This window comes from Citrus clementina, unplaced genomic scaffold (genome assembly GCF_000493195.1).
Source record: "Citrus clementina cultivar Clemenules unplaced genomic scaffold, Citrus_clementina_v1.0 scaffold_1, whole genome shotgun sequence".
In the NCBI taxonomy this organism is placed as follows: Eukaryota; Viridiplantae; Streptophyta; class Magnoliopsida; order Sapindales; family Rutaceae; genus Citrus; species Citrus x clementina.
The window spans coordinates 12,945,214-13,017,302 of record NW_006263303.1 but is presented as its reverse complement, the minus strand read 5'-3'; the positions used below and the strand labels follow the sequence as shown (position 1 = coordinate 13,017,302).

General features: G+C 33.1%; 4 protein-coding genes across 7 annotated transcripts; 1 reads left to right on the top strand and 3 right to left on the bottom strand.

Annotated features, from left to right (window-relative positions):
- Positions 1–20,825: 20,825 nt before the first annotated feature.
- On the bottom strand, positions 20,826–21,983 carry LOC112095643. Its single transcript, XM_024177747.1, has one exon. It carries the CDS (start codon positions 21,981–21,983, stop codon positions 20,826–20,828), a length of 1,158 nt encoding a protein of 385 aa, XP_024033515.1.
- A 10,487-nt stretch (positions 21,984–32,470) lies between these two features.
- On the top strand, positions 32,471–34,789 carry LOC112095909. 4 transcript variants are annotated; one of them, XM_024178664.1, is made up of 6 exons: positions 32,471–32,577; positions 32,857–32,973; positions 33,117–33,286; positions 33,509–33,571; positions 33,699–33,924; positions 34,144–34,789. In XM_024178664.1, exons 2-6 carry the CDS (start codon positions 32,970–32,972, stop codon positions 34,647–34,649), a joined length of 969 nt encoding a protein of 322 aa, XP_024034432.1. In that variant the 5' UTR covers positions 32,471–32,577; positions 32,857–32,969; the 3' UTR covers positions 34,650–34,789. The 4 variants fall into 4 exon arrangements, with proteins under 4 accessions (XP_024034432.1, XP_024034431.1, XP_024034429.1 ...); XM_024178663.1 differs by having other exon boundaries at positions 32,857–32,933; positions 33,117–33,571; XM_024178661.1 differs by having other exon boundaries at positions 33,117–33,571.
- Positions 34,790–40,190: 5,401 nt separating this feature from the next.
- LOC18054982 lies at positions 40,191–45,118 on the bottom strand. The gene is made up of 6 exons (XM_006451529.2): positions 45,037–45,118; positions 44,737–44,832; positions 42,332–42,483; positions 41,953–42,039; positions 41,443–41,601; positions 40,191–40,493 (listed from the first exon to the last, which is right to left on the bottom strand). The coding sequence occupies exons 2-6, from the start codon at positions 44,828–44,830 to the stop codon at positions 40,395–40,397; spliced, it is 591 nt and encodes a 196-aa protein (XP_006451592.1). The 5' UTR covers positions 44,831–44,832; positions 45,037–45,118; the 3' UTR covers positions 40,191–40,394.
- Positions 45,119–53,140: 8,022 nt separating this feature from the next.
- LOC112095642 lies at positions 53,141–59,337 on the bottom strand. Its single transcript, XM_024177746.1, has 3 exons — positions 59,283–59,337; positions 58,624–58,707; positions 53,141–53,589 (listed from the first exon to the last, which is right to left on the bottom strand). Exons 1-3 carry the CDS (start codon positions 59,335–59,337, stop codon positions 53,141–53,143), a joined length of 588 nt encoding a protein of 195 aa, XP_024033514.1.
- Between the last annotated feature and the right edge of the window lie 12,752 nt (positions 59,338–72,089).

Below are 72,089 nucleotides of genomic sequence, written 5' to 3'. Positions count from 1 at the left end.
TAGTGGTTGAGATTTTTTATGTATGGGGTATCGACTTCATGGGACCCTTTCCCCCTTCTTTTGGCCATCAATACATATTGGTTGCTATTGACTACGTATCGAAATGGGTAGAAGCAATTCTATACAGAACCAATGATCACAAAGTGATGATAGGATTTTTGAAAAGCAACATTGTTTCACGCTTTGGATTCCCTCGAGCAATAATCAGTGATGGTGGTGCCTACTTTTGTAACAAAGTATTCAAAGCTCTTTTGAGAAAGTATTCAATCAATCACAAAGTGGCAACCCCATATCATCCACAAACCAGTGGCCAAGTTGAGATCTCCAATCGATAAATAAACCACATATTAGAAAAGACGGTGAGGCCAGACAGAAAAGATTGGTCATTAAGACTTGATGATGCATTATGGGCATATAGAACGGCTTTCAAGACCCCGATTGGGATGTCACCCTACAAGTTAGTGTATGGAAAAGCTTACCACGTACCTGTGGAACTCGAGCATCGTGCGTATTAGGCCATCAAGAAATTCAACTTTGACATGCAGCAAGCCAGCTCAGAAAGAAGATTACAACTAGCAGAACTTGAAGAAATTCGCAATGACACATATGAAAATGCCAAGATTTACAAGCAACGAATGAAAGTCTTCCATGACAAGTAAATTATGAGAAAATCTTTCACTCCAGGTCAGAAAGTGCTTTTATTCAATTCTCGCTTGCACCTATTCCCAGGTAAGTCACGCTCTCGTTGGTCTGGTCCATTTATTGTACATACTATTTTTCCACATGGGGCAATTGAAATTAGGGACCCAAAAAACGGTGTCACGTTTAAGGTTAATGGTCAAAGATTAAAGCCATATCTAGAGTACCAACCACATGAAGAAGACACTGAAATAAATTTGAGTGACCCATCAGATTTGAATTGATTTTTTTCCTTTTTTTCTTTTCAGTGATTTGATATTTTTTTTCTTTTTCTTTCTTTATATTATTCTTTTGCTAATTAAAATTATTTTTGCATAAGTGTGTTTGTTTAACTATTAAGTTTTCTCTTATCATTTTTAATCATGAGTATCATACTTAGACCGTTCCTCCTGAACATTCTTAAACCACTTCAACGTGTCAAAACTCATCTCATAAGGCAGATTCAATTTTGTAAAACACATCGTATTTGGGCTCTACAACCACCAGAGTTAGTAGCCTATGTTGAGGGTTTAGAAAGCCAACTCAAAGACATTGAGAGAAGTGTTTACGACATCCAGTTGGAGCTTGAGGTAAATTCAATAAGAGGACGATTTTAATTTTCTTTGTGTGTTTTAATTTTTTTCTGTTTGTGTGCTTTAGTTTGTTATCCCGGTGAAGTGGCGGATAACGGTACTCCGTGACAATCAAGTCGGTTACTTCAGTTTCCCATAATAACTGATATTCTGAAGCGAAGGTATGGACAGAAACGAGACTCTAGCGAAGCTTCACAAGCGATTCCCTTCACTTCCTCAAAATTCCCTCTTTACGATCTATAAAGCTCGGTCTGAACGCATGCGATTACTCATGAGGAATAACATACCTGCTGACATCTGTTGGTTAATCGAGGCTAAAGTACGATCAGTAGGTAAGTTACCTCCAAAATTTATTGCATACATGCCTGGTTGTGGTAAAGGAAATTATGCAAGAAAATGACGAGCTCGAAGAATTTCTGTTGCTTGTCATAAGTGTGCCAAAATGAGTTGCGATAAAAATCCATGTTCTTTAGGAATGGTGTCTGATAATAGGGAAGATAAGATTCAATTCATTAGGGATGGCTTGAATAAGGAGTCATTGGATGATATCCTTTTGTCTCTTGAAACGCATCCCAGTGGATATGTGCAAGGAGCGATTCTCTAGTTATGGCCATTATTCCAGAAAGAGCATGCACGATATAGTCTTTGGAATCTGACTATAAACGACCCTATTTGCCAGTTTATAAGAAAACTGGATAGGAAGCCTATCCTCGACCCATAGAGGGCGTTCAAGCCGTTTCTGGACGTAAAACCAGAGGAAGATGTGAGCCACAGTCGCAACTACCTGTAAATATCCTTTCACTTTACTGTTATTTTATTTCACTATTGTTTTATTGTGTGCATTATTGTCTTTAATAATTTTATTACTGTTTGCTTTTTCCTTTTTACTGTTTCCTTTTTTACTAGCGAGCCACGTGCTTTACGCGTTATTTGACACTGACATGTTGCCTCATACACAACTGTGACCCACTGTCACCAAGACTCTTAAATGTGAATTTTTTTGTCAAGCACTCACAAATTATTTTTTTGAGAAGTATCACAATGCCAGCTATTCCAAATAGACAATTCAAGAACATTTGTGTGCTTTCTGGATTTACCTATGGCAAACATAAAGAGTTCATTGAGGCAACCATCGATCTTGTTTGAAGTATAGCAGAGAGAAAATTACACTTGGTGTATGGAGGAGGTAACCGAGGGTTATCAAAAATAGTCTCTGAAGCAGCTTTTGTCAGAGGAAGTCAAGTGTTAGGCATCATCCCAAGAGTCCTAAAACCATTGGGCAGTTCGTCTGACTCATCAACTGGAGAAGAGTTAGTCGTCTCAGGTATACAAGAAAGAATAACTGAAATGCTTCATCATGTTGATGCTTTTATTTTCCTTCCAGGAGATCTTGCAACACTAGAGGCACTTATCACAATAGCATATTGGGCCCATCTGCACATCCACCAGAAACCCATCGGTTTGTTAAATGTCAATAACTTTTATGATGGCTTTATCGCATTTCTTAACCATGCAATAAAAAACTATTTTATTCCCTCTAATGCGAAAAAACTCTTTCTTTGTACTCATACTGCTAATGAGCTACTTGATCTATTACAAGCTTATAGACCGGAGCCAGACCTCTGGACCTTTGTGTTGGAGCATCCAAATAATGATGGTAACAGTAGCCGCAGTAAGAAGTACAAATTAGATTTAACTCTCTGCTTGTAAATATTTTCTTCTGTGTTACACCACCCAGGTGATGTCTTCTAAACTCTACTTCTTTCCTTTCAAACATTGAGGACAATGTTTCATTCTGGTTGGGGGGAGGGAATAGTCGACAATTGTGGAATTTTGGTTAAGTTTTTACTAATTTTTTTGTTGTAGAAACTAACTGTAGCTTACTTTTTATGTTGAAGATGGCTGAATATGGAGTGTAGTTACTCTAGAAACGCATCTTCATCGTTTGAAAAAAAAAACAAACAAAAAATTCAAAAAAAAATTTAGACATTTTCTTTTTATTTATTAAGTTTTGATGTTCATTTTTCTTCTTCTTTTTAATTTCACCTTTATAAATATATTCAAATATTTGAGTCGAAGATGGCTGAATACGGAGTGTAGTGCCTCTAGAAACGCATCTTCTTAGTTAAAAAAAATATTTCTTTTTCTAATTAATTTTTCTACATCATTTTCACATTTCTGCATGCATATTTTTCTTTCATGTTTAGAATAGGTTGGGGGTAGAATGTTGTTAAAAAAAATTGTGTTATTTGTTTTAACATTGGATGACATGATTAATTTCAAATTTTAGTATTTGTATTATCTTTGGTCTTAAGTGATATTACGCTATATTTGCTACTTTACATGTTAATGTCGGAGACAAATATGAGTTGCTTGAAGGAATGAATATGTCATAAATAAGTGCCAAGTGAGTTTTTGAGCCTATCATTTTTCTGGGAGAGTAACCCTTTGCCCATTCTTTATACAGCTTAGCAGTTTATTATTTTATATACGATCTCTAGATTTCTTTTGAGTTAACCCTAAAAAAAAATTGTAAAATAAAAAAAAAAGAAGAAAAAGAAAAAAATGTGTGTTGCTACATTGGGAGGTCCATCTAACTAGTAGATATGGATGATTATTTAGAGCCTTAAAAGACGATGGAAAGGCCATCTTTGATCTGTTTGAGCCTTTCTAGCCATCCATTTTATTAAATATCCATAGTTAACCCTTTTGAGCCTTTAAAAAAAAAACAAAAACCTTTTCTTTGTCAACTTATCATCTTGACCCACTCCGATTTGGAGTATTACCCAATGTCTTATAAGTTCCATCACCTATTTATGTTTGAGAAAATGTAAATAATTATTTTATTCAGTGAAGTTATGCAAAAAAAACAAAACAAAACAAAACAAAGGTTGTTGTTTCAAAAGAATAAAAATAACAATAATAGGTGAAATCCACCTTGCAACTTCAAAAAAAAAATTCTCTGCATTTTTCTCAAACATACACTTTGTTTTCCCTATTTTCCTTTTTTGTTAGCCATGTCCCTAGCTTACGTTACGTCCTAATAAAAGTCCTTCTTGATTTTAGGGAACTATAGTTTGAAGTAGAAGCTAGTTATATGGGCTAAAAAGATGTAGTGGTGCATAATAATAAAAATAAATAAATAAATAAAATGGGTTGACTAGCATTTTTGTTTGACTTGAGATCATATTATTTCTAAGTTGAGGGCATCTTTCTTTCATCTTGGTGAGAGCATGTGATATCACTTCTTTATTAGTTTCTCTCTCAAGTACCATTCATTGGAGTGACTATTTTTATTAGGTTTAATTTATTTGTGCGAGTGTCACTACTTCCAGTGAGGTTTTGGGGTTTGACATATCATTCTTGAAAGTAGCTATGACAATCTATTAGGCTGATTCATGTGGATGGTTGATGTGGGTGTGATGTTGCTTTAGATTGGAGATAATGCTTATACTTTTATTTGATTGCTATCATTAGTCTGATTGAATAAACAAGATTGTTAAAAAAAAAATTGTGTTTGAGTGTTAGAAAATGTATATTTATAAAGGAGAAAATCGTCATTTTACATTTCAAGTCTTACTAACAACCCTTACTTTTATGTATTTCAGGTTCTTGTAATTTAATTATGTGTGTTTTATTTTAATTAAGTATTTTGTGTATTTTAGGGGCATCATAGTCATTTCACAATAAACGAGAGATCAAATGACAAAACGGACATCACTTTTGAACTCAGGACAGTCGAAAACCTTCGGAGGAGCATAAAAGGAAAAATGGCACTGTTCACATGTACGGTACTGTCTACGTTACTGTTCACATAGACGGATCGATGACGTGGCATTGACCGATGATGTGGCATTGACTAATGAGGTGTCATGATCCTATTGGTCTAAAATTCTTATGAACTGTTGATGGTGACGTGGCAGCATATTAGTGGACCAAAATTTACGCGTACGGTACATGCATTATACAGGATTATTTTCAACCAAACCGCGTTACTGTTCAAAGCCGGGTCAAACCGTGTTACTGTTCACCCGCGTGGACAAACCGCGTACTGTTGACTGATAACGTAGCGCAATCCTGAGCGTCCAAACTGTTTTTAATCCGATAGCCATGATTTACTCCATGTATCTATAAAAAGGAGGCCTCTCCCGCCTAATTTGATATCTTTGAATCCATTTTTAGCATCCATTTTCTGTAATTCCCTCTCCATCTTGTATTTTCTATGAATTTTAATAAATTTCCATTTTGCCCCTAGTTCAATTATGAGTGACTAATTTTCTTTCAAGCTTGGGTTGAAGGTGAAGTCTCAACACGTGTCATGGGCTTTATTTGGTAAATTTACTTTCTCTTCCCCTCTAATTTTTGTGGATGTTTTGACTTCTCATCGACAAATAATATTAATCTTGTCTAGTACCGCCTTGGTTTCACCGGCCCCCTAGTACAAGGTTATTATTATTTGGCACGATAAGCCATTAGCACCATATTGATTAGAGCGTGGTTCATGAGGTGTGGATTCCCCCCTCATGATTTAATTGGCATTAATAAGGATTATTTAGCCCATGATGCATGTTGATACGGATCCGGATACCCAAGTGCTTCATTTCAATAGAATTCTCTTCAATTTATTCTCACCATTTCAATTCCAATTTTAGAATTTATTCTCGCCATTTTAATTTAAGTTTTAACACATTCAATATCATTTCCACCACAAATCCAATCACTCATTTACAAAATTAATTCTACACACAATTAAAATCCACCTCCTCGTGGGATCGACACTCGTCACCATTGATCTATATTACACTAGATTCGTGCACTTGCGAGTTGAATAAAATCTGCACAACAATGGTTCTATGAGATGGGACAATGAACCAAGGACATGAAACACTATAAAAATGGTTATCAAGGATATCCTTAGTAATGGTTCTACGAGATAGGACAACAAACTAAGGATATGCAACACAGCAAAAATGTCTGAATCCAGAATTCTCCACATGCGAAAATGGCAACTTATTAAGAATAATCATTTTAGTAATTGCCTTTCTAACAGCCTCCTGATTAAATCCCCCAACAACAACTTGACCAACCTCTTTATTCCTAACACCAATAGGTTTTTTAGTTAAAGCTGCTTGATTTTGTAGATAACATTCATATTCAAAGCATCTTTTCAAGTGATTTGAATAACTGCTAATCCTCTCAGTAGTTTTACATGAATATTCTTGGCCACAATAGTTGCACTTGCACTGATTATAATCTTCTGGCAGTCTAGTGAAATCCTTCCACATCTTTGATCTTGGAGCCATCACTTTTCTTGGCTTAGCTGGTTTCGATGTTGTCCTCGATGACCTCTTCCTTTTATCATGATTGGGCTTCAATAGTCGCTGGTGACATATCATTAACTTCATTAGATTTAGTGGATTGGATGTTGTCACGAACTCATGAACCATTTGTGTTTAGACATCTGAAATTATAAATCCAATTAAGTTACTTGACACAAAATTAGAAAACTTAAACTAACATAAAGAATAATGTTTTTTAGTTATATTAGATATGTGTCACTTGTTTATTAAAGGCATTGAGTTAAATTAACCAATTAAGTTAATTGTTGTTTGCATGCGAACTAATTAATGTCGAAATTAACTATTCTGTTCATCACACAAACCTATAAATACTAAAACAAATAGCATAATTATGACTGATTTGCTAATAATAATAATAATAATGTAAAAAAAATAGTTTCAATTGAACTGTATAGGCATGCCTAGGGTTATTCACATTTACTAAAAACTACTTACAATATGGCATTATTTACAACTCAATGGTGATTGACTGATTGCTTTGATAGTTGATTGAGAGCTTATTGACTAATTGCTTTGATAGTTGATTGAGAGCTTAAAAATTTGGCAATTGGTAGAATTCTATTATGAAATTAGCATGCAAGAGAACTTAAGATCAAATAATTACTGACCTTGATGTTGATGAATTGATGGATCATATGGATTGGAAGCTAGCCAGAGATGGAAGTGAGTCAAGACACAACAGCTAGTTTAGAAGCGAACAACACGAAGTGAACAGCTATGGGCTGCGAGCGGCGGTAATGTCGATGTATGGGAGTGTGGCTTATTGTGTGGACGTGTGGGAGTGAGTCAGTCGCGAGCGTGAGGTGAACAGTTGTGGGCTGCGACTACGACTGCGAGCATGTGCTGAGGTGAACAGTTGTGACTGCCTGCCGTCGGTGCTGCTGTGATTAGGGATTCAGAAATTGGTTTTGTGAGTGTGAAAGAGATTTTTTTTTTATTATTTTAAAAGCTCAACCCGATTGGGTATAAATTTCCCCGAACCAAAATTTAAACCAATCGGATTGAGCTTTTCAACCCATTCGGCTAACCCAAATTTCGGGTTCGGTTCGGTTCGGTTAACCCGATCTGAACACCCACCCCTAATCAATTCTATCTTTTGTTTTATCCTTACAATGTCTAATCATGGTAATAGCGAGACTACTTGTTGATTATGGCAGGCTAAAGTTCATCTAAAAGTTTGGGAAATTTATAAAAATGCCATTATGTAAAATTTATAAAGTAAATTTCTACTAATTTACAATTTTGCCATCATATAAATTATAAAAAAAAATGGAGCATTTACTTCATTTAAGATTCCAAACTTTCTTTCTTAGCTTTTTCAGTTCTTTGTCTTCTTCTTAATAAGTATAGATTATAAATTTATTTATTACTCAATCATTTACAATATATTTATTAATTGTAAGGTAGTAAAGACTAATGTTTGTATGCTTAATTCTTGTTCTTATTTCATTGTGTAAGATTAAATTACTATTAGATCAAATGAAGATAATTCAACCATTGAATTTTAGCGTTTAATTTTTAAATTGAGCATTGATAGATTAGAGATGGATCATTTGAAAATGATTATTGATAGAGATAGATCATAGATTCAATCCAATAAATTATATATGATGATAATTTCTTAGTTATACTTATTGTTTGGTTCTTGAACAATGTCAATGTGTTATAATGACAGACTAAGGGTTGTATGACTTTTGTTAGTAAATATGTGATTTCTTTTTTAACTTCTTTTATGTTTTTCCTTCTTTATTTTTCAGTTGTTAATGTCAAACAATCAACCATTAAAGCTTAGAGAAACTCTTCTTGCATTTTTTAAGGAAAAAAATGATAGTGGTCAGTATCAAGTGAGATTCCATATTATGTTGATGATCCTAAACTAGATGAGCAACCCGCATCTAAGTCTTAAAGCGTTGAACCTCAAAGTGACAACATTGCTTCATTAGAACGTGATCCAAAGTTACATAAACCAATTTGGACATACCCCATTAATCAACAAGATGATGTTCGGAGAATGCATATCAACATGGGTCCATAGAAAATGAAGTTAGAAGTGTTTTCACTTTCATTTGATGGGCAACAATTTCGTTGATTTCAAGACAATTTGTATGCATGATTTCCTTGGGTTGATGCATATATTATTTTGCTTGATTTCTTTTTTATTAAAAAAGGAAAAAATATCTCAAGTTTATAACTGAAAGGTTAATGAGTTAGAAGAGGATTAAAAATGGAGAGAGCTGTTCTTTTTTGCATCATGAAGGTGTTTAACACACCATACTAAGGTTATACTAAATTAAGGCGGTTTAAAGAATCCAGCTCAATATATAGCTAAAATCATTAATATACAACCATCACAATAGATTTTGCAAAATAGATTGCGACTTTATACCTTAATAGAAGCTATTAAATGGCTTGTAAAGGAAACATGTGGTTTTAGAGGTCATGATGAGTAATCTTCTGGTCCTAGAAATTTTATTGAAATAATAAAGCATTCGACAAGGATAAATAAAGATATTGCTAAAATTTTGTTGGAAAATTCAGGCAATCAAAATACACTTCATCTTATATTCAAAAAGATTAAACAATATTGCCAACAAAGAGTGGCAAAAGATTCATGAAGAAATTGGAGATATAAAACTTTGTATTCTTGTTGATGAAGCATAAGATGAAGTTTAAAAAAAACAAATGGCTATTATTTTGAGATATGTTGATTGTAATAGATTTTTTGGTGAATGTGAAAGAAATTAATGCATCATAACTTTAAAAAGGAAATATCTAATGTCCTTACTTATTATAATCTTATGATTAAAAATTTATGAGGCCAAAGATATGATGGTGTTAATAACAAAATGGATAGCTAGCATTATTTCGAGAAGATTATCCATAATGTTAATTTTGTGAACCAATTACCAGAAAAGATTCGAGTCAAATGGATCAAAAAACAAAGAAAGAAAATTAACCAGTTAACGAGCTTTAACCAAAACGACACTGTTTGAAGGAAAAACTCACACGCTCTTATTACTCAAACTGATTACAAACAATCATACATCCAAAAGGAGATTACAAGCTTCCAATCAGAAATTGGATGAGAAGACAAAGAGTAATTACACACACACCAGAGGCAGTTCGTCAGCCTTTTTTATACTGAGATTTCTGGCAATTTTCCAGAATCACTCCCAACGACCATAGCAGACTTTGCCATGTCAGCAAAGTATTTGCAAATAAAACCCCACATTGAATGCTATCTGCACTATGGCCTAGTAACTCTCTTTCGTTTACAATTTAGTCCCTAAATTCACAACTCAATTCTTTACAATCTCTACCTTGCAGATCAGATTCAGTTTGAACAATCATCAAAGCAACATCGAAAAAACCTTCAACAACCTGTAATTCACTCTTGAATTTAGTTTGAGTTGGGCAAGACACCCATTAAGTTCACAGAGAACTCAAACTTTGCAGTGGGAAGCACTTTGGTAAGTGCATCTGCTGGATTCATATCAGTATAAATTTTAGACATTGATACAGTTCCTTTGGCAGCTTCCTCTCTAATGAACTGCAGCTTTACGTCTATATGCTTAGTCCTCTCATGGAAGACTGGATTCTTAATTAACTGCAGAGCACTTTGATTGGCACAGAAAACTTCAACTGTTTTATGATCCATCCAAAGTTCATTGAGTATCCCCTTAAGCCACATAGCTTCCTTTACTGCCTCTGTGGCTGCAACAAATTCAGCCTCAATTGATGACAAAGCTACGATTGGCTGCAAGGTTGCTTTCCAGCCTACTATGCACATGTTCAACATAAACATGTACCCTGAAATGGACTTTCTTTTGTCTAAATCACCAGCAAAATCAGAGTCTACATACCCCACGATTTCACTTACACCACTTCTTGACTTCCCATACAGCAGACCACATGTAGAAGAGCCCCTAAGATACCTCATAATCCACTTAACAGCACCCCAATGAGTTTTATTAGAATAACTCAGAAACCTACTAACCACACTTACTGCAAAGGCTATATATGGTCTGGTGCAGACCATTGCATACATTAGGCTTCCCACAGCCTGAGCATATGGTATCCCATCCATTTGAGCCCTTTCAGCTTCAGTGAGTTGAGCAGCTGACAACTTAAACTGAGAACCAAAAGGTGGCAGAACAGGTTTACTATTATGCATATCAAACTTTTCTAAAACCTTCTTAATATATTTTTCTTGACTTAGAAATAAAGTTCCAGCAGCCCTATTTCTGAATATCTCTATTCCAAGAATCCTTTTTGCACTCCCCAGATCCTTCATTTCAAACTCACCTTTCAGCAGATTCTTTAGCTTTTCTACTTCAGATTTTTGTTTGCTTACAATCAGCATATCATCTACATAAAGAAGCAAGTATATAGCTCCACCTTCATCTAAGCCACCATAATAAACACAATTATCAAACTTGCTTCTTTGATAGCCATTATTTAACATGAACTCATCAAATCTCCTATACCACTGTCTAGGTGATTGATTGAGTCCATATAATGGCTTATGCAGTAAACAAACATGGTCTTCCTTCCCCTTGTGTTCAAAACCTTCAGGTTGCTTCATCAGTAGCTGTTCTTCAAGATTTCCATGGAGGAAGGCTGTCTTAACATCCATTTGCTCCAGCTCCATATCCAGCAAAGCTACCATAGCTAAGATGATTCTTATAGAGCTGTGTTTGACCACAGGGGAGAAAATTTCAGTGAAATCTATGCCCTCCCTCTATGTATACCCCCTAGCCACAAGTCTTGCTTTGTACCTAGAGGGCTCAACCTCTAGAATACCTTCCTTCTTCTTAAAGATCCATTTACAACTGATCAGCTTCCTATTTCCTGGATTTGACACAAGTGTCCAGGTTGTATTTCTCTGTAGGGAATCCATCTTTTCTTGCATGGCTGCAAGCCACTTATCATAATCCTTACCACTAATGGCTTTAGAGTAGCTTCATGGTTCTTCAATTGCTATTTCATCAGCACTTACTAATGAAAAAGCAATTAAGTCAACATAACCAAGTCTGTCTGGTGCTCTGGTTTGCCTTCTTTCCCTATCTCTAGCCAGCTTGTAATCTTGTAGATTAGTTTGCTGCAAGGTTGGTGACTCAGTGTCTTGATCTTCAGTATACACCATGTCTTCACTATCAGAGGCTACTCTTTCATGACCAAAAAACTCCACCTTGAGTTTTGGTGATTCAGTAGACTGTTCAGAGTCATTATTAGCAAGAATATTAGCATTACTAGCTACATGATCTTTCAACAAAGTAGCCTCATGGAACACTACATCTCTGCTGATAACGTACTTCCTTTGTTCACCACACCAGACCCTGTATCCTTTGACTCCATCTGGATATCCAACAAAGAATCCTTTCAAGGCTCTAGCATTCAGCTTACCTTGATTGATGTGTACATAGGCAGGGCATCCAAAAATCCTAAGATTTTCAAACTTTGGTGGTCTCCCAAACCATATTTCTTCTGGTGTCTTGAAATCAATAGCTGCTAATGGGCTTCTATTCACCAAGTAGCAGGCTGTACTCACTGTTTCTGCCCAGAAGCACCTTGGAAGCTTTGAGTTTATAAGCATGCATATTGTTTTGTCTACTATAGTCCTATTCATTCTCTCAGTTAGGCCATTTTGCTGGGGGGTGAATCTGACTGTTTTGTGTCTCAAAATGCCATGCTTTTGACAGAAGGTCTCAAATTCCCTGTTACAAAACTCCAGGCCATTGTCTGTTCTTAAGGCCTTTAGCTTCCTACCACTTTGATTTTCTACCAGTGCTTTCCAGACTTTAAACTTCTCCACAAATTGATCTTTTGTTTTTAGAATATAAAGCCACACTTTTCTTAAGTGATCATCTATTAAAGTCATGAAGTATTTGCCCCCTAACAATGATGACAATTGAGCTGGCCCCCATAAGTCAGTATGTACATAGTCTAATACATGTTTTGACCTATGCACTCCTTTTGGGAATTTAGCTCTATGTGCTTTACCAAAAACACAATTCTCACAGAAGTCAAGACTACCCATCTTGTCCCCATATAATAACCCTTGTTTTTCTAGTTCTTGTAGCCCTTTCATACTCATATGAGCAAGCCTGAGATGCCAAAGCTTAGTTTTATCTATATCAGATTCTGCTGTCATTACAGCATTTGTAGGAACAGAAGAGCCAATCAACACATACAACCCATTTTTCTTTTCACCTCTCATAACCATAGTGCCCCCTTTAGCCACTCTTATCCCCCCATTATCTGAATTGAATGAGTACTTAGAGTTATCTAGCATGCCTAAAGAGATCAGGTTTCTCTTTAACTTAGGAGCATGCCTAACCCCATGTATAATTCTTATGACCCCATCAAACATCTTAATTTTGACTGATCAACAATTTTACACCCATTGTTGTTACCCATGAGAACTCTACCCCTATCAACAGAATGATATTCATGATAAAGTGACCTATTGGGACATATGTGAAAAGAACAGCCTGAGTCCAACACCCACTGACCTTTTAAATCACATTTTGAAGCTATCAGTAGATCAGCACTCTGATATCTTTCATCTGTGGAATCATCTGAGGCTACAACTGCATCTCCATATCTTTCTTGGCTTTCTTTCTTCTTTTTCTCTGCACAATCTCTCATGTAGTGCCCTTCTTTTCTGCAGTAGAAACACTTCATTTTCTTCTTTTTCTTGTTTGTATTTTCTTGATTCTTTCCTTGCCCCTTCCATTGGTTCTTACCTTTCTGATCCTTCTTCTTTTCTTTTCTAGCAACCAATCCCTCACTATTGCTTTCATTATTCTCACTCCTCTCGATTTCTTTAGAACACAAAGATGCTTTAACATCTTCCAAGGTCAAAGAGGTTCTGCCATACAACATAGTATCTACAAAACCTTCATAAGGCTTTGGCAGTGAACTTAACAGAAAGAAGGCTTTGTCTTCATCACTTATCTTCACATTCTCGACCCCTTCGAGATCTAGGATGATCTTGTTGAAAGTGTCGTTATGATCCTGAATTGAGACTTTTTCCCTCATTGAGAAGGTGTATAGTCTTTTATTCAAGAATAGTCTGTGAGCCAAAGACTTCTTCATGCACAAAGCTTCAACCTTGTTCCAGATTCCTAGGGCTGTATTTTCTTCATAAATTTCTCTCAAGATTGAGTCACATAGACTCAAGATGAGAGTACTGTGTGCCCTGTTTTAAATATGTTTCCTCTTCTCATCGGACACTGAAGTTAAAGGAGCTTCTGGATCATCTTCCTCAAGAGCATATTCAAGCCCCTAATGCACAAGAAGGGCCCTCATCTTCAGTTTCCAAAGTGCGAAATCACAACCTATGGTGAACTTCTCGATTATATGCTTTGGAAGAGACATCATTATAAACCACCAAGGCTCTTATACCACTTGTTAATTTTGTGAACCAATTACCAGTCGAGTCAAATGGATCAAGAAACAAAGAAAGAAAATTAACCAGCTAACGAGCTTTAACCAAAACGACACTATTTGAAGGAAAAACTCACACGCTCTTATTACTCAAACTGATTACAAACAATCATACATCCAAAAGGAGATTACAAGCTTCCAATCAAAGTAAGAATTACAGAAATTGGATGAGAAAATAAAGAGTAATTACACACACACCAGAGGCAGTTTGTCAGCCTCTTTTATACTGAGATTTCTAGCAATTTTTTAGAATCACTCCCAATGACCATAACAGACTTTGCCATGTTAGCAAAGTATTTGTAAATAGAACCCCACACTGAATGCTATCTGCACTATGGCGCAGTAACTCTTTTTCGTTTACAATTTAGTCCCCAAATTCACAACTCAATTCTTTACACATAAGTATATTATGTCCATTATTTTGCTCATCGATTGAAACTTGCATTAGTGAAAGTTTCTAATGATATGCCTAACGTATGGATTTTTTTTTTTTTGAAGTTTTGAATTCCATTGCCAATGTTTTTTGTTCCATCCTAAACATCATTATGAGTTGAAATCTATTAAGGAGTATGAAATTATTGATTTGATAGCTTCTAGGGAGCTTGAAGGGGAATTTACACAAATAGCCATTAAAATTTTGCATTTTTCACTTTTAACCCCACTAACTTATTTCTATCAATATTAGCCAAAACTAAAATTTCAAGACCAAAGTGTCCTCTCCATCTCTCCCCTAACTCCACCTCTTTCACGTGAGATCTCCAAGAGGCAAAACGGCGGCAGCTTCAACCATCACCGGCGACGGCTTCACACACCATCAACATAAGTAAGCCATTTTATTTATATTTGATTAATTAAGAATGAAATTTGAGAATAACAATGGTGGTGGTAGTGCTTGTAATGGTGGTTGTGGATTTTGGGAGTGTGTTGTTTTGTAACGGAGATTTTTTGTGCGAAGGGTGCGTGATTGTGCAGTGGGATTGGGCTGCAGCGCCATGGGTGCAGCACCCATCGCGCGATGGATCAGCAAGCATCGCGATGGTTGCTGCAGCTCGCGCGATGCTTGTTGCACCCATTCCCATTGCGCGAGTTTGTCCGTCGCACAAAAGTGCCTATCGCAAAAAATTTTGTGCGACAGTGTGCCCGTCGTACAAAAACTCACAACACACGTTCTGAATTTTTGTGCAACGGGTGCCCGTCGCAAACATTTTTGTGCGACAGTGTGCCCGTCGCACAAAAACTCAAAACACACGTTCTGAATTTTTGTGCGACGGGTGCCCATCGTAAAAATTTTTGTGCGACAGTGTGCCCGTCGCACAAAAACTCACAACACATGTTCTAAGTTTTTGTGCGACGGGTGCCCGTCGCAAAAATATTTGTGCGACAGTGTGCCCATCGCACAAAAATTCAGATTTTTTTTCAAGAGTATTTGATCTTAATTTTTGTACAACCGGTGCCCCTTGCACCAAAGTTTGTGCGACGGGTGGCCGTCGGCTTTAAATTCAAGCATGTTGCTGAAAGAAAAGACTATTTTTTTGTGCGATAAGTGGCCGTCGCAAAAATATTTGTGTGACGGGCACTCATCGCACAAAAATTCAGATTGTGTGTGATAAAAAAATGCAGCAATAGATTGTCGCATAAAAATATAGATTACACCCAAGGCCGTTTTTACTTTGTAGATACCTTATTTATTTTATATTATTAATATTATTATTCTATAAATAACACAATAATGAATAAAATTTCAATTGTCTCAGGTAGATGGCGAAAACTAAGTTGGCAAAGCGCAATCCGCCTGAACCTGGGAAGGAGCCGAGTGTGATGAAGTTATATTTTGATGATCATTTCCCAGGTCGTATTTCAGAGACGTCAAAATTTAAAAAAGTCATCGCAGCTATCCGGTGTAAGCTAACGCGCAAACAATTGTCATTGTTTAGAAGTGCTGTTTTTGGGCACTTTCTGGACTTGGGTAGTTATAATTTCAGTGGTGTTATATTTCACAACCTATTGCTTAGGCAAGTGGCACATAAAAAAACTAATAAAAATCAATTATGGTTTCAAATTGGAGAGCACTTGGTTCGTTTATCAATTGGAGAATGGTGCCTCATTACGGGGCTTTCCAATGGTCCGAACGTCGAACCAAAAAATTTGAAGACGCAACATAGGTTGCTTAATAAGTACTTCGGTGGTCGGTTTAAGGACTTGACTCTCAAGCTATTGGACGCTAGATTTTCCGCTTTGAAATTTCGTGCCATGGACGACCTGATGCCTTGAAAATCGCGTTGTATTACTTTGCGGATAGGGTACTGAAGGGGAGAAAGGATCATAGTCAAGCTGACTTTCAGCTAATGAATCATGTTGACGATATAGACCACTTTCGAAGTCGTCCATGGGGTCGTTTATCGTGGGAAATAATATACGACAGTTTGAACAATGCATTGAACCAGAAGGCCAACAAATTTAAGATGGAGCGTTTGAAAGATCTTTCTCATAATATTGAGAAATACAATATTTATGGGTTCAGTCATGGGGTTCATGTGAGTTGGTAAAAAAATAATAATATTAGAGTTCATTAGTAGTATATTTATACCAAATTAACTTATGTGGTTTTTTAACTTTGTTTGTTGTAGGCTTGGCTTTTCGAAGTGATCGAGGGGACACCATCACTGTGGGCCGTAAAGATAAACAATCATATTCCCCGCATCTTAAAGTGGAAGGCATTTGTTTCTTCAAAAATAACTTATGATGCAGTGCATTCGTTTTTCAACGATAACACTCGTGTTGTAAGTATTATATATATTTAAACAACGATAAAAATGTTAAGTACTAAAAAGATTTTCTAACTTCAAATTTGGTAATCAACTGACAGGGGAATGTTATGCAAACCCTCAAGGCAGATGCAAATGAGGAAATTACAAATTATTGGAAGTCTGTGAAGGATTATGTGCCACGTATCCCGATATGGGTTCGTAATGTAAGTGCCATGGAGTAATAAAAAGTTATGTATATTATCAAATCTCGACAATATTACTAATTATTTATTCATTATTTTGTACCATGTGCAGCATCAATTTATAGTCAATGCGCCGCTCATTCGAATGAAGGTACCGGAGCAGAACCCTATTGACGATGAGCATGCTCCAGCTAACCAGGATGACCGCGATGAGCATGCTCCATCTGACCGCGACGAACATGCTCCATCTGACCACGACGACCATAACGAGCATGCTCCATCTGACCACAACGACCGCGACGAGCATGCTCCAACTGACCAGGACGACCGGGACTATGATTCTGACAACACAAAGGATCCTGAGGTTATATTTTTCTTAATAATCATCTCTGTTGCACAAATATAAATTAATAAATCATTTTAACACTATGTTGTTATATTTGTCTACCCTGATACCAGTCTAGGACAAAGTTGTCCTTCGATTATGTCATTTGACGGATGGACAAAATTGATAGCTCCATTTATGTGCTGAAGTCAGAATTAAGGGAGTTTAGACAAGATGTGATGGAGTTCATTCATTCATATAATGATGGTACGTCCAAGCGTGGATACGATACTTCTCCGACTGGACGCTCGTATATGGTAGGGTAGTTTAGCATTTTATGTTTGTTATTTGATATTTTAATCTGACATTAGTTTAATATATTTATCTTATTTTAAATGACAGACTCCAGGAGACCGAGGAGTATATACTGATGTTGGTGGCAACAACAATCAGACTCCTATGTCATTATACAGTTTGTACGGGGAAGTAAGTGGTGATAGCGTGCAAATCTTGACGGAGGCGCCGCCATGCATAAGTAAGTTTGGACGTCCCTACCGGCCCTCATATGTTTTTGATAGTCCGTACATGATTCCTCCTTTCAAGAAAGTAAGGAACATTAGGCTTGCGCCTACACTCCAAATAATGGATCGTGATATCGATGAAAAAACCAATGTCGATATAAACCCACTTAGAGGATTGGAGGATCCAAGAGGATTCGATGAGTTCGATCAGTGGTTTGCTGGCGCAATAACAATGGATCGCACTATTCGACAATCGCATAAATTTTTTGAAATATTGTTGGGTCACGATGCACTTGGATGGTTGGGGGATGAGGTTAGCTTTTTTAAATGTTTTTTTCTTATACGTCTCATCTACTATTTCTATTTTAAACCAAGATGTTTATATTATGCTACAGCACATCCATGAGTACTTGCGATTGATAAGTGAAAAACAGAGACAGTATCCAAATGTCATGTCTCAACGTGTCACGAATACAGATACGTTTTTTTGGGTAATGATCTTACAGAACTTGTAATTAACCTCTCAATTTCTTATCTTGTAATAGCATGTTGATATTGATACTCTCCTGTTATTTTTCTTTCAATATATCTTCTAGGTCTTTTTGAAGCAATTATGGAACGATGGTGACTGTGACCTTAATTCATTACAATATAGCTACAACTTTAATAGTTATATTGATGGACGAGAAGAAATCATGTCGAAACGTTTCACAGACGTCGATATGGTTAGAATAGCTACGCAATTCAAGATGGTTTATATTTTTTTTAATATCTTAAACATAACAAATAACTTCCATTAATTAATGTATGTAGGTTTTCATTCCCATGAATCTGGGCGGCGATCATTGGATAGTAGCTCGAGTCGACCTTCGCAAGAAAAATGTGTGGATTTATGACTCGTTGGTGGCAGTTCGTGATGATAAAACTGTTGGGGAAAAATTAGGTTTTTAAATTTTTATAAAACCTTTTGAAGATCGCTCTCATATAATATATAAGAATTTGTATTCTTGAAATCGTACCTTGAAAATCTGAGTTGGCTTTTTCCGCTGAAGTGATTTAGGCTCCTAGATCACGATCCGCCACCACCACTCCTGTTAGATCACGATCCGTCACCACCACGCTTGTTAGATCACGAACTGTCACCAATGATCTTCCAGGTTATGACTCAGGTTCGATCTGCACTTGACGTGTGGGCGCCTTTATCACTACCAAAGCAACTAGCACGAGAAAATTTTTCTCTCAACAATAGAGAGAAAAATCTTATTCTCCGATTTGTATAAAGTGGCCTCTCTCTCTTCTTTAGAGAAAAATAAGTCTTTTTTATATCACCCTTTAGTGAAAACCCTAGGCTCCAAATATCAAAAAACAAAACTCACGTAATTTGCTTTTTCAATAGGGGACCCACCTTGTAAAATAACATAAGGCCCCTTATACAAAAGCTAATTAAATGGAGCCTCCCACTAAATGATATATTTAGGCTTTTGACCCAAATAGCTAGTTATCTTACTTATTAGTCCAGTAGTAGTGCAGTCAATTAAATGAGCTAACCCGGCGATCATTTGGGAACATACAATAGTGGCTACAATAATTAGGCTTGTAATTAAACTAGCCCAATTATTTAATTCCAAATCTACTCCACTAAAAGATTGGAACTGACTTCCATAATTGTATGCTCGAATAATAATTCGTCCCAAGCCACATTGATTTCTTTACTGCACAATCCTTTGTACCACATCGTTAATTAAATTGATATCTCAACTGTCCAATCAATTTAATAACATCTTATTCCTTGATCTTTACTGGTTTTCTCTAATGATCATTTTCAACATACTAAATATGTTGACACACTCTGGCCAGAGAATTCTATGATCAAGTGCCGAAAACCCATCAAGAGATGTGTTGTACAAATTCTATATTGTTAATCCATAACTCCAATACTCATAATTGCTCCCACCAAGATACCGGGTAATCTTGACCACAAGGATGTGTCGTGCCCATTGGTAACTCAAATGGAATAACAATTACAATCATGAAATCATAATTAACTCAAGATTAAGATTACAGTAAAATAAGTCTGACAGTTATTACAAAGTTAATTAAATCTCATATGTGATCATGTTCAATGTAGTCGTACTACATCAATAAATTCATACATGATTAAGACAAATCATTCAATGAATTTATTACAATCTATACCTAAATAAAGTGCCCAACTTTATTTATCAACTGCGAACTAAATTTATTTAATCATAAGATAACTTGTATTTATGTCTTCTGTGAATCCACATGGTGATCACATAAATACATATAATATGATTAAATGGACTTTAATACAAGTATTAATGCAATTAAGATATTTGAATAAAATATCTCATTTATTTTATTAATCAGAAAAATAGTTTATTACAATTAAATAAACACATATGCTTTTAAAGAGCATATTTTCCCAACAAAAACGTACAAGGATAAGTTCAAGCCACTTGAAGTCGTCTTCCCTCGATGGTTAGAAGATGTCGGATTTTACAACGTCCGACATGACTTGCGGAATGCCAACCCTTGGAATGTCAAAATATGTAAGGGTGTGCCGCAACAAGAGCCTGGTAGTGGCGATTGTGTCGTTTTTATGTTGATGATCACGATGTATTTAATGTTTGGGCTAAGACTTAATTTTACTAGTGGCCACGGGCAATACTTTAGGAAGAAAATTGCTGTAGATATATTTAATGGTGATATCGGCCTTTAGGATATTGTGGCGGTGATATATAATGATGAAATTGGATTTTAGACGATTGTATTTATAATTATTATTGGTGTGTACAAAACTTTTTTTTTACATATAATTGAAATAAAAAATTTGCAATATAATAGAAATTAAATAGGTTGTTATATATAATGGTGTAATAAATAAAAATCAGATCTCAAAATACATAATTTAAAACGATACAATTAGCTTCGTGTCGATGCAATGGGATTTTTGCACTTTTTTCGATTATGACCCACTTCGTTGCACCAGCCACATCTTATAGTTCTCCTGTCAACATCCTCACCAACAGAGGGTATTCTGAGCTCTGGACGACGGCCGAGCAATGGTGCTTCTATTGGTGGGTTAACTTTCATTGCTCGAATTTCCTCAGGAACCTCCCAATATGCCATGTCGCCAACAGGGTCTACTGGTTGTGCATAAGCCGTCACTAATGATTCCTGAGTGTAAAATTCGAAACAAAGACTTATGTAATCCACGCACACGGTTATGCAAGCAGCAATTGCATGTGCACAAACAAGCTGATCAAGTTGGAACACTCTACAGGAGCAAGTCTTCTCACGAATGTCAACTATCCCTTCTTTAATACCACCACCCAAAACATGAAATCGATACTGAGCCACAGGACGAACGGTCATTCTTTCAGCCAAAGTTCTCCTATCAGAGACTATTTCGTCTGCCCACGTTGTTAGACGAGTACTCATCGACTCAGCCGTAATTTTCCTATCATAAAACCATTGCTGCAATGTTTTCCTAAAGTGATCAACAAGATGAGTTATAGGAAATTTCCTCGGTTCCCTCAGTAATGAATTCACGCTCTCTGCAATGTTGGTGGTTAGAATACTGTACCTTCTACCTTCGAACTCAGACCTTGCCCAATTACATGTGCTAACATTATTCTCTAAGTAGTCAGCTGCATCCGCGTGGAGTTGCCACAACCCCTCTAGTTGTTTTTTAAATTCTTCGTGTCCATATGTTTTCACTGCGTTTATGAAGGCAGGCTCAAATTCATCCCAAAGAGCTTTCGACATCTTGAATTTTGACTTAACGTTACCTTTGACATGGTAAAAACAAACGCCATGGACAGCTAAGCGAAATACTTTTAAAACGGCTCTCTTGATCGCGGTGCATCGGTCTGAGATAAATACCAACTCCGGCATATCACCAATTACTCCATGTAATTTCGTCATAAACCATTCCCAAGCATCATTGTTTTCCGAATCCATAACCCCAATGGCTAACAGATACAATTGGTTGTTTCCATCCAGGCAGGTCGCAACAAACATAGTTCCACGGTATAACCCCTTTAGATGAGTACCATCCACAGCAATCACTGGCCTCATGCACTGTATGAAACCCTTGATAGAAAAGCCAATAGCTACAAAATAGTATAAGAAATTATCATTTCCATCTCGCTGCAGGTGAGTAACTGTACCTTCATTTGCTTTGGTCAAAACATTAGAGTATTTAGGAAGTAAGTTATATGATTCTGCAGGGTTGCCTCGAACTATTTCAAGGCCAACTTCTTTGGCCCGATATGCTTGCTGATATGTTAATTGGACACCGTATTCCTGCTGGATGTCTGCTCTGATATCATTTGGAGTATATATTCATTTTTCTTGGATGAACTTGTCCGCAATAATATGACCAACAACCCGACTCCTTACTTGATGAACACCACCAGCCAATACCTCATTACAACAAGTGTGTATGTTGTCAACTCTTCTCACTAACCACGGAACATTCTGCTCATTCGAAACTCTTGTTGCTCGAATACGCCATTTACATAATTCCGAAGAACACTGGGCCTCGAAACGTGTTGTTGTGGACCGTGTGATCCTGAAATCAAATTTACCCCTCAAGGCAACTTTACGCAGTTGTAGTATTAACTCATTCTTGGCAACAAACAACTTACCCACACTAACATCATCATAATTATAATTTCTGACCAAGTTAGGAGCAGCTAAGTTTGAAGGTAAAACTGGAGCAAGTTGTGCGAGGTGGTCAACTGTTGTTCTCCTTCTCGAACGTGGCACTAAAGGAATAGGTTGGCTGGCAATGTTATTAATAGGAATACTATTCTGATCATCAACATTAGTAGGAAAATGATAAGGACTAACGCCTCCATCACAAACTGAACTATTGAAATGGTTGTCCGTTGTATTATTATATAGTTCCATACAAACATTATCTACTGCTGTGTTGCCGATGTCGTCAATAGGATCATCATTATTGCGAAATTCATTATTGTAGAATGGAGAGTAACATTGCTTTAATGACAATGTCTGTGGTAATGCCTCTACTTCAACATCCGCTAGGGTAATGCCATTGTCATTAATAGTGTCATTGTAGCCGTGGAGTGGAGAGTAACGTTGTTGTAAAGACAGTGTCTGTGGTAATACCTCTTCTTCACTATCAGGGACAGAGACATTTGCTCTAAAAGAAGTTTCAATTTCTACAGGTGGCTCAAGATCTTGGTAATCAACTCGAAAAGATGTGGTCACAAATATAGGAATGCATCCGTAATTTACCACATCAGAGGCCATATGTAACACAACCTTGACTATTTCACTGTTAAATATGTCCATAGGCAGTGAACATGTATGATACATTGTATTTCTAGACCTCAAAGTTGTCTTCATGGTGATATTGTATTCATTACGATTTATCTGTAACACATCATAAACTCTTGCCAGAAACTGATCAAATGTACAGTCTTTTCGAATTAGAAAGGTTGTATTATTGCCATTCACGTACTCCATACTCCCATCCGCCAACGTCTCCCACCAACCGTCGTAACACAGTTGAAGCACAACTGAATCCATTAAATCTACAAAATATACAAAAAATATAACAAATGTGGTTACACATTGTGGGTTTGATTTGTTTCATTGCAAGCGTTGAAATGATATATTATACACAAAAAATGAATTTATTTAGCTATAATTATGACCTCCAGAAAATAACCTAAATTTTGTGTAATATGATTTTTTTGTGCGACAGCATTTGTTGCACAAAATTTGGTGCGACGGGAACCTGTCGCACAAAATTTCAGATTGTGTAATCAAATTTTTTGTGCGACAGAAAGGCAGTCGCACAAAATTTGGTGCGACGGGAACCTGTCGCACAAAAAATTTGAATTTTCATAAATTGGTCAACAGTCATTGCAACGTATTGCCTCCAACACAGTCCGACAATAGACCACCAACCACCACAAACATCATCACAACAACACACAATCACAACACAACACAAGAACAATATAAAGCATGTGTTTGAAATTGCTAACCTAGGGTTTTTGAACTTCAACTGTTATCTTGTAGATTTTGATTGCTATTATACGTGATTTTGGTGGAATTTGTGTTGCTGAACGGGATTCCGGTGAGATTGCCGCCGATGATGGTCTCCGATTTGGCTCTCTATGGTGCTTCCGTTTGGTGAGAAGTGTAGGTGAGTTCAAGCTTTGGTGAGCTTTGGGTGAGATTGCAAGGATATTATGGTCCAAAAGTTTGTTGTTTGGCTAATATTGATAGAAATAAATTAGTGGGGTTAAAAGTAAAAAATGCAAAATTTTAATGGCTAATTTGTAAAATTTCCCGAGCTTGAAACTAGTACAGAAGTTAATCAAATTTGCTGATTACAATGACTTTGGAGCTACTCGTTGGAGCCCTCATTTCAAATCTCTCAAAAGGTTGATTAGCATGTTTGGTGTTGTTTATAAGCATCTTGATGTCAAACCAAGATAATATGGCATATTCTCATCCTTGGCCAATATTGGATTAAATAAAAGATGATTTGCAACAAATCTAAAGGTGTTTATGATGCAATATCAACCTTTAAATTTGTATTTATCTTACATCTTATGAATAATATCTTAATGATAAATTATCTACTTTGTCAAGCATTACAAATGAAATCTCAAGACATTTGAATGCTATACATTTAATGTCAGCTAAAAGATTATTGCTTGTGATATTATTTTGTGAAAATCATCATATTGATGTGCTTGGAACTAATGACCGCTACATAAGGTACGATGCATACTTGTTAGTGAAAAGATTATGTTACTATGGAACATTATTATCTAATTGATCTATTAATGCTATAATAATTTTTTAGCTAATGGAGTTAAATAATAATTTACAGGTCAGACGGTAGAACTTCTTACTTTGAACTTTGATTTGGATCCTATTGAATCTTTCAAATCACTCAATGTTGATGATGTTTATAATATTGTAGAGAGATTTTTTCCTCAAGATTTAACTCAATTCAAGATACTTGTTGTGAGAAGATAGTTAGAATGCTTTTTAGATGATGTGCTGTATCTTGTTGAGTTTGAGTGTAATTCTTCACTTTCTGAATTATGTTGACAATTTGTTGAAACAAAAAAAAAGCCTAAAATTTACTTCTTAGTAAACAAATTGATTCATTTAACATTGACTCTTCCTATTTCAATTGCAATGAATGAGCGAATATTTTCAGCTATAAAACTTATCAAGACACCATTTTGAAATAAGACAGAGAAAGAGTTTCGATCAGATTGTATGGTTATCTGCATTAAAAGAGAATTTTTGACACCATTGATTCAAATTCATTAATAGATGAGTTTAATTCTTAAAAACATCATATTGTACAACTTAAATAGTGTTTAATTGTAATTGAATTACTTCTTGCTTGATGTATTTTCTTATGTGTTAATGGAATTTTTGTTAAGAATTATATTTTTAATTGAGATAATGTTTGGACTTAAAAACAATTAGCCCACCCACAAATTTTTTTGTGGCTTCACCCCTAGAACATGAGATTGGGTTGTTCCCATGAATTAATACTTCAATCAGTTATTTTAATATTACAATATAAATCTATCGATTATTTGATCAAAAATCTAAAAACATATGTCTTGATAATATTCGTTTGATGTCCAATTTAAAAAATCTTTTCTAAAAGACATACTTCTAAATTAATTTTTAATTAATTGATTAACTGTTGTGATATCTTAAAAAAATTACATTTTTCATTTACATCTAGCAAATGGGTAATGCACATGGCCACAGGCTTTAAGAATTTTTTTTTTTCCTTAATCATTAGCAAACGATTTATTAAAGAATTACTCCCATGCGTGTGTAAAATACATTTTTCTTTTTCATATTATTGCTATCTAAAAATCACACCAGGCTCAAAGGCCTTATCCGGCCCATCAAGTATGTGTTCCATGGTGAATTCAAGCTATTGTGTTAGGGCAACCATTGTGGACTGTGGTTTGAAAGGCATTTAAGGCCCATTTCACATTGAATCCTTAGCCCAGCCCACTTGAAGGCCCTTGTCTTATAAGGGAATGTCTTATGGAATAGGCTAGTGGAGAACCAATTATTCCTATGAGATTAAAAAAAGCATAAAATTATAAAGCCTAAAATTATACAAAATCTCGTTTCCTAATCTATTTTGAAAACAAGATCTTTTATTTCCTTTTTTCTTTAGGATCAAAAAGATCTTTCATTTCTTTTTACTTTAGATTAGATAAGATCTTTTATTCCTTTTTACTTTAAATAAACAAGAACTTTTATTTCTTTTTTACTCTAAGTTATATTTAGTAATAAAGAAAACCTTATTCCATTAGTAAAATTCAACTATATAAACTCATGTAACTCTATTGAGATTTTATAAGCCTATAGATCAAGTTAAGGCTACATCTTCATCTCAAACTTGAAATTAAATTAGCCACTCATAATTGATTGGGGGGTAAAATAGTAATTTTATTAAAATACTTTAAAATACAAGACAAAGTGAGAATTACACAAAATGGAGCTCAAATTTGGATTCAAAATTGTCGAATTAGAAGGGCAAACCCTTTATTTATAAATATAATAGGTAAATCATAGTCACTAGATGAAAACAATTTGGACGCACATAATTGTGCCACGTGGCAAGCTGTGATTGGATGGAACGCGTCATTAAGGCTGTGATTCGGCTTATTACATGTAATGTATGTGCGTTTTCTGATATAATAATATGCTACCACATCATCGTTCAATGTAAAAGTCAACAAGTACTGATTCAGTGTATTGCATGTAACGTATGTGCATTTTTTGGTCCAATAATATGATGTCATACCATCAGTCAATGCAAAGTCAACTAGGCTCCACTAAATTAGCATGCATCCTACCACACTAGATTTGGACATATGTAAATATTTTTTTATGCAATTGGAGTCCATTTTGATCGGTTTCTATCGTTCCTTAGGTTTTCAGGACTTCTGAACCCGTTTATGACGTCGGTACTGCCATCCGGGACCCCAAACATGAGTAAGATTATTATTTTACCCTTTATACCCTTTTTAAAGCTTTTAGTTATTCTAAACTCAAAAAATGATGTATGTTTTACTGTCTGACTTCTCATCAACCATGAAATAACTAAAATACTCCTGAAATACATGAAATACTCAAATTATAAAAGAAACACAGAAAATCAAAGCTTAAGGGACTTAATTACATGAAAATATAGATGTTAATGAGCCTTAGAATGTAAAATGATGATTTTACCCTTTATAAACATATGCCCTCCAACACTCAATAGTAAGAAGGTGGAACTTCCCACATCAGAACGAGGAGGTATCTTCTTTATTTCTTTAGTGATTTCCTCCAATTGACTTTCAATTGATTTCTTCCAAGCATACAACTCATTCTCTCTATCATGTTTACCAAGTGCATAAATTGTGCAAAAGTGTTTTATAGAAGTTGTAAATTTACCAAGCCCTTGCATATGGCAAATTCGAAGAAGCCTTCCCAATGATTGCTCAAGTCTGTTGTTTCTTTTATCTAACTTCAACAAGCCTTTCTTAGTCTCTTTTTTCAACTTTTCCTATCACATCACAAATAAATTAATAATGATATAATAATACAATATATTTTTTTCTTATGACACTGTGTAGCTTATCCATCTACCCATATGTAGAATAAATTAACGATGACATGCGAAAAAGAAAAAAAAAATGGTATAGTGGCTAGCAAAAATAATTTGCTTAGGCCAAACTAATTGAAGAAAATTTAATCCTATTCAAGTTTCTCACCATCTTGATAACAATCTTCCCAGTTTTAGGGTCGTATCCTTTATTTTTCATTCTCCAAGCTCTCTTTCAAAGTTCACTCCTATCCACTAAGTATTCAGAATGACCAATTTTTGAGCACTGGTGGATAAACAAGTCATATTATTTTAGTACACTCAATGGTGTCGTTTAAACAAATTAAATTTGTATAAACTGATAGCTATACACTTACCATATCTTGCATAAATCCTACATATCTTTAATATTATTATTATTATAACATTAAAGTTAACAACAACAACTAATAATAATATTTAAAAAATAAAATTAATAAATTTTAACAATAATAATAATAATGATTATTATTAATAATGACAAAAATGACATTAATGACAGTAATAATGATAAATAATAATAACTAAAATAATAAAAGTAATAAATTTTAATAACAATAATAGTAATATGATAATAATGACATTAATAAATAATGATGATGGTAGTGGTGGTGATGGTAAAGGACCTATTATCGTTATTGTTGTTATTGTTGTTATTGTTGTTGTTGTTGTTGTTGTTATCGTTATTATTATTAATAATAAAGGACCTATTTGCAAATAATACGAAACTTTGGGGCATTTTAATAAATTCTGTAAGGACAAAAATGTAAACAAAAACATAAGTGAATTGAAGGCAATTTGGAGATTATGAAAATTTAGGTGTAAGATAGGTAGTCCTGGGAATAAAATTGTAACTCCTAACCCCACTTCTCCTTGAAAATCAAAACTAAAGGAATGATTCCTAAATTTATAGGCTCGACACTATTTTGATTTTGATTCTAAACCTTAATTTTACAAATATATACGTCATTAATTTCGATTCTAGAATTTTCATTTTGATTGTTGGTAAGCAAACATGCCATTAATGATACGATGATTGGTTTTAATTTATGGGTTAGTATTTTATAAATTAATTTGGGACATTTTAAGCAGTAAAATTTAAATGGAGTGTTATAAGGATTTCGGCGGGGTGTTAAAAGCTCCACTATTTTTATGGCATTAAACCTATTATTTAAGAGGCCAGGCCCACAAACTGCTTTAGGCACACAAGCCGTCATAGTTTTGTGGATAAAGATCATCTTCTGATTTGAGCTCTCATGAGGTTTTAAAATCTTATGTCATATGTCTTTAAGTGTTATTGTATAAGTAGGATTTAACTTCTTTATTTTATTTATTTATTAATTACCAATCGTTCATATATATTTTTGCTCAGGAGGAGATCAAATCATGAGAGAATTTTAATCTTAGTTTTGTCGTTGAGCTTTGCTATTTAAAATACATTTAGTTAGTTAGGAGAGCTATAACTTATGAGCTAGTCCAAGAAAACTCTCTCTAGCCATGTGAGGGTAGAAATTGGGGTTGTGCTACAATAGATTTAATCTAAAATATTCCCAATAGATGACTTTTGATTGTAATAGATATATTGATGTGTACTATACACACACACGTACGTGTGTGTGTGTGTGTGTGCGCGCGCGCTCGCGTGTGAAACACATTACTATGATCACAGTTTTTTCACCACATAATCTTCTAGTAGATTGTGCTTCTATTATTCATTTTAGATGAGATGAAAAAATTGGGGATGATTGTTTTCTATTCTTTATTGTTTTTCTTCGCCTTTTATTAATATTGCATTTCTATTAAATTTTAATTTATTTCATTTGTCTTGATTTTTTTTTTTTGCAATTTAATATTGATAATGTTGAAGTAAAAAATCTATTTTCCCTCTTTAACCACTAAAAGCTCAGAGTCGGTCAAATTTTACGGTGCACGCTGTTGATGTTTTCATTTATGGTAAGGCAAATTGAAGAATGTCATAACTTGCACGGTAAAAAGAAATTTTATCTAATTTAGGTACTTAATTTAAGATCTATGCAATCAAACATTTACGAATGAAATTCAATAAATTTATATAGAATGAGATATCATTATTACAAGTACATTATTATAATTTGATTGAAAATTGATTACCATATTAATAAAGTAGTACTAAATAAATGTTGAATTTGATATAACATTAAAATTTTTGTAAAAGTTAAACTAATGTTTTTGGTATTTTAGGACTTTATTTTTCAAAGAGTAAAGTAATAAATTTAATCTTTTGTTTATTCGACTTTAATGTAAAGAATATTCGGGGACCTAAACATTTTTTTTTTAAAAAAAAGTAAATATAATTGACTGATTGTGTAAATTATTAAATTTAGTTGGACTTTTCTTGATACAGTAGAGCACTCATATATAGAAATTTAGGGAGTAAACATTCGAGGATAGGATTATGTGAACTATAAAATTTTACTTTGAACACTTACATTTTAATAATTTTTTATATTATTAAATTAACCCCAATGTACTTTACTAGTAAGGATAAATTAATAAAATTTAATTTAACAAAATTTTAATTTAAAGTCATATTTTATCTACAATAAACCCATCAACAATAAAAAATTGAATTAATGTTCACTTTGAAATATTTGTCTATAGTTATGGACTAAACATATTTATTTATTTTTTTTATTAATAGAATTGTTGTGAAAAAAAATTAAGAAACATGTTTTATCTTTTGTAATGGAAGCAAAAGGAATTAAAAATAGAGGTATAGGAAGAATAGTAAATTGCACCAATCCAACGTAAGAAAACCAAAGAAATCAGAGGAAAATATTTGTTTTAAATTTGGTTTCTGAACTATACTCTATCTAATCCACATGCTTTCATGGGTTTGGAAAACAAAATCAAATTACGGCTTTAAAGAGAGGAACAAACATATACTAGAACAGATTATGAAAGGAAAAATAAAAGTTAATAAAAATAGAAAAAAGCTAAATATTTTGCTTGTGATTTGTTAATATTTTATTTGGTGAAAGAGAGAATTTTTTAAATGGGTAACGAGGACAATACAAAGTATTTGAAAGAGTGTTCTAAATAAAAATTAATAATTTAAAATTATTAAATGAGTGTATAGAGTAAGTGAATGTTTAAATTAGATTTTAAAATGCAAATAGCCCCACCCAACATTATATTGTGTGCATAAATATAATTTTTTTTCTAAAATAATACTCTAAAAAGAAACCATATCTGATTATAAACAATGAAAAGGATATTAAATACTTTCTTTAAATGCTAAAGAAAGAAAAGAATTATTTGGTTCATGAAAGGAGAGCATATTAAACATTTGCCTTAATAAGTATATGCAATAAATATTATAGGAAAATCAGAAATATAAATAAATTAATATTTTAACCTATTTTACAACATTTTAAATTATTTCATAAAAAATGCAAAAGACATTTTTAGAATCTATATTAATATTTTGAGTGATGATACAGTATATTAATATATAGTAATATTTCATGCAAAAGACATTGTAATATATATATATATATATATATATACTATATATGCAAAAGACATTGTAATAGAATCTATATTAATATTTTAACCTAAAGTCCTATACAAATGGACTATTTATATATCGAACTTGCGTAGGCTAAAAACCAAATAGTATGATTTAATATCAATCAATTAAAAAAATAGAATCATTTAATTCCGTTAAACAATCATTCAGTTCGGCTTATCAAATGAACGATTAAAATTACAATAACATTTTTTTTTTAGTTGTCTACAGCTAATTAACATAAACAAAAAAAGAAATGCTATATTTTTTTTTTCAAACGAAAATATATAAACCAAAATTCAAGTCTAACACTGTAATTGAGGTTTATAAATATTAAAATACTTACAATAAACTAAACACAAGTTGTAAAATTATTACTATTATTACATATAGATTTATTTTTTCAAACTAAATTAAAAAATAGAGATTTAATATCAATCAATTGAAAAAATAGAATCATTTAATTCAGTTAACTTACGGGTATTTAGTTCGGTTTATCAAATGAAAGATTAAGTTGCAATGACAACTTTTTTGTGGTTGTCTATAGCTAATTAACGAAAACATATAAAACAAAATTCAAGTCTAACATTGTAATTGAGAGTTATAAATATTAAAATATTTACAATAAACTAAATACAAGATGTAAAATTATTACTATTATTACTTATAGATTTATTTTTCCAAACTAAATTAAAAAATAGAGATCTAATATCAATCAATTGGAAAAATAGAATAATTTAATTCGGTTAACTTACAATTATTCAGTTCGGTTTGTCAAATGAAAGATTAAATTGCGATGACAATTTTTTATTAGTTGTCTATAGCTAATTAACATAAACAAAAAAAAGAAGAAGTGATTTTATTGTTTATTAGAAGAAAACATATAAAACAAAATTAAAGTCTAACATTGTAATTAAGAGTTATAAATATTAAAATATTTACGAGAAACTAAATACAAGATGTAAAATTATTACTGTTATTGCATATTGATTTATTTTTTCAATCTAAATTAAAAAATAAGAATGAATTTTTTGACGAAAACTTTTTTTATATATTCTTTATAAAAATGGAAGATAATCTGAAATTTATAATAATTTGAGAGATATTATAATATGATCATTTCACTAATCTAATCCTAAATTCATCCCAAAAAATGTATAAAACAACATTTGAGCTTCGATCAGTGCTAGTGGGCCTGTTTGAGCGAGCAGAGCAGCGGCGCACACAAACAGACGCACAGAGACGCACATATATTTATATATATTACAGACGCACATATATATAATTATATATATATATATATATATATATATATATAACCCTCCAAACTTGAACCAACGCGTGTTGAAAATTTCTCATTTCCAATAAACGGAACGTTACTTTTCTCGAGTCTTTACTCATCCATTCTGTGTCTGTTTCAAAGGAGAAGCAGTTCAAAACAATTCTTTCAGGTAACTTTTGCTTGTAGTTGCACTGGGCATTGCTTCATCGGATATTTCTTTTATTCAATTTTATTTATTAAACACAGAGAAATTCTGCAGTATTCAATTTCATATTCTGATTTTTTAATTTCATTAATGTGGTTTGTCTGGATAATCAACCATTCGTTTCATTACAACTTTTTTTTAAAAAAAAATCGAATCATGGAATTTAGCGAAAGGATGTGATGATTCTTGTTTTCCTTTTTTCTTTTAAGCCCTTTTTCTAATTGAGCTGGTGTACTCTTGAAGCTCACCTTTCTAGACAAAGGGGCAGGAAGAGATATCCTTAAGAGGAACATGCATTTTGGTACTTTCCACTCCATGAGGTGTATGCAAAAGATCAGATTTTCTGTGATCCTTCGATGGGTTAAATATCAGAACGATAATTTTCCTTTTATGCATTCCTTTGTGTCTCTAGAATTAGTCGTGGTCCCCGTGTAAAATGTTTATCTATACTTCCAAATGACAAAATTTTTATTTTTCTGGCAACTATATCTGATTAATTGCAGAGGCTAGGTTGATCATGGATAGCTCTGATGATGAAAAGGATGGAGTCTATGGGAATCATATACCAAAAGAACTGAATCATAATTTGCCGTCCAATGGAATGAAATTTGTAGATGAGGTACTCAATGGACAAAGTGAACGTTGTTTGGAAAACTTTCGCATGGATAAGAAGGTATTTTACAAATTGTGTGATATTCTGCAATCGAAAGGTTTACTACGTCACACAAATCGAATCAAGATTGAAGAGCAATTAGCTATATTTATGTTTATTGTCGGTCATAATCTACGGACTCGAGCTGTTCAAGAGTTATTTCGATATTCTGGAGAAACCATTAGCCGCCATTTCAACAATGTTTTAAATGCCATTATGGCAATTTCGTTGGATTTTTTTCAGCCTCCGGGGCCTGATGTTCCCCCAGAAATATCGTTGGATCCTAGACTTTATCCCTATTTTAAGGTAATCCTGTAGTAAAATAGTAATTAAATTTGATTGCTGTCTCTTTTTGTTTATAGACTAAAATAGGTTCTCTTGTTTGGTGAACAAAGTCATATTTTTGTTTTCATTAATAACAATCTTATGCCAGGATTGTGTTGGAGCCGTTGATGGTATACACATTCCAGTTATGGTAGGTGTGGATGAGCAAGGACCTTTCCGTAACAAGAGCGGATTACTTTCACAAAACGTGCTGGCAGCTTGCTCATTTGATTTGAAGTTTCATTATGTCCTGGCTGGTTGGGAAGGCTCAGCTTCAGATTTGCGAGTTCTAAATTCAGCACTCACAAGACGCAATAAATTGCAGGTCCCCGAAGGTATTGTTTATTGTTACATATGACTCACTAAAAGGTTGTTTGCAGATCCAAATTAATTGCATACAAACCTAGAAGTTGAGAAGATCTAGGGTGAAATATATAAAATATTCTGTCTTAAATATATAAGATCTTCTTGTGATTTTAAGAATGGGAATCAAAATCATTTATGTTTTCCTTTAACGCTCGAGTTCTGATTGGCTAAAATCTTTAATAATCCAGGAAAGTATTACCTTGTGGATAACAAGTACGCAAATATGCCAGGCTTCATTGCCCCATATCAAGCTGTTTCCTATCACACAAACCAAACTACCACTGGTTATCATCCACAAGATGCCAAAGAGCTATTTAATCAACGGCATTCATTATTACGGAATGCAACTGATCGTATTTTCGGGGCCTTAAAGGAGCGGTTCCCCATTTTGTTGTCTGCTCCTCCATACCCGTTACAAACACAAGTGAAGTTGGTAGTGGCTGCCTGTGCATTACATAATTACATACGAAGGGAGAAGCCAGATGATTGGCTTTTCAGGATGTATGAACAGGACACTTTATTGCCAATGGCAGAATCCTTGCTCCCATTGGAGGGAGAACAACCAATTGTGCATGTTGACACCCGGGCCCTGGAGTTTGGTTTTCAAACAGAACAACTAGAACTTGCTTCACATTTCCGTGATTCCATTGCAACTGAAATGTGGGATGATTACATCAGTGGTTTAGCATCGTAGATTGTTGATTCGTTATGTTTAGGTTTGAAACCTTTTAAGACCATCGGGTACTTCAAATTTTCTTATGATTTAGGTCTTGATGACATTGATAGCGTACATTGGCATTTTGTTTATAGAAATATAAAGAATATATTGGTACATCATAGTTTTCCTAGAATATTTGTACCGGCAATGGTTGCAAGCATGTGTCTAGGGTTTAACAAGGAAGCATTTCAGTTTTTTCATAGGGGTGTAAATTGGGGGGTTCAGTGGAAAGTAATTCATTCTTGTTTTGGCCTTTCAAAGTAGTTCATTATCCCTTTATCCTTTTTTACTTTTTTTGATAATGAAAAAGTTGTATGTATTAGTTAATTCTCTCTGGTCTATTTCGTTTTCAATCAACAAAGTGGAATTTGGGAGAAGATTTCAGACCAGAACTTTCACAATCTTTTACATTTACAATCTTTTTGTTTTCATTTTAACTAAGATTTGAATAGAAATGAAAATTTCACTTGTTAACACCAATTCTCAGGGCCGTTTGTTTTTTTGACTTAATTTTAATTAGTTAGGTCATTAAGTCTGTTTGTTTTTTTAACTTAATAAAAATTTTCAGCCATTAAGTCATTAAGTTATTAAGCTAGTTTTTTTAACTTTTTGCTCAATCTAAAAAGTTTGAATGGTATCATTAAAAGATATTCTCTAAAATATCCCAATCTAATTAATTAATTTTCATCCTTACCTAAATAAAATTTAATAACTAGCATTATTACCAATTTCTATATAACTTGTGATAATATGTAGTGGTAGATTATTATAAATTGAATAAGGTCTTTAGTTAATGAATTGGCTACCATGTTGGGACCTAATGTCCAAGTGATAATTTATCATTTCTATTATAATTTGTTTCATTATTTTAGTTGTAATTAACAAATTTGTGATTTGTAAATTTCATATTTAGAAAAAAAATCAAATGATACCTAGTTTTGCTTAAATATTTGGCTAAATAACATATATATATTATGTTAGATCTTATTAAATTTTGTTTGGTTTTTTATGATATAACTTTTTTTTCTTTCTGATTAGGTAGCTGAATTGTGTGAATAATTTGATATAATTAACTATGAAAAATATGAAATATACATTTATCAATGAATTTTTTAAACTTACATTTAAGTTATTTTGGGTAGAAAAGGTGAATGAGTTCACACTACTATTATATTTTCACACAAGTACTAAAATGATGGTTTTGAAAAGAGGGTCCAACTATTTTGTCTCATGGGTTTGGTACCCTGATCGTCGGTCGTTTGTTTTGTAGCGAATGAACCTTTAGATTGCGAATAAAGATATCTAAAATTTCGAAAACAATAGTGTAACTGGTTTACCGGCTGAAGTTGTATCAGCAGTAAAAAAAACACACACACAAAAAAGGGAATTTTATGTATAATCATAGTGATCTTGGTTAAGAATTCTCTCAACGGCTAAAGTGTCCAAGCGACAGTTGTCAGTATTATCGTCTTCGTACTGGGTAGAAAGCCATAATCAAGTATTGATTCTCTTACGTAGGGCTTTGTTACAAATATTTAGGCATTGTTTGTTTCAACACTTATGGGGTCAATGGCTACAATGAATATTAAGGTTTTGTTCGGCAGAATTGGGGATTTATTTGTGATCAAGTTACATCGTTAAGAGTAATAATTGTCATGGGTTGTTTTGTTTATTCTTTTCCCCGACAATTTTGTTTATTCGGATTTTTTCCTATTACTTCTTTATGTAATTAGCACGTTCCAATTATCTTCAATAGCTGCAACAAAATGTATTTAACATCAAGGTGTTTGTTAATTTCCTCCACGCAATACAAAAATAGAAATCCATTATTTGATTAAGCTTGATACAAAATCTCATTTTCTACTACTTTTATTGTTGCTTTAAAATTCCGGAATCTGAATCGCACTGACTGCAGCAACTGGATTACTTGTCTCCATGGCCGTCTGTTTCTAACCCCAGTCAATTATCCTCTATATAAAACCATGATAAGATAGAAACACTTGTTTCGGTAATAAGAAAGTGATGAGCACAAGTACAGAAAGAATATAAAACTAATGTTATTAATGATTCAATACAATGACATTTGTACAATTTTGCTCTGTTTATATTAATCTTAACTACCTAACTACCCCTAATAATTAACTAACTAGTTACACTCTTTACTAATTACTAATTGTGCTTGTGTGGAATGATCTCAGCAGTTTGATGTTGATCACATCACCTACACTCACAAGCTTGCTGCTGTAGATAATTGATCACGTATAGACAATGTATATGTAACTGCAATAAGCTGACCAATGTGCGCACTCTTAACTTAAATGAGTTATTGTTTTCTAAACTGACCAATGTGTGCGCTCTTAACTTAAATGAGTTATTGTTTTCTCTCAAAATGTATAACTATTTTACTCTGAAGGGTAATCTACCATCTGAATGGTAATCTACCATTATTAATTATAAGCCTGTTTTATTATTCATACAAGAACCGCATATTTAAAAATATCATTATTCGGCTTCAGGTGTTTTTGGTATAACGACCACTGTATACTACTTCTACGACCCAAGCCCTTCGAGAAGACCTAATAGTGCTGTGCAAATTTTTAATACACTGAATATTATAAATTTGTTTATTCGGCCCAAGCCCTTCGCGAAGACGTATTAGTACAGGGAGCTAAGGGCAGTTTGGTTTTAGTTATATATATTATTGGATTAGATAATTTTTAGCGTAAAATAATATTTATATATTGTTTGGTGTTAAAAAAAAAAAATAAAGGTAGGATAACAATAATGAGCCCATCACTTAATCCCCAATCTCAAGGGGACCCTTGGGATTACATTTTTTAAGATATAACTTTATCCTCAACTATTTATGGAATTAAAAATTATAACATGTTAAATATAAAAAAAAATTAAAGGAAGATTTTACATTTTTTAATAAATTTACTAATAATTATTGATTTAAGTTAAATTATATTAAATGTCATTTAAAAATAAATAATTATATATCATGATAAATTAATATATAAGACTATTATTAATTACTAGCTAATCTCATGGCATACCAAATACAAGACATGATTATTTATAATCCAACCCACTATTGCACCAAACACAACATAGTATTATAAAAAATTCAGTATTATCCAATTCAATCCTATCTTATCCTATCTAATCCGATCCAATCCAATCCAATCCAATCCAATCCGGCATACCAAACAAGCCCTAATTGTGCACAAATAAAACTAATAATTTTGTGTTGTGCATGATATCTAAGAAGTAAGCCAAACATTTGCCCAAGGATATATATATATATATATATATATTTTTTTTCCTTTTAGTTAACCTAATGGCAACTAAAATCCCTGTCCGGCTATGTTGAATAAGGTTTAAACCTTAAGTATCTTATTTTCAACACAAGAGATTTTATTGTCTTAGTTATATGGCACCCATAACTTCATCAATGTATTGAAAATATTGTATTCATTCTCATTATAAACACTAGTGAGGATGGACATCACCCCAGTCATCATTGACACAGAGAAGTCAACGATCGTTACTTATTTATATTTAATATATATATATTAATCATATTATCTTATCCTTAATATTGCCGTTACTTCCCCGATTATTTATATTGTTCATTTTCAAAGTATAATTTCATACGAATCTACACTGTCCCAATTACTATCACACCAACCTCGATAATGTTTTCTTATCAAAAAAAAGAAAAAAAAGAACCTCGATAATGTTTAATGAAAGTCAAACTCAAAACTCTAATTAGTACTTATACAAATGAAAGGAAATTCGAACATATGTAAGTATTTTTCTCGGGAAAAGGAAAACATTGTTTTAATGTTTCCTCCTGCACGGTAATTAAGTTTTGCTACATCTCATACATTTTGGGGTGGCAATTGAGGATAACATACAAAATTGACCATTGAAGATAATAGAAAAGATTGAAACTAAGATCATCTTCCACTTTATTTATGAAAAGGATAAATGCTATTTCACCTCCCAACTAAAATGATATATTTCCATAAAAATATGAAAACTTCAGTTTATTCCCAAACCATGCTACTTTATATCGCTTGTATTTTTAACAACTAAAAGGGGAAAATCATATTTAAGCACATACCATAATTCAATGTCAGCATGCTTGGCTGTACACGTCAAACCGACCTCATAATATCTTATTCAATTAATGTTCTCTTAAATATTAAAAAAATAAAGTTATTATTGCGTCAATGTTCAAATATTTTATTAACTTATATTTGAAATATATAAGCATCCCTGTCACGTGTTACTTTATCTTCTTCACATAGTTGACTGCTAAGAGAGAAGGTTAGAAACAGAACATAATAAGAATGATCACAGACAAGAGATTTGGGTGCTTGAAATCACGTCAAGTCTAGGCATTGAAGATTGATAGAACGATAAAATAACCATTACTTCTAAAGCACACACCACCCCAAATACCATATTCTGTACTTTAACAATTTAATAATGATAAAAATAACAATATTTGGGAGGTAAATTGAAGTTTTTATATTTTTTAAATTGATGTCATTCTAATTGAGCAGATATGCAATAATTTGTTTCGAGCAAATATTTATTGACCACCCGGTATTTTGCACTTGATAAAAACTACACTAATATATTTTTCTTTTACAACTATCTACTTAAAAAGTTTACATAGGGTATAACTTTTTCATAAATTTGTAATATTTAACATAATATTGACAAAATCACTATTTTATCTTCAAATGTAAAAATACTATTTAACCCCGTTAAATCACCAAAAAAAAAAAAACTTTCATTTTGTAGCTGCTAAGACCAATAATTGCTATAAAATTACCTACATAAACTCATCAAACTCGCTAATTTAAAGATATAAAATCATCAATATAAGCACCCTAACTAATTTATAGTTCATTTATAATATAAATTAAAAATCTTTACTCATATAATCCATCTTGAATAACATATTTTCAACAACAATAATAAATCTTCACCAATAATAAATCACCAATAAAACAGTTATAATTATCCATAATAAATTCAAAATAACCATAAAGCCATTTACGAGAAACTTTAAACATTATACTTTGTTCCCATCAATCAAAAATAACATCATAATATTAGTTATAGAAAACTTAAAGTTTACGGTTTATTCCCATCAATTCAAAATAACATTACGTTCCACTTTTAACGTGAAAGGAAAAATTAATTATTTTATCAATATTCTATTAAATCCTCCAATGATAAAGTAAAAGTGATACAATTATAAATTTTAAGGAGACGGCTCAAAAGAAATTTTTTTTTTTTTTAATAACGTACAAACTATTAAGTTATCAATGAATATTTTCCCATTATTTTAACAAAGCTGTGTACACATTCAATTTTATTTTATTTTCACAATTATGCACAGAAATGCAAACCATCATTGGATCTGAATTTTTTTTTTCTTCCCTCTCTTTTTGTTCCACCGTAAAACTAAATATTTAAAGACTTCCCAGTTTCTTTGCTCCAAGGCAACAATTGAATAGATTTAGGAATAAATAAATAAATAGTATCATAACATTGTGCTCTTCTTTTACTAGGCCAATTAGAATTAAGGAAAAATTAGAAACTTATCTGTAAGATATGTACATAGAGACTTGTGCTTTGATTACTGTTTAATTTCTAATTTAAAGTAGGATACAGTGATAATAATTGAAGTGATGTTCAATTAACTTGCTCACCACTTGCTAGACGTCTCTTTTCTTCTTCAACTTGTTCAATCAATGCTTCCAGCTCTGCTTCTGTCAAGCCCTCCAATCGCTTCTGCCAAGCCAGCAATATGCCCAAAAGAATTGTTAGGGAAGCATATAAAACAAGGACGAATTCTAAACTATCTGATTACAGAAGAATCAGAGAACTAAGAAAAAGTCTTCATCTGTACTCCGTAGTGTCAGTCATGAGTTGAAGCTGATTTTCAACAATGTCCAAAGAGATTTGGCATGGTTAAAAACAATATTGACTTCGTGGGTGCAGTGTCAATGATGAATCTAATTTTCCACAATGCCCAAAACAATGTGGCATGGTTAAAACCAATAATGACTTGGCTGTGACATGAGTTTAAGTGTGTTTTAATTTTCAATTCCAGTTTTTCCAAAGATCAAATGAATCTTTGTAGATTCTAGTTCCCACTAAAGCGAAGCAATTCCAAGTTTGATTATTTCCAAGGAAGACAAAAGAAAAGAAGTAGAATCTCTAATACACAAACTACAGGACATACACCATACTATGTAATGTTGTTAACTGCCGCCTAACTGCACATATTTCATCTCACAACTCTATATCCATAAACGCAATAAGCTATTACTTCAACAATTCCAGCTTCAAATCACAGCATCAGAATCAAAGTTTTCAAGTATTGCAAGTTGAAATAAAATTAATCCCAAAGAAGAACTGTAGAATTTACAATGAGCATTGACCATATTTCAAATCAGAACCAGATTTTATATAATGTACTTTATAGGTTAAATAGAAAGACACTGATTATAGGTTAAATAGAAAGACATTGAACCATCAATTTACTAAGATCAATGTACATTATGCTCTTTCTCTGATCATTTCCCTAGAAATTTACACCATAATACACATAAAGACCAAGCAGAAATCAATAACCTGCCTCTTGTGTAATCTGTTCTAACAAGTCTAAATGATTTTCTAGGAAGCAAGGACCAATTATGCTTGAATTTACGCTAAAAAGGATATAGATGAACTAAACCTGCATGACTTTGTCTTCATAGTCCCGTAGTTGTTGAGCATAAGTCATTTCCTTGTTTGAGACTCTAAAGATGTAAGTAGAAACCCATCCAAGTGTAAGGCCTAAAACTACTATCACCTCAACAACATTCCCAGCTTGCAAAGGATCAACTCCAAAAAGCTGCACAGAACATCATAAAGTAAAAGCAATTAGATGAAGAGTAATGAGTGACTCATAGATGCATTTATTTCTTTTTCCTAGCATCATTGAACCATCCTCATCCCCCACCAAAAATAAACCCAATCCTGCCACAGCATAGTGAACAAGATTGGATAAGAATTAAAAACATAATAAATAGTCTCACACAATAACTATGCTTATCCCATTTTCCTTTGTGTCACCAAAACAACTTGTCTGCCATTTTCGAAGTTCACAAGAACAAGATAACTCGGAAAGTAAAGGAAAAAGAAAGGGATGCTAAAGGTAACAGAAATGGGGAAAAAGAATATAAGAGAAGAAATTTGGAGGTACCTCCAGTCCACTTTTTAAGCCATATCCAATGACAGTAACTCCGACTCCAATCAATAAAACATCCTTCCTTGTGTATCCAAAAGGTGTCTGCAGCAGGAAAAGAAGATACAAGTTGGCATTTCAGTCAACAGGTTAAAAATCACAAATAATAACCTCATCTTCAGGAAACTCTTTGAAACATGGATTTAAAGAAGCAAAACATTTCACGTTGAGACATTAATTTTTGTTTAACTAACAAAATTTAGAATATTTTTGATATAAATAAATCTGAAAATGCATTCATCCACACTAAATACAAGCTAACGAGTAAATTTCATAGGACCAATAGAGATGAAAAATGCAATGCTAAGCTCATTAGTTAATAGTTGATCATATGTACCTCTGTTTGATCAGAGGAGTCACTGCCATTGGAGTTCGAGGAACCGCTACTTCTAGGAATAATAAACCTTGCTCTGTCCGAGATTAGCTTCTTGGATCCTTTTCTTGGAAAAAGAGAAGCTTCTTTTTTGTATAAGCTTTTCGAAATAACTCCTACAAAATAGAATACAAAAAACAGCATAAATAGATAGTGGGATCTCGTATAAAAGAAAAAGATAACTTATTTTGAGATATATTCAAGTTATTCTACCTTATATTAGGAAGGGGCCTCCGAACATACAACCTTAAAATCTTCTTATTATCTATGAATAATTGTGGTTGATGAAAGGCCCATTTGAGACCACTACGCTGTGGCAACATAGCGCAGCAGTCCCATACAAGCCTGAAATTTCATAATAATTTGTCTTATATGTCATATTAGAATATGAATTCCAAAATTCATATAACTGATATGAAGCTGAATTCATCATGCATAAACTATAAGACCAAGGTGCATTTGCAATGTTTTATATATTACAGGTATTACAAAAAATCTTTTGAAGACCAAAACTTGAAGCTAAAACTTGATCTGTTCAATAGTTACCGGGGAAATGAATTAAAGTTCCTTATTGCATGTCACAACTTTGATCCTCGAATTGGAATTCAGACAACAAGGTTGCATGAATATCAAAGAGAATAATGCTAATAATAGTCATGAGTCTGGGAAAATACTGAAAAGCTTGTGCATACAACATGACCTCTTACACTTTCTCAAATCTTATCTTAGATATAGTATATGGCTATATCTCTAAAGAGAGAAGTAATCTGCTAATCAATAATCATTGCCGCAAAACTAAAGATTTACAAACGAAAAGGGTAAAAAAGAAAAGAAACAACCAGTGAAAACAAAGTTACTAGTTCACAAACTCCAATTGAAGATGCAATACATCATTATGAAGATTTCTAAAGCATTACATAAGGAACATCACAATAACAGAGAATTTCCAAGCTGCTAAATTAACAGCCTCCTTTCATAACTTATCTGAACCGGGGGGGGGGGGGGGGGGGGGTTTAAACAACAGACAAAGTAATTGAATTGCACGATTAAGAATAGATTGGACTAATTCTAAACAAAGAAATTCAATATTCCATGGCTAGACTAAGAAAATTAGAGGGATTACTGCAGAAAAGAAGATTATATAGTAAAAATATAAAAATAAAAATAAAATAAAAAGGAATGTCATATACAGCAGGAAACAAGAAACTAAGTTTTCACAGACAATGAAGAGAAATGAAATTGCATTGACGATTTTTGAAACTCAAGGAACATATAAGTTCCTTTTACAGGAATCAGTAGCATGGAAAAAACCTCTGAACCACCTGCAGACCATTGTTTCGACAAGAAAGGCTTGATATGTTTAGGCTTTCACAGATCTGTCTTCTGATCTTAGATTCAAGTAAACATAGGGCTCATCTTTATATATACTGATGACTGTTTTAGAACTGATATTTTGAATTATTAACCACGCTTCTCTCTGTTGTGTGATTGTTCAGGAAGCTCAAAGCAAATAAGGAAGGCCCCAAAGTATCTAAGCTAACAGAATCTACCACTTTCCTGAAACTAAAAAAAGTCTCCATAGCCTATCAGTGATGATTTAAGTACAGGAAAGGACAAGCAAAAAGGCTTATTCTAATTGCATTGGTAGAGGATAGTTCTTTTGTACAAGAGAGACAAAAAAACTGATGTGTAGCCGCAGGATAGATAGATACTGATAGTCTATATCTGTCTGTGGGTCTATCCGTCTCTGCGTGCATCCATGCTAGTGCGTGCATAAAACAAAACATAATAGCATTTAAGTTACAATCATAGAGATAAAATCGACAAACTTTAAATAACACCATGCGGCAACAAAGACAACACCTATTACAGGTGTATAAAGAATAAATTAACAGGGAATAATAGAATAGTCAACAGTTGTAAAAATGTGCAAATGATGCTGTCAACGAGCTTAAAAGATCCAAACAGCCAGCTTGCAATCCAAGGTGTTTCTAGTTAACACCTATTACAAATGATTGGTCTGATCACTCTCATTGAAATGAACAATTCAAGGGGTTTCTAGTTAACAATAAAAGCATTCGTGGAAGAGGGAAAACCAATTGTTTTGGCTCCACTTTTATAGGATCAGGATTTCTCTCACAAATTGAGTTTGTCCTCAGCAAAATTTCAGTGATCGGTGATTAATAGATAAAAGTGTAAGAATAGTTAAATCTCAATCATACATTAACAGCATCTTTAAAAGTTAAGGAGAGATCCATCATGCGAGGATATTTTTATTCTCCTATCACAATCGTTCCAAGTAAACACATGCACTTTTGGAAAGAGTAAAATAAAATAAAATAAAGAAAACACAGAAAAATAAAACTGACCTCTCATATGCAGCAAAAGTGGAAGAGCGGAAACACCATCAAAAGAATTCGCCCCGTATTTGTAAAAGCTGCCGCAGTTTCGAAGCGAAGCCATCCCTGCAGCTTGCGTTTGATCGATAAAACACATGACAAGAAGAAACAAATATTAGGTAAGAGTAAGAGAAAATGAGAATTTAATAAAAAAAAAAGTGGTTTATTTAATTATTATTAATGCAACGAAGGTGCCTGTCTAAGTTCAGTTCGATCGACTGAACTTGTGAAAACCAAGTATATTAAAGGAGAATAGAATAGTAACAGTACCGGGACTGGATGAGAAAGCAGTGGCTGGTTTGGTGGGTTGGCAGGCACGTTTGGGATATCCTAAACGTCTAACAGAACTGGACTACTGGAGGTTATACACGTGCATTACACGTGCTCTCGTAATGTAGCTAACAAGATTTTTTTTTAATTCTTTTTTTAATTTTTCAGAATACTTTTATTTTTTTGATAAATTTTCATTGGCAAAATCCGGGTCTGGGTATCGTAATGCTTGGACCCGACCAACATGTAATTTTTAAACACTCGAGCCGGTCAAAATTTTAATTCGAGTTTTTGTATCCGGATTTTGTACTTTTTTTAATATTACACATATTTTTTTAAAATTTTTTTTGTAATTTATAATTTTCAAATTTATTTCAATAAAATTGGACATAAAAATATAAACTTTAAATGGTTAAAATTTTACATATATGTAATAGATGAGTCAAATAAATATAGATATTATATATTTTATAATAATTTTTAATAAAATGTAGGTTCCATGCCGGATTCCGAGTTTATCAAGTGATGCTCATGACCAACCCGACTTCATTACCCAGCCCACATCAGTCGGGTCCAATCGGGGTTTGGACCAGGTGGGTATCTTTGCCACCCCTAATTTTCAAGTACTATTTTCAACCCTCAGTTCATAGATGAATATCGAGTGGTGTGAAGGCAAAGAAGGAACCAAAAACACTATGGTTCAATCCAATTTGGTAATATTTCAGTTTAATTATAATATTTAAAAAAATAAATCAATCTGATTTTGTTTAGTTTTAACATTTAAAAAAAATCTATTGGTTTAGTTTCTAAAAAAATCAATATTTTTATTTGAGTATTCGGTTCATTGTACCAAACAAAAAATCTAACCAAACTAAGAAAATTTGGCTATTGCCTATCGGCAAATGTTTAATCAGAAAAAATAAAAAAGAACCAAATCTATATTAATTTGCTTGAGTCTATTCTCATTTATAAGTAATTAAACCGGATTTTATTGAACTCAATTTAATAAAGATTTCACTGAAATGAATTGAATCAAAATATATCCACTTCTAGATAAAGATACTAGGTTCTCCTGATAATATTAATGTTTTTTTTAAAACAAGAGTAGAGAAAATATTATGAAACGATAAGCCCAAACTCTGAGTGTTTCATCTAACCTAATTAGAAAAAATTATCAAAAAGGATTTGGTCAAAATTTCAACAGAGTTTCTTTTATATTTTTGATGTTTCCAAATGTAAGCACTCCCGAAATAATTCAACATTTAACCAACTTTACTGATCAACCTCCTGAATCATGATACCACACATTATAATAAATAATATACTTACAAGATCTTTGTTGCACGCTTTCTAATGCTATTGGTGTCAATGTGCAAGTATATACAACAAGTAATGTAATGATGAATATTCAAGATCGTCTTCACATGGATTGTTGTTATGGGAATTACTACAACAATTTTATCAGTGCAATTTTTATTCTAAATTAAAATTAAAACAAATTATTTAAACTAATGAAATAATTAAAATAAAAATGCAATAAAGTAATCTGCCACAACAAATACGAGAATGTAACAAATGAGAATGGAGTAGTTGAGTGATTAAATCAACTTAATGGTTTTGACTATTTTTCTAATGTTTGCCTTGGTTGCTACAACATCTGTTACAGCACTGGAAAGAATCCTTATGTATCCTCAGTTGTCGTATGTTGAATATCTTATATCTAAATGTAACTTAATAGTGACCAATTGTTATGCTAATATAAGATATAATATTACACGTTTTAGATTCTAATTACCCTACAAGGTGAATCCCTATATCTAGTTCATCACTACTTTTAGATAAAGTATGGCCATTTTCGAATCAAGTTAAACCCAACTGAGGAAACCAAATTTAAAACCAAGTATTACTTTGATATGTTCCACTAAGACAGGCCTTTTTGAGGTTCTTTCTTAGCTAGTATCAATAAATGGGCGGTCAGCCGAAATAATGAATTAAAATGAATACTATCAAAACAATGTGCTATAGCAAGCATGCATCAACACATAATATTAGTCAATTAACCATCAAGTTTGTTCATCATTCAACCATAAACAAATTTAGTTCATAATTTGAGATAAAACAAGAAGAAAAATAGTTTCAGCTATCAAACAATTTATCATAATGAGATAGAAACAAGAGAACAAGAAATAAAAGTGAGATTCGCTTGATGTTCTTCTCAAATTCCTTAGTTGCAGCCCCAATTCTCTCTTGATATTTTTTTTCTCTTGTTTTGTTTCTCTATTTTTTTTTTCTCTAATGACAGCTTCCGCCTTTTCTTCTTTGCGTGTGTGCTCTTTTTATATCTTAGAATTATGGCAATCGGAAGTCTAGGACGCGCAACTTTTAGTTTAGGAAACTCTAGATTGCAATCTTCAAAGTATCTGGCGCGAAATCTTCAATGACACATCCTCCAAGATTGCTACAGCAAATATGCTACAGCAATGGTGCTACAACAATGGTGCTATAGCAACAACTTTAGCATTTGTATTGTTCCAAACTTATTACAATTCTTCTCTAACCATGTTCTTTCCTTATCCTTACAAGCCTATTGCAGCAGAATTCCTTCATTGGTTCTTGAGCTTCCGGTCACCTATAATTATGCATATGATCTAAGCACACAATTTATTCTAAATCAAACAAAGCTTATTAAAAGTAAACTAAAATGGATGGTCATGCAAAACATTACTAAAATGCAATAAAAACATGTCATTTACTCTCTAAGTATGGTTGATTCAAGTCTAAAAGTGTCATGATAACTCACATTTCATAGAGTTATCACACCCCCAAACTTAAACCATTACTTGTCCTCAAGTAATGACAACAATATTACCACTCAATCACACAATCATGCAACATCAGATTAGCTCTGTCATCAAAATTGCAAGGATTCTTCAACCCTCAGATCACACTGTTAATAATGCAAAATTGTCATAACAGTTCAATCTTAGACTTAGGCCACATTATGTCCAAAGTGTGTGTGTGCACTTTGATCAAGTCTAGAGGTGCTGCAGCATTGTACATACATTATATAACTCAGAGGTAAAGCATAAGTACATTCACATGTGGGGGAGAAGTAGTTACAAATAAGTTCAAACTGTGCTATATCTATAGATATATATTGGTTAATTAAATTCTCTTCAATGTATCATTGATTTTTCATGTGAATGTCTATCACTTATAATGATGACACCCAATTACTCAACCAATGCATAGATCAAAGTTGCTGTAGCAATGCTTATAACATAATCTTATTTAAAGACATCTTTTAACTGAAGACTGAACATGGGGCTCATGAACAGACCTGACTACTTAATATCCTAGACAGAAGACATTTTTTTTTGTTTCTACAGTAATGCTCATAGCTTTTGTTGCCTTTGGACTCAAGTCTGCATATGAGGTGCATACTTAGCCCTGGTTACTTAGTAGCTTAAGCTATTAGAGCAAAATTTATTTCATAACAAACAAAGTTCAACAAAAAAATTTCCCCCCCAAACTTGAGATATTTTCTACCTTTTTTGATTTTCCGGGTTCTGCTACAACATTCTCATAAAACTCAACCAAACCCTAAGTGTTGGGGACAAAATTTCACCATTCATCTATAAACTATCCCTACTTGACAATAAAAAATACTGAATATCACTCAATTTATCTTCATTAGATTTTCTAATCCATACACAAATACTAGATAACAGAGCTTTACATAACACAACATAAACACATGCACTTTCAAACACATTACATTATAACACAACCCCCTCAAACTTGAGAGGTGTTATGTCTTCACAAGCACACAAAACAAACCACACATGTATACACTAGATAAAAAGACGTGCAGAGAAGTTTTAAAAAATAAATAAAATAAACTGGCTGATAGGGACTCCCCTTTTGTTAGAAAGCGTTGTTGCAGCACTGGTGAAGTAGAATCATTGTTGTGGAGCTCCACCTTGGGTGCTCTTCCTTGGTGACATACGTGTTGCAGCAACTGATTTCTTCTTTTTTTTGCTTGGACTAGTTTAAGCTTCCTAAAGTTTGGGCTAGTCAAACTTTGCTCTCTTAGTCTCTGGTTTTTCTGATGCTTGCATTGTGCAGCATCTTCAAAGGTTTATGCCCCTTTGCATTTACTGGATATCTTCGGAGCTTGGCTAGGAGATTTGATGGGAGGTTTCTGAGTAGTAGTTGCTGGAGAGGTTATTGTAGAGGTCTTTGAGTAGTAGTTGCTGGAGAGGTTATTATAGCGGTTTCCCCAGATGTGATTTGTTCAGAATCCAATCCGATCCCCTCAATCCGTCTGATCCGTGAAAATCCGATCTATATAAATCTGATCCGTGGGTTGGTGGATTGAATATGGATTGAAAATTTAAAAATCCACAATCGATGGATTGGATATGGATTTACTTATGTAAATCCACAAAAATCCGTGAATCTGCAAAAAAAATATTTATTTATTTGTTTAGTTAAAAAATTATTATAAATTTAATTAAAAAATTTATAAATGTGACATTACATAGTTACATAAACACTATAACATATCTTAGCCATTACCTAATAATAATATAAAATAAAAAATAATTAAATAATCAAATATATAAATATAACTTGTAAAAATTGTAAAAAAAAAGAAAAAGCAAAGTCACACGCACTAGCAAAAGCAACCTAATATAACGCCAAGTTATCAATAATTTGCAAAGTCACCCAAAAGCAAAGTAACATAATGTCAAGTCATCAACAATTTGCAAATAAAAAACCCTAAGTTTCCCGGCCGTCACACGCACTAGCAACACCCAATACTGGTTCGATACACTCTCAACACTAATTTGAAAGACGTCAGCCGCGCCATTTCGGCCAGAGCAAGCCATTTTCTTCCCTGAGTCCATTGAGCCACTTCACAATCACTGGTTCCAACTGAACAATTGCACTATCACAATCTTCAAGATCGCCACCCGTATGGCTTCTCTTGTTCTCATCGTTGATGATTCCGTAATCACCACTTTTCGACAGGTGCAACAGCCCTGGTGAAGGATCAGACTGTGTTTGGTTTCAGAAACTTTGTCATTTCAATTAATTGTGGCTTTATTTGAACAATTAATTTTGGTGTTATATTAATGTATTATTGTTACTTTATTTGAACAATTAATCTTAGTGTGTTATATTTTGAAACTTTGAACGTATTATTGTAGTTTTATTTCAACAATTAATCTTGATGTGTTATATTTTAAAACTATGAATGTATTATTTTATCTTTATTTAAACAATTAATTTGTTTAAATTTTATTCAGTTTTAAATTTAATCGGTAGTAAAATTATTTTTATATTAGATTTTTTTTTATTTCATTAGTTCATAGTAGGGATGGCAATTTTTCCCGATGGGATGGGATCCTGCGGGATCCCAACCTATTTGGGACGGGATTGAAGCATATTTTTGTCCCATAAAAAATTTAGGACGGGAGTGAAATATTTTTTTATCCCACTTGCATACAGGGGACGGGGGTGAGATTGGCAAATTCCATCCCATCCGTCTCATTGTCGACTAAGAATGAGAATATTTTCAATTGGGATGGGATCCCGTAGGATTCCATCTCTTTTGGGACGGGATCGAGACATATTTTTGTCTAAAAAAAATATAGGGACGAGAGTGAGATATTTTTTCATCCCACTTGCATATACAGGACAGGACTGGGATTGGTAAATCTTATCCCATCCCGTCCCATTGCCAACCCTAGTTTATGGATTGGAGAGAACTAAAAATTTTTAATTCAGAAACTAATGCGCAAAATAGTGGATTGGATATGGATTAAGTTAAATCCACAGCCGATCCGCAGACGTATGAAATGGATATGGATTGAGTCAAATCCGCATCCGATCCGCAGATGTATGGATTGAATTTAATCAATTCGTAGATTGGATTGGATTAAACAATTATAATCCACAAAATCATGGATCGGATATGGATTGATGTCTAATCAGTAAAATTCGATCCGCGAACACCACTAGATTCTAGCAATAACGTACAACAAACTCTTTTTTTCTGCAGCAGTTTGTGTAGCCCTTGTAGCAGCTGTTTTAATTTCTGCGGCAACATTAATTGATCGTTGTCTGATTCTTCATCAGTCAGAACGTTTTCCTTGCCTTTGCTTGAAACACTCCAACTGGGGACTCATCATCCTGCTAATCCTCTGTCTCCTCTTCATAAGCTTTTATGAAGTGCTTCTTTCTGTGTTTAGGAGGCACTACTAGAGGTGCCTCATCCTTCTTTGATATTGATTCTTCTCTTCCTTAACTGGTGGTGGTTCTTCCTTGGATTCAAATTCTTCTTTACTCTCTGTTGCTGCCATTGCTATTAGAGCATCCCTTGTTGATACTTGGAAATTAAATGACTACAACAAGGAGTCAGGGAAGTCTTTGTTCTTGTTCTTCATGTAGACTGCAAACTGATGCATATGGTCTTCAAGGTGCATCAAATAATTCCAGAATATTTGATTTTTTTTTTTTTTGTGTACACATTCATTGATAGTGTCACTTAATTCTTACAGCCTCCTCTTAACGCTAATAACATTCCTTACTCTGGATATAACAACAAATTTTGGTGTTGCAACAACAAATTTTGGTGTTGCGGCAACAATAGTTTCCCCGATAATTCTTTCAATAGTTCAAGCAGTAAGAGCTCCTTCATTCTTAATGCTTTCATCGTTGGTTGATATTTTCACCCCAGAAACCAGACAAATGCTGGTGATGAGTGAAGGAAACACCAAAGTGGCAGTCTTTTGCTTTTTCTTGGCATACTCTCGAATTTCCCTCTTTATAATTTTCCCAACATCAATTGGTAGACCCTTGAGAATGGCATATAATAGAATAAGCCTTTCATGAGAGACGGTGGTAGTGTGTTTGGTGTGCATCAATCGTAATTTTAGAAAATTTACCCACACTTTGGCTACTAGTTTCAAGTTAATTATACTCACTACCTTGCCTTCCTCATTCAACCATGAACTACCCTCCATCGTAAGGGTTTTAAACATATCACGCCACCTCTTAGCAGTCATATTCTCAACCATTTTTGAATACTCACAATCAATATCAGATGGTAAATTATAAAAAGCATTGATTACCTTTGGATCTAAAGGGACTTGAACATTCCTTACCATTATTGTGCGTTGGTCTTAACGCAGCATGTTGGAGTAAAATTCCTTAACTATTGGGAGCGCAAGGTCTTGTGGGTGAGTGCAAAAATCTAGCCATCCTATCTTTACTGCAGCAGCATAAATTGTGTTGATCGATCCTGATGGTTGTTGAGGGAATTGAAAACCTTTCTCCTCTAAGATCTTCTTAGGCTCTATTAATTCCTTGAATTTATCTTCGGCTTTGTAACTATGGAAGCATGAAGGGTCCTTTAGTCAAGCGGATGTCTTCTTATACCTCGTCATTGTTAGAGCTACATAACTGAATTGTTGGGTATCTGAAAAGAAAAGTAAATAATGAAAAGGAGTCCAAAGTATTTGGAGAACTGTGGTCGATAAAAGAGAGAATTTGGATGAGAATGAAAAGAAACACAATAAAACCCTAATTTATAGGTGACAGTAAAATAGAGAAAGAAATAATTAATGGGATAAATTTGGAAATTGAATTTAAACTTTAAAACAAATCAACATTTAAAAGGAAAGGATATTGGGTTCGGGAATTTAGGGATTATGTAATCCATCCTTATCTTTATCTTGATTTGCTGAGCGAGCGGTCACAAATTTACTCTCAACGGTTAAAAAGGACTTTCCATAGTTGTGTCATTGTAACGGTAAGATTCATTACTGCAACAAGTAATTTAGTGCTGTAGCAACTGCAACAACTCGTGATGGTGTCTTAGCCATATTTTTTTTAATCATTATTTATACATGCCGTAATAAAATAAAGGAAAGAAATTAGATAATAACTTCAAAATGTCAACAACCATAAAGAAAAGCATGAAAACTAAATTTAATACTAAAGGAACAAAATTTAGATAACTCCCTTAATCATTGGGTTGCCTCCCAATTAGCGCTTGATTTAAGGTTTTTCAGCCTGACCTTCCCTTAATTGCTCACGCTGGGTCTGTGAGACACACATCCTCCCGTGAATGGTACAAATCATCATGACTAGTTCTCTCATCTTTAAGGTCCACAGCACCATAAGGATGGATTTTGGTAAGTCTAAAAGGCCTTGACCATCTAGATTTTAACTTTCCTAGAAAAAGCTTCAATCTAAAGTTGTATAGCAAAACTTGTTGACCTGGAAGTAAATCCTTTTGCTGGATACGTTTATCATGCCATTGTTTTGTTTTTTCTTTGTAAATCCTTGCATTTTCATAAGAAAACAATCTTAACTCTTCAAGCTCACAAAGTTGAAACTTCTTATGCTCTGCTGCAACATCCATGTCCATGTTCAGGTGTTTTAGCGCCCAATATGCTTTATGCTCTAGCTCCAGTGGTAAATGGCAGCCTTTGCCATATACATTTCTATATGGAGACATGACAAGTGGTGTCTTGTAAGCTGTGGGATATGCCCATAAAGAATCATGTAGTCTAACAGACCAATCTTTTCTAGTAGGGTTCACTACTTTTTCTAAAATCCTTTTTATTTCCTTGTTCGACACTTCTGCCTGACCATTGGACTAAGGGTGATATGTGTTGTGAAGATTTTATTGAACTCGTAAGTGCACGAATCTATTGTAGAATAGATCAATGGTGACGAGTGTCGATCTCACGAGGAGGTGGATTTTAATTATGTGTAGAGTTAATTTTCTAAGTGGGTGATTGGATTTGTGGTGGAAGTGATTTAGATTATCCTAAAATTTAAATTAAAATAGCGGGAATAACTTGAAGTGAAATTTATTAAAAGGAAACGCTTGGATATCTGGATCTACATCAACATGCACCATGAGCTTAATATTCCTTATTAGTGCCAATTAAATCATGAGGGGAGTTTCCACTCCTCATGAACCTCACTCTAATTAATATGGTGCTAAGGGCTTATCGTGTCAAATAGTAATAATCTTGCACTAGGGAGCCGATTATACAAGTGCGGTATCTAGACAAGATTATTACTATCTATCGATGAAAAGTCAAAACATCCACATAAATTAGAGGGGATGAGAAATTAAATTTACCAAATAAAGCCCATGGAACATGTTGAGACTTCACCTTCAACCCAAGGTTGAAAGAAAATTAGCTATTCATAATTGAACTAGGGGTAAAATGAGAATTTATTAAAATACGTAGAAAATACAAGATGGAGAAGGAATTACACAAAATAGAGCTCAAAAATGAATTTAGGGGTGTCGAATTAGGGGGAAGCCCCTTTTTATAGATACAATGAGTAAATCATGGCCATCAGATTAAAATAATTTGGACGCTCAGGATTGCGCCACGTGGCAAGTTTTGATTGGATAGAACACATCATCAGGGCTATCATTTCGTGTAATGCATGTATCGTAGGCATGTTTTTTGGTCCACTGACATACTGCCACGTCACTGGTCTACTCTACATAATCATTTTAGTCCAATAGAATTGCGACACATCATCGGTCAACGCCAACTCATCAGTCAACGCCACATAAGCTGTCAATGCCACATCATTCGTCCAATCGAATGCTGCCACGTCATCGGTCAATGCCACGTCATCGTACCGTATATGTGAACAGTACCGTGAACAATATCATGAACAATGCCATATATGTGAAAAATACCATATATGTGAACAATGTCGTTTATCCTTTTATGCTCCTCCTAAGATTTTCGACTGTCCTGAATTCAAAATTGCTGTCCATTTTGCTATATGATCTCTCGTTCATTATGAAATGACTATGATGCCCCCTAAAATACATAAAATACATCATTATAATAAAACACATAATTAAATTACAAGGGACTTGAATACATGAAAGTAGAGATATTAGTGAGACTTGGAGTGTAAAATGACGATTTTCTCCTTTATAAATATACACTTTCTAACACTCAACACACCCCCAACTACCTTATTGCTAGTCCCTAGTAATTAAAGCGAAAACAAAATTCAAACCCAAAATGATTTTTTTTTAAAAAACAATCGCGTTTATTCAATCAGACTAATGATAGCAATCAAATGAAAGTATAAACATTATCTCTAGTCTCAAGAAACATCACCCCCACATCAACCATCCACATGCATCAGTCCAGCAGACTTTGTCACAACTATAATAATCAAGCCACTTTCAAAAATGACATGTCAAACCCTAAAAGTTCACCGGTAGTAGTGACACTCTCACAAAGAAATTAAACTTAATAAAAATAGTCACTCCAATGAATGGTAAATTGAGAGAAAATAATAAAGAAATACTATCACACAGTCTCACCAAAATGAGAGGAATATGCTTACAGCTTAGAAAATAATACGATCTTAAGTTAAACAAAATGTTAGTCAACCCAATGTATTCATTTTTTTTTATTATTTTCTTATGCATCGCTACATCTTTTTAGCCCATATAATTGGCTTCTATTTCAGACTATAGATCCCTAAAATTAAGAAGGACTTTTATTAGGACGTAACATAGGCTAAAGACATAGCTAACAAAGGAGGGGAAATAAGGAAAATAAAATATATGTTTGAGAAAAAGTAGAGATCTTTTGGAAATTACAAAGTGCATTTTGCTTATTTATTATTATTATTAGTTTTCTTTTTTTTGAATTTTTTTTGTATGGCACAACTTTAATAAACAAAATAATTATTTATATTTTTCTCAAACATGAATAGGCGATGGAACTTGTAAGATATAGAGTAATACTCCAAACCGGAGTAGGTCAAGATGATAAGTTGACAAAAAAAATATTTTATATATGTATATATAAAAGGATCAAAGGGTTAACTATGGATATTTCACAAAAAAGATGGCTAGAAAGGCTCAAACAGGTCAAATATGGCATTTCCATCGTCTTTTAGAGCTCTAAATAATCTTCCATATCTACGAGTTAGATGGACCTTCAGATGTAGCCACACATATTTTTTTCTTTTCATTTATTTTATTTTTTTATTTTATAATTTTTTTAGAGGGTTGACTCAAAAGAAATCTAGAGATCGTGTATAAAATAATAAACTGCTAAGCTGTATGAAGAATAAGCAAAAAGGGTTACTCTCCAAGAAAAATGATAGGCTCAAAAACTCACTTGAAATTTATTATGATATGTGCATTCCTTCAAGCAACTCATATTTTTCTCCGACATCAACATGTAGAGTAGTAAACATGATGTAACATCACTTAAAACCAAAGATAATATAAATACTAATATTTGAAAGTCATTATGTCTCCAATGTTAAAAGATCACAATTTTTTTCAATTGGTAAAAGAAGAAGTTAGAAAGATCACACTTAAAATTATTATTGAAGCTTAATAATAAGATAATAAAGAAAAAGAAAATGTTCGGAAAGTATTTTTTTTTAAACTAAGAAGATGCGTTTCGAGAGTCACTATACTCCATATTTAGCCATCTTCTACTCAAAAAGTTAGCCACGGTTAGTCTCTACAACAAAAAAAAAATCATAAAAACCTAACTAATATTCCACAATTGTCAACTATTCCCTCCTCCCAATCAGAACGAAACATTGTCCTCAATGTTTAAAGGAAAAAAAGTAGAGTTTATAAGACATCACCTGAGTGGTGCAACACAGAAGAAAATGTTTACAAGCGGAGAGTTAAATCTAATTTGCACTTTTTACTGCAGCTACTGTTACCATCATTATTTGGATACTCGAACACAAAGGTCCTGAGATCTGGCTCTAGTCGATAAGCTTGTAGCAGATCAAGTAGCTCATTAGCAGTATAAGTACAAATAATTTTTTTTTTCGCTGTGGAAAGAATGAAATAGTTTTTTATTGTAGGGTTAAGAAACGCGATAAAGTCATCATAAAAGTTATTGACATTTAACAAGCCGATGGGTTTCTAGTGAATGTTCAGATGGGCCCAAGATGCTAATATGATAAGTGCTTCTAGAGTTGCAAGATCTCCTGGTAGGAAAATAAAAGCATCAACATGATTTAGCATTTCAGTTATTTATAAAGACTTCAAGGAATCATTCAACCATATCAGAAAAATGCTTAACATGCATCGTTAAAATATAGCAGTAGCATTACATAATCCAAATGGCATCCTTCTACATGCAAAAGTGCCAAAATGGCAAGTAAAAATGGTCTTCTCTTGATCTTTTGGTGCTATGGGAATTTGATTATATCCTGAGTATCCATCTAAAAAGTAATAAAATTCATGACCTGTTACTCTATCAAGCATTTGATGATAAATGGTAAAGGAAAATGGTCTTTACGTGTGATATAATTCAACTTTCTATAATCAATACATACACGCTACCCCGTAGTCACTCTAGTGAGTATCAATTTATTATCAGTATCAGTAACTACTGTGACTCCTGAATTTTTGGGAATAACTTGCATATAATGACCCATGAACTATTAGAAATGAGGTAAATGATACCTGTGTCTGATAGTTTAAGGACTTCAATTCTAACCACTTCTTTCATGTTATGGTTCAACCGATGTTGCATTTTCCTAGTAGATTTAGCATTTTCATCAAGGTGAATGTAATACATGCAGTCTACTGGGTTTATACCTTTTATGTCGGCTATGGTCCATCCTAATGCTCCCTTGTGCTATTTTAAAACTTCCAACAACTTACTTTTTTGTTCGTCATTTAGGGATGATGAAATGATTATTGGCATAATGCTTTCTTATCCCAATAACGCATATTCCAAAGTGTTGGTTAATGGTTTGAGGTCGAGTTTTGGTGGTGATTTTGATGATGGGTTCAGTTTCTTTTCTGATGGTGCTAGTTGTTCAATTCTTAACTTCCATTTATTAATATCCATGGATGGTGCTGAATCAAGTAAGGCGTTGACCTTATCGACTAGTATGTCAATATCAAAATCCAAACCAAAGTGAGTTAAACATATTTGTAAAGGGTCATAACTAAGGTTTGATAGAAAAGTATTATCAACTATGTCTAGATACCACACTGGTATAACTGGCTCCCTAGTGCAACCAAAAACTTGTTGTGCAAATTTTATTGAACTCGCAAGTGCATGAATCTATTGTAGAATAGATCAATGGTGATGAGTGTCGATCCCACCAGGAGGTGGATTTTAATTATGTGTAGAGTTAATTTTCTAAGTGGGTGATTGGATTTGTGGTGGAAGTGGTTGAAATTATCCTAAAATTTAAATTAAAATGGTGGGAATAACTTGAAGTGAAATCTATTAAAAGGAAACGCTTGGGTATCTGGATCTGCATTAACAATTTCATCATCTGCATTGTGAGGTTGTTTGGAAATGTTGAAGATATTGAGCTCCATAGTTATATTGCCAAAGGGCAACTGCATATTTCCAGTCCTGTATTGAATGTGAGTATTGGCAGTTGCCAAGAAATGTCGGCCTAGGATAATGAAGATGTGTTTTCTTGAATCCTAGACTGGTTGAGTGGCAATTATAATGAAATCAATAGGAAAATAAAACTTATCTACCTAGATATGCACGTCCTCCACAATACCATGAGGTACTTTCGTGGACTGATCTGCAAGCTGTAACACTACTGGAGTTGGGTATAAGTCTCCCTGTCCAAGTTTCAAAAATACTGAATAAGGCAACAAATTTACACTAGCTCCTAAGTCTAACAAAGCATTCTCAATTGTGTGGTTCCCTATACTACATGAGATAGGGAAGAGTCTGGGTCTTTGTATTTTAGAGGAATTTTGTGTTGGAGTATAGAGCTAACGTTTCCTATTAAAAATGCCTTCTTTTAAACGTGAATGTTTCTCTTTTTAGTATAAAGATCTTTAAGAAACTTGACATAAGATGTCACTTATTTTATAGCGTCAAGCAAAAGGATGTTAACACTTACCTATTTAAAGATTTCAAGAATCTCACCTGTGGATCTTCCCTTCTTTCTTTTAGCTAACATATGAGGAAATTGAGCTTTAGGAACGTATTTTCGTGGGTTGGTTTTTTCTTTCTCTTCTGATGATGAGTCCTCAACATTTATAGGTACAATTTAAGTTGTTTTTGTCACCGACATCTCTACTTTGTTGTCGACTTCTTTTCCTTTTCGCAAGGTCATGATGGCTTTGACCTCTCTATGTTGCTGAGGTGAACTAGTACTTGCTTCATGCATTTATTTAGGATTAGGCACTGGTTCACTTGGGAATTTACCTTTCTCAACAGTTATTGCCAAGGTTTGAACCGAAGAGGCAAGCTGTCCCACCATCTTTTCGAGGTTTGAAACTGATTAAGTTTATGAGTTGAAGCCTACTCTCATCTCGTTTCGTAGTTTATCAATGGTGCAGTTCTGTTGCTCGATCGTGGAGTGAGTAAGATTCTTGAAGTTCTTGAATGTATCCTCCCATGATCTGGGTTGAGAGTAATTCGGGTTCTGATTGTATGGTCTAAATGGTAGCTGAGAGGCTTGAGAAACTTGAGGAATTGGTTAAATTGGTGGAGCTGGGGCTGCTGGTCCATTTTGTTGGAATCCTTGACACCATGAAAAATTGAGATGTTCTTTCCATCCAGGATTATATGTGTTGGAGTAAGGGTTGTTGTTTGATGACTTTCTCATTACACTTATGGCATTGGCTTGATCTGAGTATGAGTCATGGTCATGTGGTTCTATTGATTTAGCAGTTGTCAATGATGTTATTTGTCAAGAAAGACCTTTAACCATCTTTTTGATTTCTTTAATTTTCGAACTTGACTCGCCAATGTGAACCTCATTCATTTCCTTAATTATTTTAGTATTCCTAAGTGATCGACTCCGTCGTTGGGAATTATCTGCTTGTTGCTGGAAGAAATCCCAAATCTCTGATGCACTTTTTGACATTAGCTTTTCTCCACTTGTTGTCATTAGTCATTCTTACACATACGGCAATAAGCCCTCCAAAAAGTATTGGCATTGGTGTCATTTCTCGTATCTATGATGTGGACACTTCAAGAGTAGTCCATTGAATCGCTCCCATGTTTTGAAAAACTGCTCGTCTTCTCTTTGGGTAAACTCTGAAATTTCCCTGCGAATAACATTATTTTTATCCACTGGGAAGTATTTATTCAAAAACTTTGTTACCATTTGTTCCCGTGATGTAATGAGCAGGCATTTGTACTCTTTGGGTTAAAGTGCCCAACTCATAATTGGCGAATTCGTAGGTTCAATTCCTACTGGATGCATGCCAATGGGACCCTCCAATAAGTCTATTGGAATTGGCTCTGTATCAATAGAATCTCATCATCTATACATAACGAATTGGTGTGGCATATTTATATCATAACATATGAACAGTAAGAACTAGCATTCTTATTGAGACTCGAACTCATAGGGAAGAAAATAGATTTATGGATGGAATCAAATATGCAGTATTTACAGACAAAAGTATTCGATTATTGGGAAAAAATCAATATACTTCTAATGTCGAATCAGGATCAACTAGGACAGAAATAAAGCATTAGGTCGAACTCTTCTTTGGTGTTAAGGTAATAGTTATGAATAGTCATCAACTCCGCCGAAAGGGTAGAAGAATGGGACCTATTATGGCACATACAATGCATTACAGATGTATGATCATTACGCTTCAACCGGGTTATTCTATTCCATCTCTTAGAAAGAAAAGAACTTAAATCAAAATACTTAATAGCATGGTGATATATTTATACAAAACTTCTACCTCGAGCACACACAATGGAGCCGTAGACAGTCAAGTGAAATCCAATCGATGAAATAATTTGATCTATGGACAACATCGTTGTGGTAAAGGTCGTAATGCCAAAGGAATCATTACTGCATGGCATAGAGAGGGAGGTCATAAACGTCTATACTGTAAAATCGATTTTTGACGGAATGAAAAAGACATATATGGTATAATCGTAACCATAGAATACAACCCTAATCGAAATGCAAACATTTGTCTCATACACTATGGGGATGGTGAGAAGAGATATATTTTAGATCCTAGAGGGGCTATAATTAGAGATACCATTGTTTCTGGTATAGAAGTTCCTATAAAAATGGGAAATGCCCTACCTTTGAGTGCGGGTTTAACTATTGATTTACGTAATTGGAAGTAACCAATTAGGTTTACGACAAAACCTAGAAATCGATCACTGATCCAATTTGAGTACCTCTACAGGATAGACCTCAACAAAAAACTAAAGAGTAACGGCAGCAAGTAATTGAGTTCAGTAGTTCTATCTTTTAAAGAAAATGAGAATAATCTAAGTTTAACATCATCATCTGAAAAATTCTCATATTTAAAAGTTTGACAAACAGCATAAAAATCATTCAGATGATTATATGGGTCTTCATTTTCTAGGCCATAGAATGTTAGGAGACAATTTAGCACATAGGTTTTAACTCAAAACTCCTAGCAGTTACATTTGGGTATCTTATGCATGATGTACTCAAGTGAGCTAAGGGACTGAAGTAGTCCTTAAATGGCCTCTCCTGTGGTGATGGTTGTTGTTGTTGCAAATCCATTTTAATTTTATCTTTAATTGTAACGTGTTTGTGTGTGCGAAGTGTTTTTTTTTTTAGTTCAAAGTTTATAGGCTCAAGATTAGGTAATTGTGACCTTCGGCCATGCATGCAAAGAACAAAAAAAAAAAAGGAACAAAACTAATAAAATAGAGAAGAAGGAGAAATTACGATACTAACCTTATCATGCTGTTACAACCTTACTATGAAAACACACTCAAGTGCTATAAAAAAAATTACATGAAATAAATTAACTAAAATTAAAATAAATTAATAGGCGGTTGAACTGGCCAAATTAACAAGATAAATGAAAAATTAAAAATAACATGAAAATTAAATTACAGAAATTTAAAGAAAAGAAAAAGAAAAGAAATACTTACCTCAAAATGCAGATTCACTTCCTTCTTTTTCTTTTTTTTTAAGTAAGAAAAAAATTACAAGAAAAGAACTAAAAAAATTATTTACAAAAATTAATTCTACGAATTAAAATAATTTACCTCCCCGGCAACGGCGCCAAAAACTTATTGTGCAAATTTTATTGAACTCGCAAGTGCACGAATCTATTGTAAAATAGATCAACGATGGCGAGTGTCGATCCCACGAGGAGGTGGATTTTAATTGCATGTAGAGTTAATTTTCTAAGTGGGTGGTTGAATTTGTGGTAAAAGTGAGTTAGACTATTCTAAAATTTAAATTAGAATGACGGGAATAAATTAAAGTGAAAACTATTAAAATGAAGCGCTTGGGTCTCTGGATCTACACTTAACATGCACCATAGTCTTAATATTCCTTATTAATGCTAATCAAATCATGAGGGGGGTTTCCACTCCTCATGAAGCTCACTCCAACAAATATGGTGCTAAGTGCTTATCGTGCCAAATAGTAATAATTTTGCACTAGAGAGCCGGTTATACCAGTACGGTATCTAGACAATTAGCTACTCATAATTGAACTAGGGGTAAAATGAAAATTTATGAAAATACGTAGAAAATATAACATAGAGAAGAAATTACAAAAAATAGAGCTAAAAAAATAAATTCAGGGGTCAAAATTAGTAGGGAGCCCCCTATTTATAGATACAATGAGTAAATCATAGCCATCGGATTAAAACAATTTGGATGCTCAAGATTGCAATACGTGGCAAGTTCTGATTGGATAGAACACATCATCACGGCTGTCATTCCGTGTATATGCATGTACCGTACGCACATTTTTTGATCCACTAACATACTGCCACGTCGCCGATCAATGCCATATAAGCATTTTAGTCCAAAAGGATCGTGACACATCATTGGTCAATGCCACATTATCAGTCAACGCCACATAAGCAGTTAATGCCACGTCATTCGTCCAATCGAATGCTGCCACATCATCCGTCCAATCGAATGTTGCTACATCATCAATCAATGCGACGTCATCGGCCAATGCCACATCATCGTATCGTATATGTGAACAGTGTCATGAATCTTACCATGAACAGTACCATATATGTAAATAGTATCGTTTATCCTTTTATACTCCTCCTTAAGTTTTCGACAGTCATGAGTTCAAAATTGCTGTCCGTTTTTCTATTTGATCTCTCGTTCATTGTGAAATGACCATAATACCCCTTAAAATACATAAAATACTTAATTATAATAAAACACACATAATTAAATCACAAGGAAATTAAATACATAAAAGTAGGGATGTTAGTGAGACTTAGAGTGTAAAATGATGATTTTTTCCTTTATAAATATACGCTTTTTAGTACTCAACAAGCATTGCTCTAACAACCCAAAAAACAAGATTGGTCCTCTGTTTAGGATATTGAGTAGTCAAGTTTGTTCATGAGCCCTATGTGAAACCTTGAGTCAAAGGTGTTTAAAGATAAGACTACGTTCTAGCATCTTAGATGTTTGTGCTGCAATAACTCTGAGTTGTACATTGATAAAGTAATTGGGTGTCATCATTATAAGTGATATTCATTCACATGAAAAATCAATGTTACACTAAAGGGTATATATATATAATGGAAAGACAATGATAATTGTTGTAGCATAGTTTGAAGTCATTTTTTTTACCCCCGTTCCCCCATATATGAAAGTATGTGTTTTATCTTTAAGTTATTTTTTATGCTTGTGTGATGCTGCAGCAACTCTGAAATATGATCAAAGTGCCACACACACAATTTGGACAAAATAAGATCTAAGTCTAGAACTGGACTGCTGATGATGATTTTGCATGTTTAGGAATGAGATTTAAGGGTTAATGAATCCTAGCAAGCTAAATGAAAAAGCTAAGTTATTTTTTGCTTGATTGTGTGAGTGAAGTATTAGTATTGTTGTCATTACTTGAGGACAAGTAATAGTTTAAGTTTGAGGGTGTGATTATTCTATGAAATGAGAGTTATCATAGTATTTTTATACTTAAATTAATATTACTTAGAGAGTAAATGATGTGTTTTTATTGCATTTTAGTTACATTTTGCATGAGCAGCTGTTTAAGTTTAATTTAATAAATTGATTGTGTTTTATATTACTTTGTGCTCTGATTATGTGCATTATTGTAGGTGATAAAAAAGCTCAAGCTTTATGGATAGAAAGCTGCAGCAACAGACTTGCAGGATGACCAAAAAACTTAACTACAGAGGAACTAAAACAAGTCTGGAACAAAGAAGATGTTGTAGCTGTTGCTGTAGCAATACAAGAGCAACTACAGACGAGATTACATGCGTGCTAACTGACAAAGCAACGACAGGCACAAAAAGATTGCGATCCAAGGTTTCTAGAAAATGGAGACACGTGGCCACACGCTTTTGGTTGCCTTAATTCCTAGATATAAAATGAGCACACATGAAAGAAACAAAAGAGAGTCGTCATTCAAGGAAAATGAGAGAGAAAATAAAAGAAAATAGAGAATAAAAGAGATTTGAGGGCTACAGCAAGGGATTCAAGGAGAAAACGAAGAAGAGATCAAAAAGACCTAACGAAAAATAATTCTTAATCTTTACTTTCTTGTTTTCTTTCCTTTATGGGAATGTATTTGATTGCAAAAATGATTTTTGTTACTATTTTATCACAAATCATGAACTTAACTTTGATGTAGTTGGGTGTTAAACAAGCTTAATGGTTATTTGGAATGCCTTTCTACTTTTACTTGTCCCTAGTATCTTTAACCCTTAACAATTTTTAAACAACATACTACAAATATAGAATACACAGTGACAATAGCATTATCATTGAATTTGATTTTGCAACAAGGTTGTTAATAGCCTCCAAAATCTTATGTTTTTCAGCTACCAGCTCATAGTTATCTTCAAAATTATCATCTAGCATTCTTACTCCCCTAGCAATTATTTTGTACTCTTGTTTAGCTGGTTCCCACCACTTGAAGAAACTACAACTCTTTTTTTTTTCTCACATTTGTAGTGTAACTTTTGAGGATTAGAGTAGACTCTGAGATTTTCACTAATACTCAGTCACTATAGTGAATGCAAAATTTGTTTCTATACTTGATAACCTTGCCATTGATCTATAGCTCCCAAACTTCCTCTGGCACTACAACTACCTTTAGATGGTGACATTTTTGTTGTTGCTTTGCTTTGTTCATATTCTAATGACGTTGATGATTTTATGGCCACTGAATTGTATTGAGAGCTAGATTTAAAGGCACAAACCTGCCAAATACATCTTTGAATTTTGAATTTTGGCTATTTTTGCAACAGTCAACTATTTTAACTTATCAAGTTGATGGCATGCAATGTAATATGTTCAACTTGTAAGCTAAATTCTATTAACATTGATGGCAATCCTTGTAATTTATTTAATTTCAAAGCTCAATTAACAAATAACATAAATTAGAGATGCCCAACGGGTCAAACGGCATGTTGCATGGCACGAGCATGACACGGTATGAACACGTTTCGGTAGGGCATACGGCACGACATGGCACGCACACGGGCTAGTTCGAGTCTAGAATTTTAAGCACGATTAGAAATGAACTAAAGCATGGTGCAAGAAAAGGTCCACAATAAGCACGTTTCACTTTTTAATGAAAGTAAATATAAAATTTTATGATTTTATAAATAACTTGAAATTCAATCTTTTTAATATATTTTGTTAGTGAAAGTTTTTTAAATTCATTTAATTCTTAGTTTTAAAAAAATACTCTAATCGATTTATGTTTATAATTTATCAAATTAATAATTATTTCATGATTTTAGTAAATAAAATTATAAATATCATGAATTTTATAAATAAGTATTAATGTTATTATGGAGTATGATCTATGACTCTATGCAAGTCCAAGTGAATAATTAAGCTAGCCCTTAAGAAAAAATTATTACTATTGTTATTGTTATTGTAATTAAGTATTAAAAAGAAATTTTAATACCGTATGATTTAACTTAATAATTAATATTACATTCTCTTACTATTAAATATGGACTCGAGTTTTGAATTTTTGATTTTATTGAATTTGATTAAAGGCACACAAACCCAAAAAGGTATATATGCTCGAAAAAAGTATGCTAATAACTTAACATGCCCTCTAAAAAAAAGTTTACCATGTTTTTTTCCTTACGCATGGCACAGTACGGCCCATGGCACGACACGTGGGCGTGGGCATGGGCACAAGTAGGCACGACATGTGTGCTGGGCTAGGCCTAAGCAAAAACAATTAGGCACGGCACGACACAAAGTATATGGTGGGTACAGCCTGGCACGAGCACAAGTATGAGCACGCATGGACCTTCCTTTGATGGGTCGGGCCGGCACGACACGGCCTGTTGGCCATCTCTAAACATTAATAGCAATGTTTGTAATTTATTTAATTTCAAAGCCCAAGTAAGGAAAAATAATTATATTTTTGGCCCATTAAGATGTTTCACTTTTTGGATATTTAAATCTCATAAACAGTTTATTTTTCAATATTTTATTGTTTATTTTGTTACTGCGTTCCCATGTCCTCTTGCAGACATGTTAAATCAACATTAACTTTTGAAATCATACACTGCCATTAATAGCTTACTTCATTACAAGTTAGGATATTTTCGTATTTTAATCAGTCAACGTTAATTTACTATTAAAGACATTTTAGTTAACCATTAAAGACAAATGTTTTTGGGGGGTAGATTGAAGTTTTCACACGTTTGGGGAGTGAATTGAAGAATGTCAATCTAATTAAGGGGTAGGATGAAATTTACCTCAAAGCATAATTTATATCTCTATTTATTTCTTTTCACTAAAATATTCTTGTGTATTTAAAATCAAGTGAATAAAGAAAACCATTTATTATATACTTAAAGAAACACATCAATATGCAAATGTAATCAATTTCTAGAAAACTTAAATCAAAGCATCAAACATAACTTTATAAACATGCTTTACGTTACTAAAATTAAAAATCAAAAGGAAAAATATAAAATATAAAATCGTAATAAATCCCCAACCCACAGAAGAAGTGTGGTTTATGATCTTATTTTTGCTAGCTGAGCTGAAACCAATCAACTCGAACATAACGTTGTAAACATGTTTCGCTTTAATTAAAATTAGGGAAATTATCATTTGTATACCCTTAGTTTACTCCATTATCAAAAATACTACAACACTTTGAGAGTGTATCAATCGTCCACCATAAGTTGCCAAAATGTATCAGCTGACCACCAAACCGTTAGTTGCCGTTTAAGTATGATGACGTCAGAAAGGTAATTTGGTCTTTTCATATGATACAAGTGATAAAAAAAAGAATTTAAGGGTATACAAGTGATAATTTTCAAGGGTAAAATCGTCAATTCACTGTAATTCAATTAACTTTCAAACGGCAACTAACGGTTTGGTGGTCGGCTGATACATTTTGTCAACTAAGGGTGGACGATTGATACACCCTCAAAGTGTTGTAGTATTTTTGATAACAGAGCAAATATAGGGTATATAAATGATAATTTCCCTTAAAATTAAAATCATAAAGAAAAATATAAAATATAAGTTTAATATATACCCCACGCAACGACGATACTTAAGTTTGGTTATTGTCGACATCTGTGGGTTGACTCATGTTCGGAGTTCCTCTTAAATCAAGAAATTATGTCCCTCAATAAAGTTACCATAATACCCTCAAAGCCATAAATTATACCTTATGCATAAAAATCCATACTCCACATTAATAAATAAATTTCCATATCTTATAATATTAATAAATTACCTATATTATCAATAATCTCATTTTAATTATAAATTATCTTAAAGCAAAACATAACCGTAAGCCATCTGCATACCAAATTGAAAAAAAAAAAACAGAAAAGGGTACGCGTCTCCAGCTCTACAATGTTTTGTTGGTGCCCTTGTGTTTCTAGAATACCAATTATAGAAATTAGCTTGAGACCAACATTATCAATTTGTTGAAATCATAACCTTAAATAAGATATACAGATATGTAAATTAACTTCATTCTTATGAAATTTAACATAAATAGGGATAAGATTATAGAAATCTTATTCCTATTGGTGAGAAATCCAACTTTTTTACTTGACTTATGCCTCTCTTACTCTAAACACACACTCTCTCTATACACTTTCCACCTTCAAATTTTCCTTCAATGAATCTTCCCAAATGGATTTAGGGTTGAAAACATTGCTATAATGACCCCCTAAATCAAGTTTTGCAAGACTCAAATCTTAATTTTTGCCTGAATCCCAAAACTTGAAAATTCTCCATTTTGCTCTTCTTTACCCGTGACCTCCCTCTCAAAATGGTAAATGCTTTTCTCTTTTTATTTTTTTAATTATTAGCTTTATATATATAAAAGGGTAATGGACGTGGCTTTTGTTAATATTGCTTTGAACTTTTAATATTTTCGAGGCCTATAGTATAATAATTTATACACTAATAAGCTATAATCAAGTACCTCATGTACACATATTTGTACATATATAAATACACAACTTAAGTTATTACGTATTATTAGAGGATGATCATTTAACTTCGTGGCAAATTTTTAATCAAACAAGAATTTTGAAGAAAAAAAAATTGTTTATTGGATGATCATTGAACTTCACGGAGCGCACATTTAAAGAAGTACAAGGGCTTTAGATAAGCCAAATAGAAAATAATGAGAAGTGATAATACTAATCTGAAAAAGACTATGGCTTGGTTTTTGAAAAATAAAAGAGATAAAAACAACTTCTCATCTATAGTTATCCCTCCATATAAAGCTTTCGGTATGCTAAATTTTAGATTTTGTTTGGTATTTTGATAGGGCAACTCTTCAGTAAAATGTTTGGTAGATACTTATCGTTGTGACTAATTTAAAAGTCAAATTGAATTTATCACACACATGTATGATTAAAAAATATATAATATTTATACAATTTTTGTCAAAATTATTATTAAAAAGTCATGTTTACCATGCACCAACAACTTTTATTTTGAAGTCATACTACCCAAAAATCTTTTAACACCAAAAATTTAAACCACAATAAGAGTAAATGGGCCACTTGCCTAAATTTTGCTCTTGGAAATATAAAATTAGTATAAATTTATTATAAGAAAAAAATGTTTAAAACAATTCATTTGTTGGAATTTAGGTGACAAGCAAATACACATTTAAGGTTGAATTTTTTTTAAAATTATTTATTTATTATTTTTATTGAATAAAATTTTTAGTTAATAAATAATACAAAATTGGAATAAATAGAAAGTTAAGAATAAGTAAAAAAAGAATAAGAATTTCTTTTTTTTAGTATTTAACTTTTTTTAATTTTAATTTCACTTTATTTGATTTACCTATTTATAAAAAATATATGGATAATAGTCACTTAGAAAATAAGGGTGATAATGTAATATTATAAAGTTATAGTGTTAGACAGGTGATTAGGTATGATGAAAAGATGGGTTATTTGAACCCTACCAAATTTCTCACTAAATCATTTTACTAAATAAATTCACTATTAAGGTTTCATGTAGTATAACTTTTCAAATAAAGTTTATTATATTTAAGTAGTGTTTTTGCTAGTAAAGCTTGTATAATTAGAGCGTAAACCAAAAATATTTTAGCCTTTTGCATGTTGTTAAGTACGGGAGAATGCATATTTATAACGGGTAAAATTGTCATTTTGTGCTTTTAGTCTCACTAATATTTCTATTTTTATATGTTTAAATCCTCTAAACTTTTATTATGTGTGTTTTATTATAATTTAAGTATTTTATATGCTTCAGGGATAATTTTGTCATTTTACAACTGACGAGAAGGCAGACAATAAAACATATGGCTTTTTTTAACTCGAAACGGTTGAAAACCTTAGGAGGAGCATAAAAGGGTATTCGGCACTGTTCACATATACGGTATAATGATGTGACATTGACCGATGGTGTGCCATTGATCGATGACATGACAGCATCCTATTGGACCAGTGATGTGGCATTGACTGATGATGTGACGTTGACTGATTTTGCGGTAGGATTCTATTGGATCAAAATGCTGATGTGGCATTGACTGATGACATGGCAACATCTCATTGGACCGAAATGCTGATGTGGTGTTGACAGATGATGTGTTACAGCTAATTAAAGCTTGTCATATGGCGCAATCTGGAGCGTCCGAATTATTTTCATCCAATGATCATGATTTACCCATTGTGTCTATAAATAGAGGGCTTCCCCTTAATTTGACACCCCTGAATCCATTTTTGAGCCCCATTTTCTATAATTCTCTCTCCAACTTGTATTTTCTATGTATTTTAATAAAATTTTCATTTTACCCCTAGTTCATTTCTAAGTAGCTAATTTAATTTCAAGCTTGAATTAAAGGTAAAGCCTCAATATGATCCATCACTTAATTAAGTAAGATTATTTTCTTTTTCTCTCTGATTTATGTGGTTGTTTTGACTTATTGTCGACAAACAGTGTATCTTGTCTAGATTTTGCACGGTATGCCAGCTCATTAGTGAAAGATCGTTACTGTCTGGCATAATGAGCACTTAGCACCATATTTATTAGAGAGAATTTTTCCTCTAGTATTTTGTGGGTCGTCTTGACTCAGTGTCGATAGAAGGATTATTATCGTCTTGCACAACGTGTTCTTGACATCACACTTAGTGGAAGATCATTATACTCTGGCATACTAGGAGCTTGATACCATATTTATTAGAGTGAGGATTATGAGGAATGGAAATACCCCCCTCATAAATTAATTGGAACGAAAAAGGAAATATTAAGCCCATGGTAAAATATTAAGTGTGAATCAAGAGATTCAAGCACCTCATTTGCATTGTTTCATCCATAATTCATTCCCACCATTTTATTTTAAAACTTAAGATAAAAAAAAAATCACTTGCAACCAACTCACATATACGCTTAGAAAATTAACCTTAAGCATAATTAAATCTGCCTGCTCGTGGGATCGACATTCGTTATCACAAATCTGTACTACAATAGATTCATACACTTGTGAGTGTAATAAAATTTGTGCAACACATGTAAATGAGAGATTTTATTAAATATTGTAATTTATTTTAATAGATAAGTGTTTTAAAGTTATTTTATGAAATGAATCAAATGACATTGTGAAATAAATACATGGTTTTATAGACAACTTAACTCTTTAAAAAAGTTCTATTACATTTGCTCCCAAAAGTTTGAAATTAAATTTAAGTTTTTACTAGTAAAGTAAAATAGCTCATTTTATCTCCAAAAGGTCTACTCAAAATGCAATGAAATAATATAAAAGAATTTGGAAAAAGCTTATAGGATTAAAATGTACCTTTGGCCAAGTCGTACCAAACTTTACTAGATTTTAAAAGTTTTACTCAGCAAATCCCCAAAATACCCGCTTTACCCTTGCTAAGTATTTAGAATTATTAAACTCAAAACTAAAAAATTGTGCATATATTATTTATTTTGCAGTAAAAATTCAAAATAAAAAATACAATTACGAATACTTATTTGAAAAAAATCGTAAAAAATATTAATACCCGATTTTGTTTATTTTTAATGAAATATTTGTGCATATGCTTTAATAATATTAGGGTTTGTAGATGTATTTTAATGGGTTCCTCAATTTATTTCTCTTGATTGATTTTCTAAGTACATAAATCATTTTGATTATTATTTTCCACTTTAATATTAAATGTTTCAATTACATCAAAGGTAACATGAGAATTCTTGAGATGTGTTTGTGATTGAATTTTATTTTATTTTTGGTTTCACTTAGGGTTTATGTTGTATTTGATAATGTTATTTTTTTTTCGTAAACATAAATATTGCTTATAAACTTTCTGCTCAGAAAATTTTGAATACCATAAAAAAAACATATAATCAAAAGGTTCAGTTGTAATAAACTATTCATTCACCTTCTGTTCAGTATTTTATATCTAAACAAATAACTTTCAATTTGATTTTTTTCATACAAACAAAATTGCAATTTCTAAAACTAATATTGAAAAAGTTTAGATTCATTATTCTATACATTTAAGTATCCAAAAATTGTTATTGTTTTAGGGTATTTTAATAATTAATTTTTATTTT

What these genes read in the sequence shown, in the direction of transcription:
- LOC112095909 (XM_024178661.1), top strand. An exon ending in GACTTTATCCCTATTTTAAG is followed by an intron (nt 33,572 to 33,698) that starts GTAATCCTGTAG and finishes ATCTTATGCCAG; the next exon opens with GATTGTGTTGGAGCCGTTGA. An exon ending in TAAATTGCAGGTCCCCGAAG is followed by an intron (nt 33,925 to 34,143) that starts GTATTGTTTATT and finishes TTAATAATCCAG; the next exon opens with GAAAGTATTACCTTGTGGAT.
- LOC112095642 (XM_024177746.1), bottom strand. Translation starts at nt 59,337, where the DNA reads ATGGTGGGACAGCTTGCCTCTTCGGTTCAAACCTTGGCAATAACTGTT. An exon ending in GGCAATAACTGTTGAGAAAG is followed by an intron (nt 58,708 to 59,282) that starts GTAAATTCCCAA and finishes TGCCTTATTCAG; the next exon opens with TATTTTTGAAACTTGGACAG. An exon ending in GTCCACGAAAGTACCTCATG is followed by an intron (nt 53,590 to 58,623) that starts GTATTGTGGAGG and finishes CATATCCCACAG; the next exon opens with CTTACAAGACACCACTTGTC.
- LOC112095643 (XM_024177747.1), bottom strand. Translation starts at nt 21,983, where the DNA reads ATGAGGCCAGTGATTGCTGTGGATGGTACTCATCTAAAGGGGTTATAC.
- LOC18054982 (XM_006451529.2), bottom strand. Translation starts at nt 44,830, where the DNA reads ATGGCTTCGCTTCGAAACTGCGGCAGCTTTTACAAATACGGGGCGAAT. An exon ending in ACTTTTGCTGCATATGAGAG is followed by an intron (nt 42,484 to 44,736) that starts GTCAGTTTTATT and finishes TCTATTTTGTAG; the next exon opens with GAGTTATTTCGAAAAGCTTA. An exon ending in ATGAAGACAAAGTCATGCAG is followed by an intron (nt 40,494 to 41,442) that starts GTTTAGTTCATC and finishes CTGGCTTGGCAG; the next exon opens with AAGCGATTGGAGGGCTTGAC.